We start from the raw sequence: 60948 nt of genomic DNA, 5'->3' as shown, positions 1-60948 counted from the left end.
GATCATAACACCAGAGGCAGCTCCACAAATCATGTTCAACCCAGATTTGGCTCAACTAAGGGAATGAACTCGTTCTCATGCTATTCATCGAAAATGTGGAATGCCCTACCAAAAGGAGTAAAGGAGTGTAAAACCCTACTCACTTTCAAAACTGCCCTAAAGATACACCTTCAGGAGGCTGCAATTCGAAAATGGCCCCTGTCTAAGTCTTAACCTACCCCCCCCCCCTCCTTCATTTTCCTCTTTTGTATATATATATTTTGTTTCTCTCTCTTCATACCAGTAACCTGAAAGCTGATTGTATGACATTCTGTATTGTAGTGTGTATATCTATCTGCCTTATATTTCATCATGATTTGTGTGCATGGGGGTCTCATCTTAAACAAGCTTAGTGCTTAATGAGAGTTCCAGTTTAGTAGACCTTGTATTGTGAATTTGTACTTCCATGTACTGTTATGTACTGTCATGTACTATTTCTCATGTCTTACTAAATAAACTACATCAATCAATCAAAACATGTTATGACGAACCTCCCCGACAGATTCAAACGCAGAGCAGAATCTGTTCTTGAGAGATTACAACCACACACACACACACACACACACACACACACACACACACACACACACACACACACACACACACACACACACACACACACACACACACACACACACACACACACACACACACAAAGGCCCTGACAGGCCAGGCCAAAGGGGCTGTGACACATGTAGCCCACTTTACGTTTAGGCCTGTAAGTCTTGAACCATATACTGTAGGTCGTAAACTCATATTTTCATTTTCACTTTTTCTTCAAGATTGGTATTTCTTAGCCTACATCTCAAATACATTATCACAGGGTCTACCACAGGGGTCTTCAACAGGGGGTCCGGGACCCCTAGGGGGTCCTCAGAGATACTGCAGGGGCCAGGGGGGCCACCAAATCTTTGTGTGATAGGGACTTTATTTTTATCGCAATCCCTATTCTGGGGGAAATGGCAAATCTAAAATAGCAGATCTACAAAATAGCAGATCTACAAGCTCACAAAGCATCTGGGACGCGTTGTGAGCTTCTGCTATATTTTCTGCGAAGAGGTTTGGTGTACAGGGGAAAACAAGCAGACCAAGTACAGAGCCAAAGGTCAAATTTACAAAGTATTGAAGGTTTAAGTGGTTAAATGTCTGAAAACACACATTTAACATGAATCCAATATGTAGTGGGGGTCCCTGCTGCATCTCTCTCTCTCTCTCTCTCTCTCTCTCTCTCTCTCTCTCTCTCTCTCTCTCTCTCTCTCTCTCTCTCTCTCTCTCTCTCTCTCTCTCTCTCTCTCTCTCTCTCTCTCTCTCTCTCTCAGCTAAGGGGTCCTTGGCCTGAAAAAACTTTGAAGACCCCATGTCTAGCATATCCATTCCATATCCAATCATGGCACGAGGGCAGATTGTATATGGTTAGAAAGAAGTCTGTGACAAAAGCACCAAAACTGCTGCCTCCATCAAGGCCTGCTTAGCAGAACACAAATAAGACTAAACCAGATCCTATTATAATAATAATAATAATCGTAATCCAATTTGCAATACTATGGGTTTGACACAAGCTCCTTAATAATTGTTACATTATTACTTACTTATTGCTGTAATATTTCTTCTCAAGTGAGAGTAGCCTTTGAAGGTTGCTGGTCACAGTAGGCTACCATATAGGAACACTGATTGGTGTGGTGTCCTCTACGTCCTATACTACCTTTTTTTCTGATAGCAAATCAAAATGAGTTTAAGATCCTGACTGAATTGGATGATTGGTTGATTTTATTTGGTGACATCACATAAAAAGAGCACAATAGCACTTTCCCGACATACATTACATTACATTACGGTAATTTAGCAGACGCTTTTATCCAAAGCGACTTACAGACTTACAGTCATAGCATCACCGTGGATACAAACACAATAAAGAGTGTGGTCCTCTTCACAAAAAAAAAAAAAACTAAACAACACAACAAACGAAAACACATCAATACATCAGACAGATATACATAAAAACTAGAGTCTAAGAAATGTGCAGTCAATGCATTTAGCCTATTTTTAACCTATAAATGTGCAGTCAATGCATTTAACCCATTTTAAATGAAGTGCTACAGTATGTACCTTTAGTTTCCCATTACATACTGGGCAATTAATCATCTCCTAAATAGATAAATATTGCAGTATGACTCAGATGTTTATGTGGCACTATTAATTTGTCCCATATAGCCTCAGCAGATTAGCTGCTAACTATAGAATGGTGTTGTTACCCATTCAGTGTTAAGCTTTCTAACCCACTATTCACTACTAATTGCTTGTTACACATTAATCATACACAAACATTAGATTTAACACTTTAGATTTAAGGGAGTAACTACTGCAGATAAACTGTTACATCAGAAGGGCTGTAGTTTCCCTATAGAGCTAGGCTGTAGACATTGTATTAGCCGTACTGTGCTGTAATATTACTATACTGCCTCAAAATACATTTAGCTACACAAGTCATATCATTTGTTATTACCTGACTGGAGTTTGGTCTAAAAAATATCTCCTTGGTATGTTCAATCACTACTTATAATTTTGCATATTATGTTAAAAGCAGCTAAATCAAGTGCCACTTTGTTTGTCTCCTCTCACCTTACTGCCTCACTGACAGTCGGAGACCTGTCCTCTTCAGATACCAAGACAAAGAGAAGAATATACACTGTATCGTTGCTGTCGGGCATAAACCTCTTATCTCCATATTTTCATTTTTTGTATTTTTTCGTAAATTGCTGCCCTACTTGATCGTACTACAGAGTCACACAAAAGCATCAAAAGTAGCAGATCTACAAGCTCAAAACGTGGCGTGAAGCGACACGTTTCGAGCTTGTACATCTGCTACTTTTGATGCTTTTGAATTTGAATCCTGAAAAGTAACAGTTCTGGACATATGAGGTTTGCAACCGACAGAGACGATATTATAATATTATGTATACTTGCAGAAATAAAAGATCAGGAAACAATGTGTGTGTCTTTTATTTCCCTGAAATGTTTATCTAACTGTCAAAATGATTGAATGAAAAGGAAAAAAAGGAAAAGGAAAACAATATATTATATATATATGATTTAACATAATATTCACATTTTGTTCCCTTTTCAAGCTTCAGAATGTACTATGAGATAAAGTAGAATAATATGCTGCAGTAGTGGAATAGTAGTGTGGTAGTGTCTACACAGAAAAATGTAAAAAAAAAAAAAGTTAAAGACAATAATGTAAAAATGTTCATTTAACTTGACAGGGTCCATTCAGGTTAATTTTAGGTCCATTTATTTGTTTAAGTTAACAGTGAGGACTTTACTTTGTATGTTCATAATTTCAGAAATCATATCTGTGGTGTAGGCTACTCCAGCTGTAACCAAGGACATTCATATTGCTTCCAACAGTGGGCTGAGACATGGTGAAGTAGCCTACATTTTGTCGAACGATAGAGTTATACAATTATCTATCTTTTTCTTTTCTTAACAGTTAGGCTATAATCAAATAGAGATTAACACATTATGAATAACTTGAGTATAGTGAACCATCTGACATCTATACTGGATTCAACTACTTGAAGGCTAGCATCCCTATTCTTTTTTTGTTTTTTTATAGTTTTTTTTATTCAAAGAGTTGTACAGAGTTATACAAAGTTTTACAAAGTTATACAAAGTTTCTGTCAGTGACACTCTTTGTTTTTGTTTTATTTCCTTTTTTTCTTTTTCTTTTTTCCCACTCTCGATCGAACTTAAATAATTTTGGTTATTTTATTGTATTTTATTTATTTAGGTATGGTACTGTGTTACCTCCCCTATAGGACCCATGGGAGGGTGAGAGGGAGGATGGGAGGTTGGGCTGGGCAATCATCTCAATCAAGCATGCACCATACTGTATGTGAGTTAGTTGAATGATTGAGAAGCAAGGTTTTCTTTTTAATGTACTTGTACATGCGTTTGCATATATATATGCTCATATATAATTTTTAGCTTTCCTTTGTGTGTGTTGTATACCGATGGGCCGACTCTGAGGGTCTGATGGGCACAAATGGCCAAACTGATCACTCTTGGTCACTCTGCCTAGTCAAATGGGAGGAGATGTGTTTGTCCTGTCTTTGCTTGGGATGTGATGAAGAAAAAAAAATCCCTATGGGGGGGGGGGGGGTACATTAGCCAAAAGTAGCAGATCTACAAGCTCACGACACGTCGCAGCGTGATGTGCTGTGAGCTTGAAGATCGGCTGTTTACGGCAAAGACATTTGGTGTTGTGGGGGAAAAACCAAGTACAGCCAGCCCCCTGTCAAATTTACCAATTAATGAGCAGTGGTTCTCAAACTTTTTCATGTCAAGGACCCCCAAATTGATACGTATGTACCCCCCATCTGAAAATGTTTTGTGCCAGGGACCCCCAAAAGAGAAGATTTATGTAAAAAGAAAAATTATTCAAAATGTTCCAAACATTTTTGATATTTTTCAAAAACCAAAATTAAATAGTAGATGTAGTTGTAGATCTGCGATTTTTGAATAACCAACATGGATAAAGTGGTTAAAATGATTGTGACGCTACATTAACTACTTTTGCTGGGGACTCCCTGGAACCAACATATGCTAGGGACCTCCTGGAACCCCTAAGGATCCCTGAAGTCCCGGACCCCACTGAGGGGATTAAGCTGGGGTTAGTGTGAAGCCAGTGAAGGTGTTCACATAATCGTCTTCCTTAATGTCCATGTCCGCTTTGAGGACCACAGTAACTCTGTCACCCGTATCCAGGTCCAGGACCACCGCGTTGCCGGCGCTGTCACCGTAGTCCCCCCCGGCGACCTGCTCCACGCTCTTGACCACCAGTATGTCGTTGAGGTGAAGCGCCAGGCCGCTGAGGGGACCGAACTTCTTGTTCATAGTGTGATAGAAGAACGTGAAGTAGTACGTTCCTGATACAGGCGCTGTGAAGATACCTGTTGAATGATAGAACACATTAGCAAGAACAACGTGTCTTGAAAAGATTTTCATCAATTAAAAACAAATCCAAATTTTTTCCAGAAGTATTTAATAAATAATAAAGAATCTAAGAAATTCCATGAATTAAAAAAGAGAGAGAGAGGAAAAAAAAGGGGGGGGGGGCAGATCCACAAGCTCACAACACTATTACTAGATCTGCTATTTTCACTAGACATCACATTTCTCTTCTGGGTCTTGAGCTAAAAAGTTTGGGAATAGCATATGTCCCATGTCACATGTGGCAGATATGTGACAAAACAAAACATTCAGGGGTGGAGAAAATATGCAGAAAATAACTGAATTTGAAGTTAAATGCAAATGTAAGGGGGCGGGATTTATTTATTCTTCATTTATTCTTTTTTTCTTTTTTTTTTGGGGGGGGGGGGGGGTTATTTGGTGACAGTTGATGGGTGACAAATCTCACTAAAATAATTATATATCAATGTCATTAGAAAGTTGAGAATCTCCCCTCTCTACCAGCTGGTCATATTTTTCATATAAGTGGTCACTGGTCCTATAAGTGTTGGTTATCAATGTCCCACACTTTCCTTGATCTGTCGCACATCATAACATTTCAGTCTGGCTATTTAATTATGGTTAGCAGCAGTAGAGGAGAGTAACTATTATAAGTACTGTATAGTATAGTACAGTACAGTACAGTACAGTACTGTACTGTACTGTACTGTACTGTACTGTACTGTACTGTACTGTACTGTACTGTACTGTACTGTACTGTAGTTAAGTACAATTTTTAAACTGGCCTTTTACATAGTAACAGAGTATTTTTATATTCCGTCATTGCTGCTTTGAGCCATATGGCAGAGGCTGACATTACTTAATATTTGCACAGTGAAATCCTTAGTTATGGGACCATTTGGTTCCATTTGTACACTCTTCTGAGTTAAATTAGGACTGACAATTTTACTTTGATGTGGAGAATTGTTCAGTGGTGGTAAAAGTACTCACATTTCTTACTTAATTAAAAGTATCAATACTGCAATGTAGATCTGTTACAAGTAGAAGTCCCGTGTTCAAAATGTACTTGAGTAAAAGTACACAAGTATCGGCATCAAAATATACTTAAAGTACCAAAAGTGACAGTACTCATTTTGCAGAATGTCTCATTTCACAAGTTCAAAATGTATACAAAATATTTTGAAAATGGCCGATCTACAAGCTCACAATGCGTCGCCATGCGACGCATTGTGAGCTTGTGGATCTGTTATTTTGGCTGAAATATTTATAGGGCTGAAGTAGTTTGTGTGTTTTGTAATAATAATCAAAATCTACAAGTAACTAGTAACTAAAGTTTTCATATAATTGTAGTGGAGTAAAAGTACAATATTTTCCTCTGAGATGTAGTGGGATAGAAGTAAAAGTATTGAAAATTGTAAATACTGAAGAAAGTAAAAAATACCTAAAAATGTTACTTAAGTACTGTACTTGAGTACATGTACTTGGTTACTTTACACCACTGGAAATGTTCCATTATTGTGACATGTTTTTGTCCCAGTGATAACTGTGGGTCACAGTGACTCTTAAGCAAATACCAACATTATTTATTTTTCTTTTCTTTTTTTCAGAGCAAGCGATACTGTAAGCTAGTGGTTCCCAAACTGTATTTCTTTTTATTTGTCTTTTATAATTTCTTTTGGGGGGGGGGGGGGGGTCCCTAGATGATTAGCTTAATGTGCAACATTGTTTTCTCACTCAAAAGTAAACAAACCAACATACAGTCTAAGTGTAGCCTATACAGGGTATCTGCACAATTCAAAAGTTACAATTTAATGACTTTTAAGACCTTTTTAATACCAGATTGGCGAAATTGTCAAATATTACGTAAGAAAGAGGCAAACATTGTGAAAATAGCCGATCTACAAGCTCACAACGCAGTGTGAGGCGTTGAGAGCTTGTAGTTCGGCAGTTCAAATTATTTTGGGGGGCCACGGCCTGAAAGGTTTGGGAAACCTCGCTGTAAGCGAAAGTAATTCAAATAAACTCTTGTCTTTGTTCTGTTCTGTTCAGTTCTGTTTTGATGGCTGGATAAATATTTCACGATAAAACATAATTGACATATTCATTGGTAATGAAATTAAATGTTAATTAAAGTACAAAACAAAAATAAATAAATACATATATATTACCTGTTTCTGTATTGTAGGCATCGCCAATGTTGGTGAAAAGCTTTTTATAGATGAGCGTGGTGTCAGACGCATGGGGTCCGAGCCCTCCAAGTGAAGTCGTAGGGTTGCCACAACTAAATGCAACTGTTGAGAGAGAAAACATTCACATCACGTTGCTTTGACAAAATAAAAATCTTCATTTGAAATGTTTCATGAAATCATAAACACAATCATGGTAAACCATAGTACATTGAAATAGCTGTGGATTAAATGATCCATTATTTATAACCACTGTAAGCACATATGGATATTTGGTTAATTCATTGTACTTCTTTGCAACCGTTTTCTAATTGCATTTCCACTATTTCGTACCAATTTATACATACTACAGGTATGGTGTACATTCTTTAGTGGCATCCTTGGGTATACTTATATTCTGGCTTTCTCCTTGCTTAGCTTAGCCAAGTTTACAAGACGTCTCTGACGGGTGGAAACCTCATATGTCCAAAACTGTTACTTTTCAGAATTCAAATAAACAAATAGCAAAAGTAGCAGATCGACAAGCTCCAAATGAGTCGCTTCGCGCTGCGTTCCGAGCTTGCGGATCTGATCATTCTGATGCTTTTGTGTGACGCTGTAGTACGATCAAGTCATTTACGGAAAAACACAAAAAGTTAGAATTATGGAGATAAGAGGTTTCTGCCCGACAGCAACGAAGAAACATCTAGTTTCAAATTACCTCTTGGCTTCTTCATGTGCTCCACTGCGATTGCCACAGTTTGCCCTCTCTTCATCATTAGGAAAAACTCCGTCAGGATCTCATTAACGGCCAGCCGCCACCCCTCGTTTCTCTCATTTATTTGTCGATCGGTTAACTCTACGATAGGTGAACCTGGTGAACCTGGTGAACCTGGTGCAGGGACTACGGGAACGGGCGGGCCTTCGGATTGTTCCCAAGTTAGTCCACAAGACAGCAACACGATGAGATAAAACAAAGGATTCATCTTACAATTTGGATTGAAGATAATTTGATCAGTTTCTGGGATCCGTACAAGCTCTCTTGCTCTTTTATATCAAGTCGGTTGACATTTAGGCGTCCCTGCAGATTGTTGTTGACTCCCCCTGAATTTGCCTCTGAGGATCAATAGAGGCTTATCTTATCAATGATGTGATGTGCCATTCTGGCACTGATATCTGGACAACTTTTTTTTTTACAGGATTTTTCAGAGAACAGTAGACAGCTCTTTGCAGTCATAGTAGCCAATAAGTATGAAATCTAAATCTGCTAATACTGTCTCATATGCTAGTAAACCTGGCTTACTGGATAACTTGACTACTTTGTGGTTATTGTCTCCGCCAGGCCGAAGGCATGGCGAGAGAGTATGTTTTACCCCCCGTCCGTCCGTCCGTCCGTCCGTGTGTGTGTGTCCGTCCGTCCGTCCGTCCGTCTGTCTGTGAACAGCTAATCTCCGACACCGTTGGCCCGCTCGCTCCGAAACTGTGCACACACACTCCCTGGATGCCAATTCAGAACCTCTGCCCTAAATTTGTCACATAGCCCTGTTATAGCGCCACCAGGAGGCCGATTTGTGCAAAACCCATTTACTCCTACAGATTTTATCCAAAAGTCATGCAAATCGGTACACATTATCTCTATAGTCATGTGATCAACACAGATCTGTCCGATTTTCCATATTCCATCCTCATTGGCTAAGGTTGGCTTCCAAAGTTTGCAGGATTGGTCCGTTTTGAACAAAATGCCTCAAATCATGAACGCAGCTTGCAATTTCCGTGAAATTTCACACGCACATTCCCACTAGGCCAAGGAAGAAATGGCACCCTTTTCACATTGGCCTGTTATAGCGCCACCAGCAGGTCTAATCTTAGCAAAACACATTTTTGGAACAAAAGCCTCAAATCATGAATGCAGTGTCTGATTGCCGTGAAAAGCCTAAGAAGAAATGACAACCCTTTCACATTGGCCTATTATAGCGCCACCAGGAGGCCACAATAACGTACCTGACCTGGCGGAGACCTGTGCTCCGAGGAGCACTTTTTCTAGTTTAAGTAATGTTTTACATTAGATACATGCTTCTAAAACGGTTTACCATTTTTACATTAAATGTGACAGTTAGTGTTCATTTGTTTTTTGTATACGTATGGGACATCATCTTTGGACGGACGCCATCTTGGATTGGTCAATAAATAATTAACTGAATCGATAATTTCACTGATTCAGTCGCATTCTTTGAGCTAATAACCTAGGGTTAGACACCAAAACCACCTTTCTAGGTTAAATAGTAATTGAGATAGAGACATTTTAAGCTCCTGGCAGCCATTATGGACATCATCTTGAAAATGACGCCTTTCCAGGAGTTCAATTTTCCTAGATTTTTAGTATGTTCTCAAGCATGTAGAGGTACCATAATCCATTGAAAAACCTTTTGTATCAATGTTTTGGGAGGTTAAGTGATGTTTTTTCATATAGGCCTATTGACCTGTCTATTTCTCATAAAAAGTGCCACCTCAGAATGAAATAATATAGGTATATTATACATGTCCTGAATCCTTAGGGTCATGTCAGTATTCCAGTTATTGTGGTTTTTGTTTGTGATGTTTCTTGATGCCACAGGACTAAAAGAAAATATATGGTTTAGGCAAAAATGGTGGAAAAATGTGTGCTATTAAAAGTTTGACAGTCATAGTTATAATAAGATGTTATTGTTTTTATGTTTTTATGTTTTGTGTGAGGACTGCGGATGAAAGTAGCATCTTTGCTAAATCCGGTGTATTTACGTTCATGTGACGTTCATTAATATGCTCTGTCCTGTCTAAATAAACAAATAAAATAAATAAATAAAATAAAAATAAAGTGCAAGTTCAATCACATTTCATTGTGATTTAATGTGATTTATGTGACCCTACCTACAGTCAGTGAAGTCCACGGCTGAATGTGACAAATAGAGACCAATAGGCTATGACCTTGTGCAAATATTGGTAATTTGCCAATACATTATTTTGTGAAATAAATGGGATATATTTCACAGATAGTTATACCATTCTTGTACTACTGTATATTAAACTTAAATCATCCTTAACTTTCAAGTTAAATTCATTATTTCCGCGGACTAAAAAATATTTTTTTTAATTTGATGGCCTTCCTGCCCCATTGCATTTGGACTTTGTGCCCTCAAATTCACAACACATTCTCTAATGATTTCTGCTTTTCACAATTACAACTACTTTGCTGCCTACATGTATACAAATACATGATCTATAATAGATTACACTGAAAGGTGATGAGGACAGCTGGGGCCTGATAGTATCTGGGGCTACAGGGGGCTTTCACATTGGAAGGGGCCAAAAGCCTGAAGGACACTTTTTTCTAGTCCTTGGAATCTGTGTTGGAATCAGCTTTCCTGCTCTGGTCCAGCGAATGGCGTCTTCCCAGGAATCCAAACGTACAAAAATACAAGGTGAATTAACCACTATAAGCTCAATATCAAAACGAGCAAAAGTAGCAAATCTACAAGCTCACAATGCTCCGTTTTAACACAGAAAAAATAAATACATTACATTTTAAAAACAGGATATTTTCCTCCCAACCCATACAAATAAGCCCTTATATGTTTGGGAAATAGTGGTCTAGTCTAGTGGATTGATAATTACCCAGCTGCCTGCTGGTGACTTCTGTGTCATGTCAGAATGTACCACTCTTATCTGTCATTGACCACGTGGACCACTTGTTTATGGCAGTAGGACACTTCGGAGGACAAGGATTGATAAAAAAGAATAATACTGATATGCAGTATTATTATTTTTTCCTGTTGCATGTGAAATACCACAATGTGTTTGTGTGATCGTTAAGGATTCTGTATTGATTTTGATTTAACAGCAGTGAATTAATTGCAGTGTACTATATGGAAATGCATGGAAAAGCACTCTGCATGCAAATGTGCATGTGTGTGTGCGTGTGCACGTGTGCACGTGTGTGTGTGTGTGTGTGTGTGTGTGTGTGTGTGTGTGTGTGTGTGTGTGTGTGCGTGTGTGCGTGTGTGTCACTGCAACCACTTGTGTATTGTCACAAATATATTTCAGGACTCATCGTATTTGCTTACATTTCTATACAGTATTATCTTGCACTGTCTTCTATGAGATATTGCACAAAGGAATATGTTAGATTAAAGTCATTGCAGAGTGTTTCCACACTGTAATGCAACATTGACAAACTCTTTCCCCTCCTGTTAAACTGTCAGGGAAAGCTCAAAAGTTCCCGGGTCAAAATGACTGTTGTGTTGAAGGTCAAATCGATCCACTTTAACCATCATGGCCTAATATGGTGTGTTGTATGACAACTAGTAACAGCTGTACAAGCTCACAATGCAGGCATGTCTCTCTCACGCATGCATGCAGACAGACAGACACACACACACTTTTCTAACATGACACATGGAAGGCCCAAAACCCCAACCCCTCTTCTCCTGGCTTTACCTGCCAAGTGCAAATATTATTATGACTTATGACCCAAAAAAATAAGAGAATTGTCATGAGGGAACCAAACACACAATAAGTTCAGAACAATAAACAATGTTTATTTTGCTTTTATTTAAAAAAAATGCAATGCTCTGGGTCATTTTGACACGCATTTGTTTGTTGTCCCTAACAGCTGAACAAAAAAACTAAACAAATACTCAATAGGTTCTGTAGCACCCAAGTCCTATACTTGAGGTACTATTAGTGTCAAAGTCCTATACTTCTGGCACTATACTGGTTGCAGAGGGAGTTCTGACGTGTGCTCCATACAAACTGATGTCCACAAGTGTCCATTGAATTAATAAACAATGATATTTATTCTTAGTAGCTTAGTCGTGCCAATCACTTTAGCATACAATAAATGAATACAATGAATACAACTCAAACGCACACAGAACTCCAGCTCTCATGAGGCAGCCGAAAACTGGTTTGCCTCTGCCACTGGCAACACCTGCGGCTGATTACAGTCCTGTTAAATACCTACGCAACTTGGCCTTGACCAAGCCCTGCGGTGACATCATCAATTAACAAGCAATCATATATATGGCTCAAATGGCACACACACACACACACACACACACACACACACACACACCCACACACACACACACACACACACACACACACACACACACACACACACACACACACAGACACACTTACACAAGAAAATTATATCAAATCAAAATACAGATACTGTACAAACACACATACATGATGTGAGCTTGGAGTGCTCAGTGGTTGTGAATGCTGCATCACTGTAGTCAATCAACAGCATTCTCACTCAGCACCAAATTTATGGTGTAAACAAATTGTGTACATAACCACTTTCAACCTGGTTTCCCTATTTGGGCATGTCTTTATAGGGGGTACTTTTTAAAGAAAAGTAAAAAAATCGTCGACCTACAAGCTCACCAAATGTTGTTAGCTTTCTGCACACAATGTGATCTACTTCCATCTCAACTTCTCATTTCAGTAGATTATGTCCAGTCAGAATGTCTAACCTGACTCAGATGGAGCTTGCATCACATTTGTTTCACAACCTGTGAAGTCAATACCGCCCCCATCTGGCAGAGTCAGGTTACAGAATGTCATCTATTCTACTGGGTCTAGATCTGACTGAATGTGTTTGTCCTGTCTTAGCTTGGGATGTGATGATGTGAAAAAAATCCCTATGGGGGGGGGGGGGGACATTAGCCAAAAGTAGCAGATCTACAAGCTCACGACACGTCGCAGCGTGATGTGCCGTGAGCTTGAAGATCGGCTGTTTACGGCAAAGACATTTGGTGTAGAGGGGGAAAAACCAAGTACAGCCAGCCCCCTGTCAAATTTATCAATTATAGAGCAGTGGTTCTCAAACTTTTTCATGTCAAGGACCCCCAAATTGATACGTATGTACCCCCCATCTGAAAATGTTTTGTGCCAGGGACCCCCAAAAGAGAAGATTTATGTAAAAAGAAAAATTATTCAAAATGTTCCAAACATTTTTGATATTTTTCAAAAACCAAAATTAAATAGTAGATGTAGTTGTAGATCTGCGATTTTTGAATAACCAACATATAAATGGATAAAGTGGTTAAAATGATTGTGACGCTACATTAACTACTTTTGCTGGGGACTCCCTGGAACCAACATATGCTAGGGACCTCCTGGAACCCCTAAGGATCCCTGAAGTCCCGGACCCCACTGAGGGGATTAAGCTGGGGTTAGTGTGAAGCCAGTGAAGGTGTTCACATAATCGTCTTCCTTAATGTCCATGTCCGCTTTGAGGACCACAGTAACTTTGTCACCCGTATCCAGGTCCAGGACCACCGCGTTGCCGGCGCTGTCACCGTAGTCCCCCCCGGCGACCTGCTCCACGCTCTTGACCACCAGTATGTCGTTGAGGTGAAGCGCCAGGCCGCTGAGGGGACCGAACTTCTTGTTCATAGTGTGATAGAAGAACGTGAAGTAGTACGTTCCTGATACAGGCGCTGTGAAGATACCTGTTGAATGATAGAACACATTAGCAAGAACAACGTGTCTTGAAAAGATTTTCATCAATTAAAAACAAATCCAAAAATTTTCCAGAAGTATTTCATAAATAATAAAGAATCTAAGAAATTCCATGAATTAAAAAAGAGAGAGAGAGGAAAAAAGGGGGGGGGGGCAGATCCACAAGCTCACAACACTATTACTAGATCTGCTATTTTCACTAGACATCACATTTTTCTTCTGGGTCTTGAGCTAAAAAGTTTGGGAATAGCATATGTCCCATGTCACATGTGGCAGATATGTGACAAAACAAAAAATTCAGGGGTGGAGAAAATATGCAGAAAATAACTGAATTTGAGGTTAAATACAAATGTAAATGTAAGGGGGCGGGGATTTATTTATTCTTCATTTATTCTTTTTTTCTTTTTTTTTTTGGGGGGGGGGGGGGGGGGGGTTATTTGGTGACAGTTGATGGGTGACAAATCTCACTAAAATAATTATATATCAATGTCATTCGAAAGTTGAGAATCTCCCCTCTCTACCAGCTGGTCATATTTTTCATATAAGTGGTCACTGGTCATATAAGTGTTGGTTATCAATGTCCCACACTTTCCTTGATCTGTCGCACATCATAACATTTCAGTCTGGCTGTTTAATTATGGTTAGCAGCAGTAGAGGAGAGTAACTATTATAAGTACTGTATAGTACAGTACAGTACAGTACTGCACTGTACCATACTGTACTGTACTGTACTGTACTGTACTGTACTGTACTGTACTGTACTGTACTGTACTGTACTGTACTGTACTGTAGTTAAGTACAATTTTTAAACAGGCCTTTTACATAGTAACAGAGTATTTTTATATTCCGTCATTGCTGCTTTGAGCCATATGGCAGAGGCTGACATTACTTAATATTTGCACAGTGAAATCCTTAGTTATGGGACCATTTGGTTCCATTTGTACACTCTTCTGAGTTAAATTAGGACTGACAATTTTACTTTGATGTGGAGAAATGTTCAGTGGTGGTAAAAGTACTCACATTTCTTACTTAAATAAAAGTATCAATACTGCAATGTAGATCTGTTACAAGTAGAAGTCCCGTGTTCAAAATGTACTTGAGTAAAAGTACACCAGTATCGGCATCAAAATATACTTAAAGTACCAAAAGTAACAGTACTCATTTTGCAGAATGTCTCATTTCACAAGTTCAAAATGTATACAAAATATTTTGAAAATGGCCGATCTAAGCTCACAATGCGTCGCCATGCGACACATTGTGAGCGTGTGGATCTGTTATTTTGGCTGAAATATTTATAGGGCTGAAGTAGTTTGTGTGTTTTGTAATAATAATCAAAATCTACAAGTAACTTGTAACTAAAGTTTTCATATAATTGTAGTGGAGTAAAAGTACAATATTTTCCTCTGAGATGTAGTGGGATAGAAGTAAAAGTATTGAAAATTGTAAATACTGAAGAAAGTAAAAAATACCTAAAAATGTTACTTAAGTACTGTACTTGAGTACATGTACTTGGTTACTTTACACCACTGGAAATGTTCCATTATTGTGACATGTTTTTGTCCCAGTGATAACTGTGGGTCACAGTGACTCTTAAGCAAATACCAACATTATTTATTTTTCTTTTCTTTTTTTCAGAGCAAGCGATACTGTAAGCTAGTGGTTCCCAAACTGTATTTCTTTTTATTTGTCTTTTTACAGTTACAATTTAATGACTTTTAAGACCTTTTTAATACCAGATTGGCGAAATTGTCAAATATTACGTAAGAAAGAGGCAAACATTGTGAAAATAGCCGATCTACAAGCTCACAACGCAGTGTGAGGCGTTGAGAGCTTGTAGTTCGGCAGTTCAAATTATTTTGGGGGGTCACGGCCTGAAAGGTTTGGGAAACCTCACTGTAAGCGAAAGTAATTCAAATAAACTCTTGTCTTTGTTCCGTTCTGTTCTGTTCTGTTTTGATGGCTGGATAAATATTTCACGATAAAACATAATTGACATATTCATTGGTAATGAAATGAAATGTTAATTAAGTACAAAACAAAAATAAATAAATACATATATATTACCTGTTTCCGTATTGTAGGCATCGCCAATGTTGGTGAAAAGCTTTTTATAGATGAGCGTGGTGTCAGACGCATGGGGTCCGAGCCCTCCAAGTGAAGTCGTAGGGTTGCCACAACTAAATGCAACTGTTGAGAGAGAAAACATTCACATCACGTTGCTTTGACAAAATAAAAATCTTCATTTTAAATGTTTTTACATTACATTACATTACATTACAGTCATTTAGCAGACGCTTTTATCCAAAGCGACTTACAATAAGTGTATTCAACATAGGTAGGGAACGAAAACTACTAATCACCAGAAGTCTTTAGTGCATTTTCTGCATAAACAAGCAACCAAGAGTATACCTAGCGCTAAGGTAAAAGTGCAATATATCAGCTACCTATTTCCTTAAACAGATGAGACAAAATAGCTAAATCAAATGAGCATGAGCTAAAACAAATAAGTATATCGACTAAACAAGATCCAATAAACAATCCAATAATCCAATAAACAATACAGCAATAGAAAACAAGCGTTCGTAATGTAATGTAATGTAATGTAATGTAATGTAATGTAATGTAATGTAAATGTTTCATGAAATCATAAACACAATCATGGTAAATGTCTTCACCATAGTACATTGAAATAGCTGTGGATTAAATGATCCATTATTTATAACCACTGTAAACACATATGGATATTTGGTTAATTCATTGTACTTCTTTACAACCGTTTTCTAATTGCATTTCCACTATTTCGTACCAATTTATACATACTACAGGTATGGTGTACATTCTTTAGTGGCATCCTTGGGTATACTTATATTCTGGCTTTCTCCTTGCTTAGCTTAGCCAAGTTTACAAGACGTCTCTGACGGGTGGAAACCTCATATGTCCAAAACTGTTACTTTTCAGAATTCAAATAAACAAATAGCAAAAGTAGCAGATCGACAAGCTCCAAATGAGTCGCTTCGCGCTGCGTTCCGAGCTTGCGGATCTGATCATTTTGATGCTTTTGTGTGACGCTGTAGTACGATCAAGTCATTTACGGAAAAACACAAAAAGTTAGAATTATGGAGATAAGAGGTTTCTGCCCGACAGCAACGAAGAAACATCTAGTTTCAAATTACCTCTTGGCTTCTTCATGTGCTCCACTGCGATTGCCACAGTTTGCGTTCTCTTCATCATTAGGAAAAACTCCGTCAGGATCTCATTAACGGCCAGCCGCCACCCCTCGTTTCTCTCATTTATTTGTTGATCGGTTAACTCTACGATAGGTGAAACTGGTGCTGCAGAACCTGGTTTAGGGACTGCGGGAATGGGCGGGCCTTCGGCTCCCTGCTCCCAAGTTAGTCCACAAGACAGCAACACGATGAGATAAAACAAAGGATTCATCTTACAATTTGGATTGAAGATAATTTGATCAGTTTCTGGGATCCGTACAAGCTCTCTTGCTCTTTTATATCAAGTCGGTTGACATTTAGGCGTCCCTGCAGATTGTTGTTGACTCCCCCTGAATTTGCCTCTGAGGATCAATAGAGGCTTATCTTATCAATGATGTGACGTGCCATTCTGGCACTGATATCTGGACAACTTTTTTTTTTTCTTCTTTTTTTTTACAGGAATTTTCAGAGAAGAGACAAGGATAGGATGGTGTGGGTGGACAAAGGTATCAATCAGCTTAATTTAAAAATGAAAAAAAAGACAAATCTTTCATCACAGCTGTTTCCTGAAACGTTCACTGACACTTGGATTGCCCTTGTATACTGTATATAAATGCAGTGGTGGAAAAAGTACTAAATATTTTACTTTAGTAAAAGTACTAATACTGCAATGTAGAAATACTCTGTTACAAGTAAACTTTCGGAATTCAAAATTGACTTGAGTAAAAGTACAAAAGTATTGGTATCAACATGTACTTAAAGTACCAAAAGTAAAAGTACTCATTATGCAGAATGTCCCATTTCAAATTTTCAAATGTATAAAAATCGTTTGAAAATAGTCGATCTACAAGATCACAATGCGCATTGTGAGCTTGTAGATCGGCTATTTTCAAATGGCCGAAATGTAAATAGGGCTGAAGTGGTTACTGTATGTTTTGTAATAATAATACAAATCTACAAAGTAACTAGTTACTAACGTTTACAAATAATTGTAGTGGAGTAAAAGTACAATATTTGACTCTGAAATGTAGTGGAGTAGAAGTAAAAGCATTGAAAATTGGAAACTCAAGTAAAGTACAAATACCTCAAAATTGTACTTAAGTACAGTACTTAAGTAAATGTACTTAGTTACTTTCCACCAATGTAGAAGAACATCATTCCATTCCAGATGGGAGTCACTGATGTAAACTGGAGTTATCTTGAAGCCAATCTGGGAACCCATTCTGTAAAAAAAATAGGATTTCTGGTCATGACCAGGGCTTGCTGATGGAGTTGGAGTCTCCATAAAGTGAAATGCAGATTCACAGGGGTAACCAGAATGCTCGCCCCAAAACACTGTCACAGTTTAGGAATAAGTGTAGGTTTACTGAGGTTACGTTTAGGAATAAGGTTAGGTTTAGGCATAGGCATAGTTTTACTGAGGTTACGTTTAGGAATACCTGCCGACCGCTCTGTGGTCGCCGGGGCGAGCCTATCGTTCTTGTATTCGTCACAGGTAGCCAGAATTATCAACATACCCACAGCTTCCCAAAGAGCTGTCCACCATCAAAGCATGACCATGACAAAGCAAACAATGAGCATTCATCCTACTACCACAGCACAATCAGCTGTTTCTGAAACAGAGAGGCAATCTGTCCCGTTTTCCACCCATTGTCAACCAAAATTGCACCACAAATCCAGCCTGAAATAAGTTAGATGCAACAACACCTAAGCCAACAGCCCCAGAAGATGATGCGCAACAAGGAAGCCATTTCATCTCAAGCTCTGGGTGAGAGTGTTCGTGATGTCACTGAAGACCTTGCTGGAGAGTGGTGTGTTGTAACTTGTCACATACGACAATAAGCCATATCCTGGCTGGGATCGTTGAAGATGTGGAAGAACACGATTTATTTACTTCACAAATATTCAGTTACGTGACATGATATTTCTAATACAAACGTTCTATCAGCGGTGGACTGGCCATTTGGCGTACCGGGCAATTTGGCGTACCGGGCAAATGCCCGGTGGGCCGCTGGGCCAGTGGGCCACAAAAATATAATATAATATTTTCGCTCCCGTTTTAGGATTATTACGGTCATTTCCGGGTCGCGTGGCCCAATTATTAGTTACATTAATGTTTGGGCTGGGATGCTTTCCAGCAGGGGCCTCAGTGCGGCTGCAGAGTTCATGTGCAGGACTGGTCGGAAACAGTGAAACTCCCCCCCCCCCCCCCCCGTTGACAAAACGGACTCCCCCCCCGTTGACAAAACGGCCCGGGGGGTGGTGGGCCGGTTCGGACCAAAATGTCAGGGCAGAATTTTGGTCCCAGTCCGGCCCTGCGTTCTATTTATTCCCATTGCCAATGCTCCTGTTGTCTCATATTGCTAACTGTGTGAAAAAGATTGATTCATGATCAAGTGTCTATGAACAGACAGAGCAACTAGTCAACACCTATGCGATACCTTTTCGACTTTTTCATCATTGGCTGTCCTTTAAGCCTTCCTGACTTCCCATACTCTGAACGGTGGTCGTCCTCCCATGCTATGGCATCATAACCCTACTAGACATGCCTGACTGCCCTGGTGACTGCTTGCAAGTTTTTATCACATCAAAAGTGGGCTGGTCAAGGCATTAAATGCCAGGGCCAAACGAATGTTTGATACATGTTTAATAACTCAGTTTTGCTGATTTAATAACACGCAACATTCACAACCAGGGCAGGAATTTCACTTTCACTTCTTTGACCGTGTGCCCCTTGAAAAATTACATGCCCTTGAGCAAGGGGTTTCAACTGATTTTGACCCAGGGACCACCATCCTGACTAAGAGCAACCTGGGGACCACCACTATTGTGTCGGGTGGGTCCATCATAGACCCACCCCACACAATAGTGATGGGGGATCATGCACCATGGGAGCTTTTTGCAAGTTACAGTGTGCAAACTTTTATATTAATCCACTGTTGGTCCTGCACCTGCTGTCCAGTGGATGTGCCAGTCTTATTTTTTCTATAGGGTTCATGCACCATTCCATGGGTTAAGATTCGTTTTTTTTCCTTATTTGTAAAAAAAAAGAAGTATTTTTTTTAATTTTTTTTAAATATATATATATATATATATATATATATATATATATATATATATATATATATATATAGCTGCAAGAAGTGATAAACGGGGTCAAGGAATGAAAGGCAAAAAGCAATATGCAATAGCACAATAAGACGTAGAAACAGAATAGATTGAACTTGAGACAAAGCAGCCCATGCAATTAATTAATGAGCATTCTGAAGAGCTGAGCAGAGTGCTGAGGGATTGTGGATATTGTAATGTATCTCTGTATTGTGTTGCTTATAATGCAGAAAAAATAAGATTATAATAATCATTTACATTTTAATTTAAATTACACATTGATGGAATGTCGTTTTTATCGTGTTTTCCAGACTCTGAACCACAAGGTTATGGGATCGAATCTTGGCAGTAGCAACACAGCATATGAGTAATCTGGCTCGCTGGGTTATAGAGCATTGTAACAGGTAATAGACTCATGTGTTTGTTAATGTTGCTACCCTTTAAACGGCCATGGCCATTAACGTGGCATTGGGCGCTTAAAGTTAAATATTTGAAAAACTACACATTATTTCAAAGACAAAGCATAGGTGTCCACAGTAAGCTGGATGCTTTAAAGTTTGAATGGAGTTTCTAAGTGAAGGTATGTAGGAGGAGTAGGGTGCTAAAGTTTTGAGGAGAATATAGTCTATAAATAGTGAAGATATCTACAGTATAGTGTGCTCACTGCTCCTGCAGCGAGCCCACAATAAAGACCGTAAACTACTTTTCAGCTCAACCAAGATGAGGTCATATATAGCACGCAGCGGAGCAATCGAGGGTTAGGAAACTCACTCATGGACACCTCAACCCATGGCCATAGACAGGAATAGAACCCTCAACCTTGTGACTCAGAGGCTGTCACACTACTGATTAAGCTAAGGCTCCAGGCTGATGGTGTCTGTTGAAGATCATAGACTCTTGCCTTCTATCATGAACCAAGCCCCTGTTTCACTAACACTAAGATCAGTGGTTCACAAACCATTTACCAATAGAGAAATGTGATGTGTCCTTGGTACCAAAATAGTGAAAGTAGCCGATCTACAAGCTCACAAAGCGCTGCTATCCAAAAAGTTGTGAGATTGTAGATCGGCTATTTTTACAATGAAGTATGTCATACATTGAAAATAACTACTCTCAAATAAGCATTTCATGTTATCTTTAAAATTGCACATGCATTGATAGTCATGTTTTGTGCAATGCAATTTAAATGAAGTCTGCATGACGTTTGAGGCTTGAACCGGGGACCTTGTGAGTGAGAGGCAAATATTTTAGCGACTAAGCCATCCGATACACACACCTGAACTGGTGAAAAAGGAGCCCACAGAGATGACAGTTTCACGCAAATTGCAAAACAATCCTGGGTTTAAGTGTTTTTCAAACTGCTCAATATGGTGGAAAAGTTTAAGGGCGGAGCTTACTGGTCAAAGTGATAGATGTGTTCCTCATGAGTCAAGGCACATGTGTAAGCAAGTTTCATGGCTGTCGACCAAACGTGGCATGACTTATGCCTGTTTAAAGTTTACATTTTCAAAAAATTGCTATAGCGCCCTCCTTTGGCCAATTGGAGTAAGATTGGTTTCAGTGATATTTGGAATGACCCTCAACATTACTGCAAAGTTTCAAAAACATGTGAGTCTGCATGTGTTAGGGGCAGACAAATCATTTTCATAAAACTGCAATATTCATTGGCTCATAAAAGCTTATTTTTTCACTTTCGCCACAACAGTTTTGTCGGCATAGGTCCAAAGTACGTGTGTATGTGTAGACATTTTTGTTTACATTGCTCAAAAATCCCAGGAGGAGATTGATTTGAACTGTTTTTAATATAATTCAAAATGGTGGGTGATCTAAAGGTCAAATCGGTCGAAGCGACAAAGTTGTTCGGCATGAGGAGACACATATTTGTATTGAAGTTTCATGGCAATGGCTGAAACAGGGCATGAGTTATACGTGTTCAAAGTTAGCATTTTTCAATTGATTGCGCCACCCTTTGGCCAATAATTGTGAGTTTTGTGTCTTTGCCGTTTTCCATGACCCTCTACCATATTGCAGAGTTTCGTAAAAGGTCACTGCACGGTAGAGATTTATCCATTTATGCGTAAAACAGCGGAAGACGAAAGCCTTGAGATGCAATAAGGGTCCGAATGCCCTACGGCCTCGGCCCCTTAATAAGACTTTACTACATTTCTGAATGCATGGCCAGGGACCACCTGCAATACCTCTGCGGACCAACGGTTGAAAACCCCTGCCCTAGAGAGAGGGGGGAGAGAGAGAGCAGAGAGAGAGCATGAGAGAGAGAGCATGAGAGAGAGAGAGAGAGAGAGAGAGACAGAGAGAGACAGACAGAGAGAGAGAGAGTATTCCGTAAGGACCGATGTGCCCCGATTTTTTAATCATCATTAATTTACCCTACACTTGTGTTTTAGAAGGCTCAAACTACCATTTTACTAGAACTACCCAGTAGAACAAGTGAACTGTATAACAGCTGTCTGTCTCATTAATTGTCAGTGACAGGGCATGTGTGCACATCAAATCACAGTAGGCCCCTAGCCTACAAAACCCAACGTTTGATCAACAGCAAAATATAGATTAATACATTTGACAACATACAGCCAAAATCACGAAATTCCGAGTCTAATTATCCAGCAAGCAATAGAAATGAATAACTGCAAACAAATTCAAAGTTTAGGCTATCATTATCATGCAAAAGTAGAGAGACTCTGTGACCTCACCGCTCTGATGGACAAGAAATAAATAATCCTTTTGCAAACAATATCCATCTTCTGTTCCTTTGTCAACAATGATCCAAATGGGAAGTTTATTTCAGCAGCTAGAATGTGACAGTTTGACATTGTTTGAGCCTGTTTTTGGTGCAGCTCCTCGTTTAAGTTAATTGCATTCACCTGTTGTTCTGCTGTGCGCAACAGGGCAGATCCCCACCAGGGCAGGTTGACCTACCCAGGCCCATGAAATTCATAGGCAGTCATAGTAGCCAATAAGAATGAAATCTACATCTGCTAATACTGTCTCATATGCAGGTAAACCTTGCTTACTGGATAGCTTGACTACTTTGTGGTTATTTAAGTAATGTTTTTTAAGTAATAGATACATGCTTCTAAAACGGTTTACCATTGTTTTTTTGTATACGTATGGGACATCACCTTTGGACGGACGCCATCTTGGATTTGTCAATAAATAATTAACTGAATCGATAATTTCACTGATTCAGTCGCATTCTTTGAGCTAATAACCTAGGGTTAGACACCAAAACCACCTTTCTAGGTTGAATAGTAATTGAGATTTTATTTTAAGCTCCTGGCAGCCATTATGGACATCATCTTGAAAATGACGCCTTTCCAGGAGTTCAATTTTCCTAGATTGTTTGTATGTTCTCAAGCATGTAGAGGTACCAGAATCCATTGAAAAACCTTTTGTATCAATGTTTTGGGAGGTTAAAGGGATATTTCACTTTCAAAAAAACTTTTGGTCATTTTATTGTCTACTCAGGCTTTTGTAAGCCCCCCAGACCGTTTTTAAGTTGCTTCATTCAGTATTTTGATATTTGATATTCATTTTATCAGACACGCCCCCTTCCTATACAAACCCATTATAACTTCAAACTCCATTTTTAACATGTTAGATTTCAATAACTTTTTTCATTTATTTTTAATATTTTTTTGGGAAAATGAAAAAAAAATTTATACTATAAAAAAATGAAATAAAAAAAATGAAAAAAGTAATCGAAAAAACACGGCCCCCTCACGTATTAGGAGGGCAGGGTGAGTCAGCAGAACCAAGGACAGGTGTTTTTGATGAATCTAACAGGTTAAAAATTGAGTTTGAAGTTATAGTGGGTATGTATAGGAAGGGGCGTGTCTGATAAAATGATTATCAAATATCTAAATACTAAATCAAGCAACTTAAAAACGGTCTGGGGGCTCACAAAAGCCTGAGTAGACGATAAAATGACCCAAAGTTTTTTTGAAAGTGAAATATCCCTTTAAGTGATGTTTTTTCATATAGGCCTATTGACCTCTCTATTTCTCATATAAGTGCCACCTCAGAATGAAATAATATAGGTATATAAATTATACATGCCCTGAATCCTTAGGGTCATGTCAATATTCCAATTATTGTGGTTTTTGTCTCTGATGTTTCTTGATGCCACAGGACTAAAAGAAAATATATGGTTTAGGCAAAAATGGTGGAAAAATGTGTGCTATTAAAAGTTTTACAGTTTCGACATCTCGTCTGGCCCATGGACTATATATATTGTCGCTGTCGGTTGGAAAAAATGTTCCTTTTTTAAAATGATTATTAAAAACTATTATTATTATTAACTACTATTATTATTGAAAATAGCCAATCTAGTAGCTATAATTATGAATAGTTAAGAAATACTATATTTTAGCGAAAAATCTACTAAAGTCATAATTAGTGCAAGTTCAATCACATTTCATTTGAATGAAAATAACTTGAGGGGAAAATACATAAAATCTCTAATCTGTGAATCTAATGTGATTTATGTGACCCCTACCTACAGTTTGATTGATTGATTGATGTACTTTATTTAGTAAGACATGAGAACAACAGTACATGGAAGTACAAATTCACAATACAGGGTCTACTAAACTGGAAGACTCATAAAGCACTAAGCTTGTTTAAAATGAGATCCCAATGCACACAAATCATGATGATATATAAGAGACAGACAGATATACACACTACTATACAGAACGTCGTACAATCAGCTTACAGGTTACTGGTATGAAGAGTGAAAACTATGTACAAGTCAGTGAAGTCCACGGCTGAATGTGACAAATATTGAGACCAATAGGCTATGACTTTGTACAAATATTGGTAGTTTTCCAATACATTATTTTGTGAAATAAATGGGTTATATTTCACAGATAGTTATACCATTCTTGTACTATATTAAACTTAAATCATCCTTAACTTTCAAGTTAAATTCATTATTTCCGTGGACTAACTTTTATTTTCTTTTATTTGATGGCCTTCCTGCCCCATTGCATTTGGACTTTGTGCCCTCAAATTCACAACACATTCTCTAATGATTTCTGCTTTTCACAATTACAACTACTTTGCTGCCTACATGTATACACATACATGATCTATAATAGATTACACTGAAAGGTGATGAAGACAGCTGGGCCTGATAGTATCTGGGGCTACAGGGGGCTTTCACAATGGAAGGGGCCAAAAGCCTGAAGGACACTTTTTTCTAGTCCTTGGAATCTGTGTTGGAATCAGCTTTCCTGCTCTGGTCCAGCGAATGGCCTCTTCCCAGGAATCCAAACGTACAAAAATACATACACATCCACTATAAGCTCAATTTCAAAACGAGCAAAAGTAGCAAATCTACAAGCTCACAATGCTCCGTTTTAACACAGAAAAAATAAATACATTACATTTTAAAAACAGGATATTTTCCTCCCAACCCATACAAACAAGCCCTTATATGTTTGGGAAACAGTGGTCTAGTCTAGTGGATTGATAATTACCCAGCTGCCTGCTGGTGACTTCTGTGTCATGTCAGAATGTACCACTCTTATCTGTCATTGACCACGTGGACCACTTGTTTATGGCAGTAGGACACTTCGGAGGACAAGGATTGATAAAAAAAGAATAATACTGATATGCAGTATTATTATTTTTCCTGTTGCATGTGAAATACCACAATGTGTTTGTGTGATCGTTAAGGATTCTGTATTGATTTTGATTTAACAGCGGTGAATTAATTGCAGTGTACTATATGGAAATGCATGGAAAAGCACTCTGCATGCAAATGTGCATGTGTGCGCGTGTGCACGCGCGTGTGTGTGTGTGTGTGTGTGTGTGTGTGTGTGTGTGTGTGTGTGTGTGTGCGCGCGTGCGTGTGTGTCACTGCAACCACTTGTGTATTGTCACAAATTATTATATATTTGTCACAAATATATTTCAGGACTCATCGTATTTGCTTACATTTCTATACAGTATTATCTTGCACTGTCTTCTATGAGATATTGCACAAAGGAATATGTTAGATTAAAGTCATTGCAGAGTGTTTCCACACTGTAATGCAACATTGACAAACTCTTTCCCCTCCTGTTAAACTGTCAGGGAAAGCTCAAAAGTTCCCGGGTCAAAATGACTGTTGTGTTGAAGGTCAAATCGATCCACTTTAACCATCATGGCCTAATATGGTGTGTTGTATGACAACTAGTAACAGCTGTACAAGCTCACAATGCGGGCATGTCTCTCTCACGCATGCATGCAGACAGACAGACACACACACACTTTTCTAACATGACACATGGAAGGCCCAAAACCCCAACCCCTCTTCTCCTGGCTTTACCTGCAAAGTGCAAATATTATTATGACTTATGACCCAAAAAAATAAGAGAATTGTCATGAGGGAACCAAACACACAATAAGTTCAGAACAATAAACAATGTTTATTTTGCTTTTATTTAAAAAAAATGCAATGCTCTGGGTCATTTTGACACGCATTTGTTTGTTGTCCCTAACAGCTGAACAAAAAAACTAAACAAATACTCAATAGGTTCTGTAGCACCCAAGTCCTATACTTGAGGTACTATTAGTGTCAAAGTCCTATACTTCTGGCACTATACTGGTTGCAGAGGGAGTTCTGACGTGTGCTCCATACAAACTGATGTCCACAAGTGTCCATTGAATTCATAAACAATGATATTTATTCTTAGTAGCTTAGTCGTGCCAATCACTTTAGCATACAATAAATGAATACAATGAATACAACTCAAACGCACACAGAACTCCAGCTCTCATGAGGCAGCCGAAAACTGGTTTGCCTCTGCCACTGGCAACACCTGCGGCTGATTACAGTCCTGTTAAATACCTATGCAACTTGGCCTTGACCAAGCCCTGCGGTGACATCATCAATTAACAAGCAATCATATATATGGCTCAAATGGCTCACACACACACACACACACACACACACACACACACACACACACACACACACACACACACACACACACACACACACTTACACAAGAAAATTATATCAAATCAAAATACAGATACTGTACAAACACACATACATGATGTGAGCTTGGAGTGCTCAGTGGTTGTGAATGCTGCATCACTGTAGTCAATCAACAGCATTCTCACTCAGCACCACATTTATGGTGTAAACAAATTGTGTACATAACCACTTTCAACCTGGTTTCCCTATTTGGGCATGTCTTTATAGGGGGTACCTTTTAAAGAAAAGTAAAAAAATTGTCGACCTACAAGCTCACCAAATGTTGTTAGCTTTCTGCACACAATGTGATCTACTTCCATCTCAACTTCTCATTTCAGTAGATTATGTGCAGTCAGAATGTCTAACCTGACTCAGATGGAGCTTGCATCACATTTGTTTCACAACCTGTGAAGTCAATACCGCCCCCATCTGGCAGAGTCAGGTTACAGAATGTCATCTATTCTACTGGGTCAAGATCTGACTGAACATCAAACAGCAGTTTCTGGATCTTCAATGCGCTGATAATCAATTCCAACGCATAGAGTACTATTAATGTATTATATAAGTGGTGTTTTGGCACCTCTTTTAGAAGGTGTATTTATGTTTAACTAGTATTTCATGCCACTCACACCCCCCTGCACATGTGACAAAGCTAAACACCGCTCCCTCATGTCTCAGTATGACAGAGCAGGAGTACAAAGCAAGCTCTCCTTTAGCTTGCATAGCTATAGACCATAGAGTTAAAAAAATAAGCTATAGACACACTCTGGTGAGTATTGAGTGGATATTTAGGACCCATGTGAGTCTTGACAGTGTCAAGAGAATCACCACAGTCGTTGTAAACACAACTTAGTTCACTTAGTATAAAAGTATCAATACTGCAATGTAGAAATACTCTGTTACAAGTAAAAGTCAGGAATTCAAAATGTAGGCCTACTTGTGTAAAAGTACAAAAGTATTGGTATCAAAATGTACTTAAAGTACTCAAAAGTACTCATTGTGCAGAAGGTCCCATTTCAAGTTTTCAACTGTATAAATATTTTGAAAATAGCAGATCTACAAGCTCACAATGCATTGCATAGATCGGCAATTTTTCATGGCCAAAATGTATATACTGTAGGGCTGAAGTGGTTAATGTATGTTTTGTAATAATAATCAAAATCTACAAAGTAACTATTATCTAAAGTTTTCAAATAAATGTAGTGGCGTAAAAGTACATTATTTGTATTATTTATTATTATCCGAGATGTAGTGGTCGTGGAGTAGAAGTAAAAGTATTGGATATTGGAAATACTTAAGTAAAGTACAAATACCTCAAAATTGTACTTAAGTACAGTACTTAAGTAAATGTACTTGGTTACTTTCCACCACTGCTCATCGACAAGGTCAACCACACAAGACTGGTAAGTGTTGTCATGGGTGAAAACACATTTCACTGTGCACAGGTCAGCAATAACCCAGGCCAGAGCCTTCTATTAGAGAGTTGCGCCAATGAGGGGTCAGAAACAGCGTCGGTCACGTGGTTCATGTAACTGGAAATAGTGACAAGGAGCCGTCGACTTCAATGCATTCCGAACTTCCGGTTTAGGGATTTGTCACTATTCGCCAATAGACGGCGTCGGCTATGTAGAAGACCTGGCCCGAAGAAGTGAACGGAGTTGGCGTAACTCTCTAATGGATGGCACTGACCCAGGCCTGGGGAAGAGTCCAGTTCGATGCCTGGACCCTGGCTCCTCCTGGCTTCAAATCAAAGCGTCCTTTAGCAAGGCACTGAACCCTATTGCTCACAGAGCAGTGTGTGTGTGTGTGTGTGTGTGTGTGTGTGTGTGTGTGTGTGTGTGTGTGTGTGTGTGTGTGTGTGTGTGTGTGTGTGTGTGAGAGAGAGTGTGCGTGTGCGTGTGCGTGTGCGTGTGCGTGTGCGTGTGCGTGTGTGTGTGTGTGCGTGCGTGCGTGCGTGCGTGCGTGCGTGTGTGCGTGTGTGTGTGTGTGTGCCATCAAAGTTAACTGTGCATCTGTCCGAAACACACCAACTGCCAATGCCTATTAATTTTACCTTCACCTGCGTTAATGTGTCAATATGGGCGCTGTTAAAAGCAGTGGTGTAAAGTAATAGTAAAGTAAAAGTAGTACATTTACTCAAGTACTGTACTTAAGTACAATTCTGAGGTATTTTTACTTTACTGGAGTATTTCCAATTTTCAGTACTTTTACTCCACTACAATTATTTGAAAACTTTAGTTACTAGTTACTTTGTAGATTTAGATTATTATTACAAAACTACTTCAGCCCTATATACATTTCGGCCATTTGATTTTCAAAAGTGTTTTCATTTTTTATTTTATACATTTGAAAACTTGTGAAATGGGACATTCTGCATAATGAGTACTTATACTTTTGGTACTTTAAGTACATTTTGATGCCAATACTTTTGTACTTTTACTCAAGTAAATTTTGAATTCCGGACTTTTTCTTGTAACAGAGTATTTCTACATTGCAGTATTGATACTTTTATTTAAGAAAGAAATGTGAGTACTTTTTCCACCACTAGTTAAAAGGGTCTATATTGGTAACAGGAACGTTTTAGACTGAGCAGATATGAGCCCCAAGTTGTCGTCTAAAAAACTGACCAGCAGAGGGAGGCATTGCACTGGGAAATGTGTACTGCACTATATTTGTGATGCCCATATCTCCAGAATAAGGCCTTGAATGAACCTATTCTTTAGTCACCTATTATAGTATGAAACTTTTCATGAACCTGAAAAAGGTGAAAGATTTATATTGCCTGTATTATTCTACTGCCTGAATTATGTAATGTCTGTGCCTGACATTCTTTCAAAACACACACACACACACACACACACACACACACACACACACACACACACACACACACACACACACACACACACACACACACACACACACACACACACACACACACACACACACACACACACACACACACACACACACACACACACACACACACACACACACACACTCGATTATAATTAATTAACATCTTCCATCCCTCAAATATGATTTTTCTTTACTTTAAAGGTATCATGACATTCATTTTCACTTTTTTTTATTTTCAATGTTTTATTTGGGGTTTTATGACCTCAATTACACCCAAAAAACCTGAACTTAGAACATTCAGTGGATTTTCTGTGGTCTGGGGTTTTCTGAATAATTAGGCTGAAAAGTAATCTGAGCTTGGCCCTTCGACAGTGAGGTCACAGTCGATTAATCCCGCCCACTCTCCTCCTCGCCCCTCCCCTCCCCTATCCTTTCCTTTGGGGGGGGGGGCGGAGCAGAGGCGATGATTGACAGGCAAAATCCCTCACCAGCGACACCCGCAGGCAAAGATTTCTTTTTTCATTGCAGTTGAAAAGGCTTTAGAAATGTGAGAGAAAAACACCTGCCATTGATCACTGGAATGGAATTTTCACTTAAAACTTTTTGTACACTTTTGAAGGACCAGGACAAAGACTTTGAATGTGGTGTAAAAGTGAATGTCATTAAACCTTTAATATGACTATTTTTAATCTTCTTATTGTATTTGTATTGTTGTCAGACAGTTGTCAAGGCTCTAAACACAGGGATCTCACTGCCTGCAGTGTTGTGACAGCTAGTGGTGGAAAAAGTACCAAAAGTAGAAAGTACTCATTATGCAGAATGTCCCATTTCACAAGTTTTCAAATGTATAAAATGTATGGAAATCTTTTGAATATAACAGATCTACGTGGTTTCTGTCTGGTGCACATATACCCTTTCTTATCTTTCTACCTTTCTGACCTTGTTTGCACATGATAAAAGTTGTAATAATGAAACTGAAAGTTAAGTGTTTGGTCACAGTTCCACACCTAATGCAGGCGTCTTCAACAGGGGGTCCGAAAATAGCTGATCTACAAGCTCAGCTATTTTCGGAGGGTTGGTGTAGAGGAAAAAAGATAAATATAATATATAAAGATAAATATTGAGGGTTTAAAAGGTTGAATGTCTGAAAATGCACATTAACGTGAATCCAACACATTAATAGAAAACATAATGCATGTCAAACAAGTCTATGAAGCTATTTATGAAATGTATGAAAAGGTTTAATCTGCATAAGAAATTTATGCTATATGTAGTGGGGGTCCCTGCGTCATCTCTCTCTCTCAGCAAGGGGGTCCTTGCAAATGTGCAATACAATAATAATAATATTAATAATAATACAAATAAACTATTATTATGAAGCAATTTTCACAATGCACTTAAATGTAATGAATGAATGAAAAACATTGAATACATATACATTAATATGCTCCCTGACCTGTGCTTAAGAAATAATACTAAGGGGTCCAGGATTCTGTCGTACTGTATTAGTGTGATTATGGTGATATAACAGTACACATTTTTTTGAATACAATGTTTATGTTTAGATATATAGTTGATATAGTTTGAGAGAAGCTCAAGGGACTCTTGCACTTGCTGTTCTATGCCATAGCAATTAATACACATTTTACAGCAGTTTTTCAAATATTACTGTAAATAAAAGCATTTACTGCATGTGTATAGTTTAATGTCTGAATGTTGGTTCTACAATGAACTGGTGCTGTACTCACTGCTGCCTCTCATAAAGGGAGGATGTTATTGCTGTTTAGACTGAGCACAGTTCACAAGACTGATTTCTTCGGACGTTCCCTTCATTACATTAGAAGTAAAAGTACTGAAAATTGGAAGTACTCCAGTAAAGTAAAAAATACCTCAAAATCTACTTATACAGTACTTGAGTAAATGTACAGTACTTAGTTACTTTACACCAACTGCTGACAGCTCTATTGCGAGTGACAATAAAAAATCATAAACCTTGCCACATAAACCACATTGACCTTATATGACACCATTGTCCTCATACAACCCTATCATCTGACACGCTGTCAGTTGGAGACCTTGTCTAAGGGACGCACGCAAGGGTTTAAGAACTGAAACACTTTTTTCAGGTTGGAGCAACAGCCCTGTAAAATGTCTGCCACAGTGTCACCACTATTATGAACATAACAATTCTGTACTAACTCTGTTTCGAAATCAGAATCACTTTATTGCCTGATTTGTTGAGGGAGGTGCAGATCTCAAGTTTATGCTTATATGCTTGATTTATACTTCACTAAATGATGGTTTCACATGCTGTGTGTGTGTGTGTGTGTGTGTGTGTGTGTGTGTGTGTGTGTGTGTGTGTGTGTGTGTGTGTGTGTGTGTGTGTGTGTGTGTGTGTGTGTGTGTGTGTGTGTGTGTGTGTGTGTGTGTGTGTGTGTAGCTGATCTACAAGCTCAGCTATTTTCGGAGAGTTGGTACAGAGGGAAAAGATAAATATAATATATAAAGATAAATATTGAGGGTTTAAAAGGTTAAATGTCAGCCAGTGTTGGAAAAAGTACCAAAAGTAGAAAGTACTCATTATGCAGAATGTCCCATTTCACAAGTTTTCAAATGCATAAAATGTATGAAAATCTTTTGAAAATAGCAGATCTACAAGCTCACAATGCGTCGCATCGTGACGCATTGTGAGCTTGTAGATCGGCTATTTTCAAATGGCCGAAATGTATATAGGGCTGAAGTGGTTAATGTATGTTTTGTAATAATAATCAACATCTACAAAGTAACTAGTAATAATTAAAATAATTGTAGTGGAGTGAAAGTACAATATTTTCCTCTGAGATGTAGTGGAGTAGAAGTAAAAGTACTGAAAATTGGAAGTACTCCAGTAAAGTAAAAAATACCTCCAAATTTTACTTAAGTACAGTACTTGAGTAAATGTACTTAGTTACTTTACACCACTGCTGACAGCTCTATTGCGAGTGACAATAAAATTCATAAACCTTGCCACATAAACCACACATTGACATTATATGACACCATTGTTCCCTACAGCTCTGTAATCTGCATGCTCAGTTGGAGACGGATGATAAACATACTTTGAGACAGAAAGATAAGATATGACCCATACAATCACAAAAGAAGGTTGTTTCCCAGAAGCTATTCAATGTTAACTATTCACCTTGTCTAATGGACACACCCAAGGGTTTAACCCATTAAGACCTGAGGCCGATTCTACAAAATGCCTACTAAACCAGTAGTTCTCAAACTTTTTCGTGCCAAGGACCCCAATAATAATGATTATGTACTTGGCTGTGGGAACCTCCATCTGAAAATGTTTTGTGCCAGGGACCCCCAGAAGAGAGGATTTGAATTAACAAATGCAATTATTCGAAAACACTTTGAAGATGTACAAGCTCGCAGCGTGGCACAAAGTGATGCGCTGTGAGCTTGTAGATCTATTTGAGAACCACTGTTCTAAACCAGTGGTTCTCAACCTTTTCAGGCTGCGACCCCCAAAAAGAATCATATTTGAACTGGGGACCCCCCACCAACATAATCATAATTTGAACTGGGGACCTCCACACATAATCATATTTGAACTGGGGACCCCCTAACATAATCATATTTGAACTGGGGACCCCCCACCCAGATAAGCACTTGTAAATGTAGGAGTTGAGACATTACATTTAGTTTGACTCTGTTCCACAGACAAATATTGTGAAAATAGCTGATCTACAAGCTCACAACGCCTCGCAACGTGAGGCGTTATGAGCCGTTATGAGGCGTTATGAACCACTGTTCTAAACCACTGTTCAAAATCCCAAGAGTTTTCTGAAAAACTCATGTTGCTAATAAATCTAAAATGACATAGATGCGTTCCCAGATTGAATGGGTTAAGAGAGCTGAAACACTTTTTTCAGGTTGGAGCAACAGCCCAGCAAAATGTCTGCCACAGTGTGTCAACGCTATTATGAACATAACAATTCTGTACTCTGTTTCAAAATCAGAATCACTTTATTGCCTGATTTGTTGTTGAGGGAGGTGGAGACCTCAAGTTTATGCTTATACGCTTGATTTATACTTCACTAAATGATGGTTTCACACGCCGTGTGTGTGTGTATGTGTGTGTGTGTGTGTGTATGTGTGTGTGTGTGTGTGTGTGTGTGTGTGTGTGTGTGTGTGTGTGTGTGTGTGTGTGTGTGTGTGTGTGTGTGTGTGTGTGTGTGTGTGTGTGTGTGTGTGTGTGTGTGTGTGTGTGTGTGTGTGTGTGCGCGCGCGCGTGTCGTTTCTTTCTGGGTGCACATACCTTACTGTACCCTATCTTATCTTTCTACCTTTCTGACCTTGTTTGCACATGATAAAAGTTGTAATAATGAAACTGAAAGTTAAATGTTTGGTCACAGTTCAACACCTAATGTAGGCGTTTTCAACAGGGGGTCCGGGACCCCTAGGGGGTCCTCAGAGTTACTACAGGGAATCCAACAAATATTTGTGTGATGGGGAACATTAGCCGAAAATAGCTGATCTACAAGCTCAGCTATTTTCGGAGAGTTGGTGTAGAGGAAAAATATATAGCATATAAAGATAAATATTGAGGGTTTAAAAGGTTAAATGTCTGAAAATACACATTAACGTGAATCCAACACATTAATAGAAAATATAATGTATGTCAAACAAGTCTATGAAGCTATTTATGAAATGTATGAAAAGGTTTAATCTGCATAACAAATGTATGCTATATGTAGCCTTCAAGTAATAGAACATGCAATACAATAATAATAATATTAATAATAATACAAATAAACTATTATTATGAAGCAATTTTCACAATGCACTTAAATGTAATGAATGAAAAACATTGAATAAGTTAATTATGCTCCCTGTCCTGTACTAAGAAATAATACTAAGGGGTCCAGGATTCTGTCGTACTGTATTAGTGTGATTATGGTGATATAACAGTACACATTATTTTAAATACAATGTTTATGTTTAAATATATAGTTGATACAGTTTGAGAGAAGCTCAAGGGACTCTTGCACTTGCTGTTCTCTGCCATAGCAATTAACACACATTTTACAGCCTTTCAAATATTACTGTAAATGAAAGCATTTACTGTTGTGTATAGTTTAATGTCTGAATGTAGGTTCTACAATGAACTGGTGCTGTACTGCTGCCTCTCATAAAGGGAGGAGTGGTTTGATGTTATCTTTATTTAGACTGAACACAGTTCACAAGACTGATTTCCTCGGACATTCCCTTCAAACGTCCTTCATTACGGTAGGAGTAACCTTTCTTTTTTTAAACAGTATTTCACTTGATAAAATATTATCAATATAAGTTATTCAATTATACATCGTATATTTATTGTCATGGAGTGCAAATCAAATTGTGAATGTTCTCACCTTGCAGACTTAATTTGTGATTTGTCATTATCCTATTGATTTGGGACATTAAAATAAAGTTTTCTTTGTGCCTGATATGTCATGATTTTATATCCTAATGTTTGTATTTTGCAAGTTTCAGTCACTATAGTGTAGTTTCAATATTTTCTTAATAATACAATTACAAGACTAATTTCCCGCCTAGCATGGTAAAATGGAGTGACATTTAGTCTACTAGTTACTGAATAACTTGTGTGTCCTCAGACAGGTCAGGTGTATGATGGAGACTTTGATACAGAAAATCTCTATGCAACTAGCAGTCATTGCTATCTTTGGTGTCTGCACCAATAATGCAGGTAATTAAAATCCTATTGGACAACATGTTGACTACGGGAAACAGTTAAATATAAACATTGGTAAGGTAACCATTGACAACAACAACAATACAGTCACTTACGTGTATTTTCTGCTTAATTCCTGGCTACTGTACAAGTAGATTGGATCTACATTATGCTGTGCATTATGCTATGGTATCTAACTTGTGAAGTGGTAGCCTACCATTGCCTTGGACATGCTTCCAATTGAACACACTCACACAGCAGCCATTTTGCATCATCATACATGACATGTCACATGAGTGCAAAATGGCCACCCTGTGCAATCATCGTTGAAGTACTTGGGATCAGATGTTTATACCTCCAACTCTCCATTGCTCTCTCCCTCTGTACACCAGACACAAACAACCTTGTTGTGCCATCTGCCCCTGTGATTGGCTCCGTAGGCCATGACATCATCCTACCATGTCACCTCTCTCCTGGAGCCAGTGCTGTTCCCATGGAGATCAGGTGGTTTAGGGAAGAAGATTTCATCAACTACCTGTATCTTTATAAACCTTCCAAGAGCTCTGAGGGCAAAGGTTATGAAGGAAGGGTCAGTCTCTTCACCCAGGAGCTGGAGCAAGGCAATATATCACTGCTCCTGAAGAACCTGACCATGTCTGATCGAGGCCGTTACAAATGCCAAGCCAGTCACCTGGAGTGGGTTCAGGAAGAAGCCATTGAGCTCCACATCACACGTAAGTAGCAGCAGAGAAAATCCCTCACACCACATCTGTACTGTATACACAGTTGCACAACTCATGTTACATTATTTGAGCAGTGTGGAAACTTGCAGTACATGACATTCAGAAGGATTTTGAAAACGGAAAAGATTTTAGATGGACAAGTCCAATGTTTTTATATACACATTCAAATATTGAGTGTTTATTTTATTCTGAGAGTGTAACATTGTTCTCCAGATATATTACTGTGTACCTATCTGTGTTATCTGTATCTGTGTTGAAGCACATTTCTATTTGATTATCTCTGGGATGAAAATGACTTGAGTACAATTGTACCACAGTTGTGAGTCAAGGGAGATAATGACATCAATCTCAAAATGAGATCAATTACATCTGTTAATAGTTTGTATTCAACCTTTTTGAACCAGAGCAGGGAACTGTTCCCAAGATCACCTTGGTAAAGTTCCAGAGAGGATCCCTCAAGTTCAGCTGCAGATCCCATTCCTGGTCCCCGGAGCCTCGACTGGTTTGGATGGATCGTAGCAGGAAGGAGATTGTCTCAGAGAAGACAGAAAAACCTGAAACCATTCAAGATGGCATCTTGTTCTCTGTAACGAGCTACCTGACCCTAGTGAACCATCAGCCAGAAGAAATATTGTGTGTGGCGTTGTCACAGGACAGGACATCCAAGATGGAGTCGGGAATTCAAATGACTGGTGAGCTTATCATTTTAGATCTCAACCTGTGGGTCGGGACCCCAGGGGGGTTCCCACGTGATTTTTGGGGGGTCCTCAGATGACAGTAAAGTGACAATTTAAAACCTTTTTAATACCAAAATAAGGAAAGAAATAAATGAAAAAAGACCATTACTGCATCGAAAGTAATCAACAAACTATACTATAAAGACTGGTCAACATTGGCCAAATTGTCGAATAATATAAGCAAGAGGCAACATTTGTGAAAATAGCTAATCTACAATTTGTGAGGCGTTGTGAGCTTGTAGATCGGCTTTTTTCACAATATTTATCTGTGGAACTGAGTCAAATTAAATGAAATGCCTACAATTCCAAGTGCTTGTCAGTGCAGGGGGTGCCCAGTTCAAATATGATTATTTTGGGCGGTCCCCAGTTCAAATATGATTATTTTGGGGGGTCGCAGCCTGAAAAGGTTGAGAACCACTGTTTTCGATCATCCATATGTCTCAATATATAGCAGTACCTCAATCTATCTAACCTATGAACTAAAGCACTTGTCACATCAGGTCCAAAAATGTATGCAGATACTGTAAATAAGAAAGTTTATCATGAACCACATGCCTGACCCTGGTTGTCTTTCATAACAGAGGAGTTCTACACAGAAAGTGTGTTTGAAAGGACCTATTTGTCTGCCTTTATGATTCCTATATTCTTTGGAATGGTTGCTGTTGCGGCTTCTGTGCTCTACGCCCTGCATGCGAGGAAAAGTGAGTCTCTAAAGGTTTCGGTAATATTTAATTGCATTAATTACATTAATTGAGAAATGTTTTATGAATGTACCATTTTGTCTTTCACACATGCCTTCTCCAGTAAATTAAGTTGTCTTTCCAATGTATTTACATTTTCTTTGTTCACAGTGGTGAAGGAGAAACTGCAGCAAATGAGTAAGATCAAACACAACAAGAGTTTTCATGTTACTCATGACTATCATTTGTTCCTTTTAAGACAGTCCTAACTGTCTTAAAATGTAATTTGCAATAAAAATTGTAAGCACGTTTTTCAATTCTCATTCTTTTTACAGATGAAAAGGAGCTCCAATTACAGGAAGCAAGAAACGGTAGGTCATTTTCCTGAATCATCTGTAGAAAAGCAGACACTTTTTGTTTTACTTATCCAATTCATAATTCTTTCGACACAGGAATCAAGCAGAAAGATCATGAAATTGAGCAGAGAGATCATGTAATTGAGCAGAAAGATCATGAAATTGAGCAGAAAGATCATAAAATTCTTCAAGAAAAAGCTATGATGGGTAAGTACAATATTATTGTACAATATTGCAGCATGTATACTAACTCCCATCCCTTCCATCCCTCTGTTGTCCCCAATTTTATGCACGCAGTATACAGTCATTATAGTATACAGTATCCAAAATGAATTATAAAAAAAAAATTGGGGCTGAAAAATATTTATTATCTAAGAGGGAGAGACAGGGATGGAGTAGGGGAGAGTTACTCTTGTCAATACATTTCCAGATCTCTGCAAACTGGAGTGAATAAAACATTTCTCTGCCCCGGGGAGGATTTTATTTTCTGACCAAAAAGTGGATTTTAAACAAAAGGTGGGGGTCTGAGTCAGTCTTCCCATCGAGGAGAGTAGGCTTGCAACACCTTAAAACCGTCTTTGTTTCAATGAGTAGCAAATGTATATTGTTTATTTTTACTTTAAGTGCAGACACTGTGAACCCGTTCAAATGTGGAGACTACATGTGCAGTCGCATAGCCTTAACGCTGTGGACTAGAGCTAGTAGATAGGTACTGTTAGGTTATGGTAGCTGCCTGTTATTGCTATGTAGGCCTACGTTGGCTGGCTGACAATACGTATCTGTCTGTCTGTCTGTCTGTCTGTCTGTCTGTCTGTCTGTCTGTCTGTCTGTCTGTCCGTGTGTGTGGTTTCCCCCTCCCCTACTATGAACCTATGATGCAATATTGATTGATTGAATGAATGATGTTTGTATTGACAAAAAATCATACTTAACATGACCAAATACATTTTTGAATAATGGGTACCGCTTTGGCTTGCCACGTATACCGTTTCATAACAGAATATTTTGCTAATGCATATAATATTGTAATAACCTTTTGCTGTGTGGTATGACATTTTGGTGGGATAGTTGCCTTGTACCATGGACCACGGTAGGTATAAGTAGGTAGGTAGGTAGATAGGTAGGTAGGTAGGTAGATAGTAGGTAGGTACTGTAGGTAGATAGGTAGGTAGGTAGGTAGGTAGGTAGGTAGGTAGGTAGGTAAGTTGAACATGCATCATTTTTATCGTCTGACACGTGTTGAAGGGTATGAATTAAAACAATTTTTGTCGATGTAATTATTGTGGTCTTATCTGTCTGTAAATAATCTGTTTCCTCTTTCAATGTTCCTCCACAGAAAGTTTTAGGAAAATTCCAAAGTCTGGTACAGTAAAACATGATATTAAAGACATTGTTTAATTGGCATCTTTTAAATTGCCATTGAAAAATGTATACAGTATAATACATTTTTGTAATCAATTTTATTTTAGTGTGGGAACTGATGCACAAACATGCAGGTAAAGTCATCATACTACACTTGATCCACATTAGACACAATACGAATTGCCATTCAAATGGTTACTGTAATGACTGTAATTACTGTCTAATACTTCAGAGGACGTCGTACTTGATCCAGACACGGCTTATCATAAACTTCAAGTGTCTGAAGATGGGAAGTCTGTGGCCCAAGTTGAAAAGAACATGAACAAAAATAAGAAACAGAAGTATTTTGAAGACAAGCTTTGTGTCTTGGGAAAAGCTGGGTATGACACAGGTAGCCATTACTGGGAGATTGACCTGGGGCAGGAAGTCCAGGTGGATGTTGGTGTCGCCCAGTTCCCAGAGAAATGGTATAACTTCCAAACATACCCAGATGTAGGATACTGGTGCATTAGTTTAGAAAATGAAATAATGCAAACATGTGAGCAGAATCCCACTTCACTTCCCATTGAACTGAAACCTGAGAAGCTTGGAGTGTTGCTGGACTGTGAAGGAAAGACAGTAACATTCTTCAATGTAGAAAAAAGATGCCACATCCATTCCCTCCAGTGTGATTTTAAGGGCAAACTCTTTCCTTTCATTCATCTTGGGAAAAGCTACAAGAAGGAAATTAAAATCTTGACAGTTGGGTATGGCTTTGCAATGCCTAGGAGATTTAAAGAGATTGTTTTGAACATATAAATTAGGGTTTTACTCCAATGTTTACAAACTTTCTCCATGTATACAAACCTATAACAGTCTCAAAATACAGCGCACAGTTTAAAATGATACATCTGCTGTCTGTTATTTTAGCAAGAGCTGAGTCAATCAAAACATGTCTCCATTGCATTTTGTTTTACTTTGACACTCCGAGATTGATTGCATTCTCTAATGTGTTTGTCACCTGAAAACCGTAATGTGACGCAAGCATGATGTGTACTCCAGCAAGGGGCAACAGCAGAATTAAACTGTCTTCTTGGATTTGTGTTCTCTTCTGATCTTACATATATAGCAGTGACAAATGTAGCTCTATGTGGGTTTATTACCGCCACCAATGCAAGGCGGAGAGGGCAGAGAACGCTACGGCCATAGCCTGTAAACAAGGACGTATCAACCATCAAACCCAGTATTACAGCAGTTCTGTTTGGAAATATTAAAGAAATCATAAAATTCTACAGTGAAAAAAATATTCTGAAACGGCTATCAGACGCAGAGAAAAAAAACATTAAATACTGTCATTAAATGTCGGGTAGCTAATATGAAAATGAATTGTACATAGAAATACATTGCATCTGTAAATGTTTTTTCCACTATATTCTATTTCCTCTTTACACCAGTTAATTGTTTAACTGGTGTCTTAATTAAATAGTTAATTAATTGTATATCAAATGCATATAATAAACAGGTTATGAAAGAAAACTAAGTTGGCAAATTAGTTTTTGTAATGTGAAATTTGTGTCCTGTCTCTAATGTCACACTCAAACAGTACTTCTTCCTTGTATATTGTAATGTAGTAGCTGAATTCTTAACAAATAATCCAATATAACAAAAAACAAGGACGCTTCCCTGGCGAAGGTTTTGTGCAGCTGTTTGTACAGCATCTGGAGAAAAATATGCTTCATATTTAAAAAATGTAAACGTGTTTATTTGATTGATGAATAGCCCAAAATACACAGTTTACAGAGAGGCAAGGCAAGTCAAGGAAATTTGTATAGCACATTTCAACAACAAGGCAATTTAATGTGCTTTACACAGAACATCAAGCAAAACACAATAATACAATTATAAAATTATGAAATTACATTAGGATGCATAAAACAAAAGAAACAAAAATGTATAGATACAGTTACAGTGCCGAGGAGAAAAGAGAAAAGAAAATTACTCAATTAAAGCCAGCGGTAAACAGAAGGGTCTTTAGTTTTAAAAGAAATAAGCGCTGCAGTTTTCTGGGAGAGAGGACACCCCCTTCCCATCTGACGACCTTGTCAGCAGTCTGATATAATGGTAAAATTATTAAATAATATTGATTATTAGTATGATTAGTATAATAATGTAATTATTAATAACATTATTAGAGATAATCCCAAAAATGAAATTAGCTATATATCTTTAAAACTTAAAACAAATTGAACTTCATTAATACAGGACATGCACAGTACTGGGTAGATCGACAGGCACCCAAGTAGCCAAAATATGGGCCACAAATTGAATATTAATGTAATCTATAAACATTTTGAGAAAACGGAAAGCATGGGTGGTTAAAAGGCAAGACCCATGACCCTGTTTGAAGGCAATTGGACAACTGGTCTGCTGGGAGAAGGAGACTGGACACACACAACATGCACAGATCCCTTTTCGAATTATAATAGTAAGATAAGATTGGTATTATTCATTGTTTTAAAATGCTGCAAATCTTTTTATGGAAATTATGGTTTTGCCGCTGTCCCTCTGTGTGTCTGTCCACAGCTAATCTCGGACACCTCTGGAACGACTGGCATCAAACTTTGCATGCACACTCCCAGTAGACCAAGAAAGACAATCCACCCCAAATACATTTAAATCAACCTCATGGTGGCATATATCAGCCTACATTTATTTTCCCTGGATTCCTTGGATCTTCACACAACTCCATATAGACCACACTCATTTCCGCTTAACTAGATTTTCCACCATTTTGCATTTTCTTTAAAACACACTTTACTACTCCTACAGATCGATCTAGATAAAATAATATCCATATCTAACACCAATCAGTATATGTTATCTCTGGAGTCATGTGTCGAACATGTATAATTCAGATAATTGGCTATAATTCGCCAACAAAACAAAATTTGGATTTCCTTTCGAAAAATAACCTGTACATTTGTTTTATGTTTACAAAGAACAAGGCTATAGTTTCAGTTTTACACGTGCAGACTGAAACTTCTTCAGTTAAATGAAAGTGCAGTGCTTTTGGCTTTCAAATACACATGGGGTTTTCATCATTACTACTTGGAAAAAAAAGGGAAAACAACATCTTCAAATCCAGGTCCATTTTTGAATGTATGAATGTGTGACTTGGTATCAACATTGTAGAAAGACACCTTCTTCTCCTTACAATCTACACAGACACCAACTTTTTTAAGTGGCCCTTTAGCGAAGACCTTTTTCAGTTCCTTTTCTTCATCTTCCATGGCCCGCATCTTATTGCCACTGAACCGTGCGATTACCCAGAATCCTTCAGAAGGACTAAGTTTCAACTGACCCTTTCTCTCAACATTAGAACGTGCAACTCCCACTCGCCAGTTTTCATTGCCTTCCACAGACACCTCCCAGTAGGCCCACCGTGGACGTTCCATGTTAACTTCCACATACCATTCATCATGCAATGAGGAAGGTGCACTCTCATTTGTCAACTGTAGTGTTCCATCATCGGACATCTTCAGGTTTGGATGAGAATGGATTTTACTAAGGGCAACTTGCACTGTGGAGAAGAGAGTAAACGAATACTGAATGTGTGGCTTAGTTCATAGTTTATTGTCTCATCAGCATACCAAACGTGGGCATCGGCTTACAATTCTGTATGATTTCTCTGGGTTCCATGTTAGCAAAAATGTATATGAACTATTTCATATCTGACAAGTTCTGTTTGTGTTGTTATTTTTTTCTTAAATCCCCTTTGAACTCAGTGACTGAAGAAGAGATTGGTTAATGTACCTTCATGTGACCGCGCCTCTTCAAATTCCGTCTTACTCTTGGTGCCTAGAACATTAATGGAGGAAAGTACTTGAGTTCACCATTGAACTGCTCATCACAGTCACAGACTGTTATTACTTGTATAAATGTGCTTACGGTATATCTGTATAGTTTTAAATCTAACAGATCACACCACATTTCATCTCTCATTACTCAACACACTGTAGCCAACACTTACTTACACAATACTTCACTCCAATAATGTATAGCTATAAAACTAATAAATAATACATGTGAAATAAAAATATATTTTGTAAAGGCATACATCAACGATGTGTCATGTGAAATTGGTAGGATATTTCCAAGTGTACAAGCAATCAAAATCCCGCAATTAAAAACAATATTGCATAATTACAATGTTACAAGCAAGATGCTTAATCATTCAGCCATTTAAACAGTGCTTTACTGGCTCTGTGTGAAGACATATGAGCGCATATTTGCGAGAGGATTTTGGGGACAGCTCTGCTGGAATATTTAAGTCTTCAGCGCAAGTGATCTTCATTGTGGAATTTGGCCACGGGAGCACAGTGGGAGATCGGAGGTAACCAGCCCACCATTCATCCATTAATGTTTACGCATTCCTCAATCACTTCATAAACATTCAAATTATGCCAACAGCCCCAGGCTATCTGTCTCTCATAAGCGTGGTGTAACGGCCATGGACTGATGGAACTTTTGGAACTTTATTTGGCTAATATTAGTCCATGAGCCAGAGCCCCAAAATTGAGCAATGATTACCAAAAGAGTGGGCAAAACCATACCTATATTAAATTGTTCATAGGGTCAATATAAGTAAATAAATATATGATAACCTTTCCACAGGAGTAGCTTTTTCATAGTTATCACACATTTTGTTATTTTCCCCATACGTACATGACAGGTGAAAAAAAAATCACAAAATTTGAAAAATAGTTATCATAATGAAACTTCCCCAGTTGATTACTTACATGAAGACAATGATTTATTGCATTATACGTTTTCTGAAATTGTATATTTAAATATGCAAATTAGGCATTATATAGGAAAACATGCCCTAATTTGCATATTTAAATATACAATTTCAGAAAACTTGTAATACGATAAATCATTGTCTTTGATTTGATTTGATTTTATTTGATTTATTTGCACAACATTTTTGTATACATTTACAGAACATGTTAGTTATTTCCGAGGGAAACATTATGTGATAGTTGTTGTGCCGGTGAGGTAAGAAACCCTGGGGGGCTTATGTGAGAACCTCACCGTTTACATTGCATATAATAAGAGTTATTTAATATTAAAAACAAAGACAAACAGAAAAAAACAAAAACAAAGACAAAAAGAAAATATAAAAAGTATATACATATACCTATGATAAAGGGTATAGGACATCTGATAAAAAATAAAAGTACAAGACTGAGCAGAAGAGACAGAACAAAACAAAACAAAAGCAAAAAGTATTGAAACAAAGCAAAACAATTATGCTGTTACATATGTGAACATCAGGATGAAATGATTTGGAAGCTGGTCTAGTTTTCCATTTGGGTATTTAACTTACTTATTAGGCTTCTTTTATAGGTAGGTATACCTACCAGGGCATTCCATAGTGAAACCCCTTTGTACTTGATGGTGAACTGCCCCCTATTGGTGGTATACAGCGGGACGTGCAGTTGGTTTGCTTGCCTAGTGGGATATGGGTGAAAGCTGGAATTTGGCTGGAAATACAATTTGAAATGATCTGGGAGGTGGGTGTATTGGTATTTAGTTTTACGAATAGACATGTTTGGAGTACATTTATATTAAAGATTGTTAGTATATTGAGTGTTGAAAAAAGGGGTGAGGAGGGCTCCCGTGGATTAGAATTTGTGGCTAATCTGACAAACCTTTTTTGTAGTATAAATCATTTATGGAGAAAAGAAGGATAGGTACTAGCCCATACAATATTACAGTAGGTTAGGTAAGGATATATTAGGCTGTAGTAAAGGGTTTTTAGACAGGCTCTGTTTAAGAATGTCTTCATGTAAGTAATCAACTGGGGAAGTTTCATTATGATAACTATTTTTTAAATGTTGTGATTTTTCACCTGTCATGTACGTACAGTATGGGGAAAATAACAAAATGTGTGATAACTATGAAAAAGCTACTCCTGTGGAAAGGTTATCATATATTTATTTACTTATATTGACCCTATGAACAATTTAATATGGTTTTGCCCACTCATTCGGTAATGAAATCTTGTCTGGCTCATGGACTATAAACAGCAGTGTGCGCGTCTCCACTCAGCTGCACGCTGCTTGGGGGTTAAATTAAAACCCAAACGTATTAATCATGACGATGTGATTGGTGTCATTCAACAACATAGGCCTACGGCAAACAGACAGTAGACTATTTATTATTTAATTCATGATTCAGGTTTTCGTTATGGATATCTTTATGGCTAATATAAAATTCAACAAATTAAAGTTCCACTATCATTGGCAAAATATTTCTCATAGACCTTACACAAAACATGCAGCAGAACAGAAGATAATTCTAGTAATTGTTTGGTGTCTGCACTCATGAAAGCCAGGTAGTATGATATATTATATTAGGGCACATAATAACATCTACTAAGGATTTATAGATATTTTAGGAATGTTTTACAAAGCATATGTTAAACATGAACAAACATGGGCTGGATTAGCACTATGTGGTGCCCCAGGGCGACCTCAAGTTGAAGTGCCCCCCCCTGCTCCCTGGGGCGGAGATATGGCTTGAGGCTGGGGGAGGTCGGCCGGGCGCCGAAATCGTGCACTCGCGCGAAAGATTTCGTTTTTTGGTTGGATTTTGTTAGTTTCTTTTCGGTTTTTGGTTACTTTATTTCAGATTTAGGGTTAGGGTTATGTTAGGGTTATGTTATTTCATTATTTTTTCTTTTTTTTTGTGCCCCCATTGGCTGGTGCCCCAGGGCACTCGCCCCCTACGGCCTATGGGTAATCCGGCCCTGGGAGGTATACATTTCCCAAATTATAAGTAAAATTGATCATGTGGAAAGTATGATCTGCAGATAATGTTTAAATGTTTAATTTGTACATTTACAAAATATGTAATAATAGTTTAGAAATGGTTTGTTAATGCCTTGGGCTACAACAAAGATTTAACACATGATTTAAATGACATTATTTAATAATAATGATGAACAAAATCGAGTATAAATAATGTTTTAATGTGTTTTAAATAATGTTTAAATGATTCTTAAATGTTCTACAATGTTATTATACATTATATCATAATCATTAACCAATGTATATAAATAGTTTGTCTATGATTAGTTCTTTATCTACAAATAGCTTATATTATATAACATCAGTTAATATTTAATAATCATTTACAGATGTATATAAATGGCTTATTCATGAATAGTTTACTATTTACTAATACCTTATAAATTATTTTTAAACATAGTTATAAAGGTTTTTAGTAATCATTCACGAATGTCAACAAACAGGTTGTTAATTTGTTAATAGTCTACAAACTGCTTATAAACGTTTATAAATGTAAAGTGCTACCAAAACTTCTAGCCAGCCTGTGGAATGGCACTTTCTAACGCTCTATACAGCTAGTTATTTAAGGTTTTTGTTGTTTTTGTTTGAAAAGAAATCTGTTTTCATTCAAATGAGGAATTACAAAAATATATATATTAATAACAAATACAAAATATTTGAAGTCCAAGCATTGATATTAGCCTGTCAGTATTATTTTCACTACTATTTAATATGTTCTTATCTTGTTGTCTTCCTTCTTTCGAACATGGTAATATGGAAAAGCTGTTAAATTAATTACGGTATCTTTAATTTCTTTAGCTTGAAACTGTTGGAAATGTTATGAGAATAATACTAAAAGTATAGAAGTTTACCTACCACCCATTATCAATACAACAATACCACCAGCACCAACGCCAATCGCAAACGAATTCCAACAATTTTCAAAAATGGTCCTCTGGTCTCTCCTGAAAGTCAGTTGTGCAACCAAAGAAAGACATGTACGGTTGTTAGAGGTGAAATATTAACTAGGATGAATCTAATCTCCAGAGGGCGTATAACTGTAGGTGCATGCGTGTGTGGGTGCATGTGTGTGTGTGTGGTAATGCAGGGGTTCCCAAAGTTGGGGTCGCGACCCCACTTGGGGTCGCGGGAGACTGATGGTGGGGTCACGAGATTATTTTGGGTCATAAAATAAAAATAAAAAAAAATACTTTAAATTCAACAGAATGGATGAAATACAATCTAAAAATGATTACAAATGGAACATTTTACCATTATAATACATTACAAATGCGCACCGAACGTGCAAGTTTATGTGTATAAATGACCTCCAGATTTAGGTGGGGTCGCGAGTCAATTTCCGCATTATTTTGGGGTCGCGGGCTGAAAAGTTTGGGAACCCATGTGTTAATGCATGTGTGCGTGCATGTGTGCATGTGTGCAAGGGGGGGTAGCAAGAACTTCTCAACTACAATTATTAAAATCATTTGAATAAAGATTGATGTTGATTGATAGTAGGTGTGGGTACATTTTCTGGTTGAGGTTTTGTCTTTGGTTTAAAACAACGTAAAGGTGCATTCACAGTCAATGAAAAGATGCAAATTGATGCGACATTGCCTAATAATAACCTGACGCAAATGCATGAATTTTACCTCACTCACTTCGCTCAAGTTGAAATGTCCCAACTTTCAGATGGTTCTTGAGAAGTAAGCAACTCAAAAAGTATGAAACGTCTTCATTGTATCTTTAAGTGCGCAAACATCTCTTAACGTTTTTTCATCAACTCACATGTGGCTTATGGCAGCTGGAATTAATGTTCAACAGTGGACTTTGTTATGGATGTAGGTGCAGAATAACAAGGCAAGTCAGGCTGTGTCTCAATGCCATGTATTAACAGACTGCAGGTATAATCACAAGTCACAACCAAAGATTGTTAATATAGAAAGATACACATTCTCCATTGGAGCCACTAGAGGCGAAGTAGTACACAAATCCTACAAATGGTCTCCTAAGTAGGCGTGGTTGTCTTCTCCCCCGACCATCCCACCACCCTCCCCCTCCCCTCTCCCTGGCTGACAATGTCATGTGGATGTGTATTTGTGTATTTTCTTCATTAAAGAAAATAAATGCTTTACATGTTTGAAAGTGCACTGTTATTGGCAAAGATGATTTTAAAGAAACCCCAAAAAATCCCACCACAAACTCACACGTATTATTCAGTCTTATCTTCTGCTAGATATGCTCCTAATTCTGCTCAACATTGTAACAGGTCCTTTTATTTATAAGGTATATATTTTACCACTATAGACTATAATGTGTTTAGCATGAATGTTTAGCAAAATGTCATGATTCCCAAATCATACCCATCAACCAAGACAGTTAATAATGAAAAATGATATTATTGAGCATTGGAACACACATTTTATTTAATTTTTGAAATGTCAATGACGTCTGAAACCGCCATAGAAGTCCAAGACGGTCAACCTCTTTCTTGGTTTTGAGTAACCTCTTGGACTTGGGTAATGGCGCCCCCAGGCAAGCGCACATGTTTGTTCAGTAACTCGAGGTTACGTATGTAACCCCGGTTTGTTTACTCTCGGAGTGAGACTCTCACTAAGGGAAACAGCGCCCTCAGGCGATGCACAGAGCTACATACAATACACTCCCGGGGCCAATATCATTGGTCGTGAGGGTATGTCACGCGACCGGATGTCCCTTCCAGCCGGAAGGATATAAATACCCTCGCGTGACGTAGTAACTTCCTCTAACTTCTCCTCTCTGCACGCAGTTGCGAACAAAAAGGGGCGTTAGGTGAGTGTCTCACTCCGAGTTTGTTGGCCTCTCTCCATGAGACACTCACTATGGGATCTATAAACCCCCCGGAAGCTATAAAACCACTCAACCCTCTATAGCCTGTACGCCCCTCAGCCCCGCCCCCACGGGCGTGACCTTCGGCCTCACGGGCGCCCGAGCCCTCCGGACTTGGGTGCGGGACACAGAAAGAAAAGGTAGACCCTGACAGACCAAAATGTGCCTCATTCAAATAATGAGCAGACATAGGTCAGCCAGCCCCATAAATCATTATGAAGAAACAGGGCCCCCTTCCCCCCAGACCCAGCCAACCGCCGGTCCCAAGGGAACATTTTGCAGCCGCGCATATCTCCTGAACCGAAACCCCTCTGGAGAGGGCCCAGGATGCCGCCACGCCTCTAGTAGAGTGAGCCCTCAGTCCTGGGGCACCACCACTAGCGTAGGCCAGCTTAATGGCATCCACGATCCAACTAGAAAGCGCCGCCTTAGCAACCGCCTTCCTCTGACCACACGGGCCATAGGAGACAAAAAGTTGCGTCGACGACCGGCCGGCCGCCGTCCTCTGGCAATAGAGCCTCAAGGCAATCACAGGACAGAGACAGTGCAACCGTTCCATCCTCTGCTGAATCGAAAAGAGGTGGATGGAAAGCCACCAGTTCGACTGGGGCATGGGCCACCACTCGGTTCTTGGGTACGAACGCCAGGTTTGGTTTAAGCAGAACCCTCCTGTCGTCGCCAGAGACATTCATTCACTCCGAACTCACAGAGAGCGTGTGCATATGACTGACCCATTTGGCCGTAGACAGGGCCACTAGGAGGACCGTTTTGAGACTGACGACCTTCAGATCCATAGACTCAAGTCCAGTGGTGGGAACGAATAAAGCAGTTCGTTCTACCAACTGTGCGCCAAGGCGTCCACAGCCCGTGAGGGGGGGTCCCCTTCACCGAGAAGAAGCGAGAACACTTCGCGTTCTCCTCGGAGGCAAACAAATTGACCTGCGGTCGGCCAAACCTGGCCCAGATCTGGCTCGCTACCTCCGGGAGGAGAGACCAATCTGCGTACCAAAGCTTGCCCCTGGACAACAGAGTCGCTCCGCTGTTCAGGAGGCCCGGTACATATAAGGCTCTGATTGACGCAAGACGCGCGTCGCACCACAGCGTCAGATCGCCAGCTTGCTTGTCCAACACCGGAGAGGCCAGGCCAGGCCAGAGGCTAGTTGACATAGCACATGGTCGTGGTGTTGTCGGTTCTGATCATGACATGACAACCTCGAAAACGAGCCTCGAAATGTCTGACCGCCAGAAAAAACTGCCATCAGCTCCAGGTTGATGTGGGCCGTCTGTACACTGGGATCCCACACCCCCCTGGCCGAGCGGCCCTCGTGGATGGCACCCCACCCCGTGAGGCTGGCGTCCGTGGTAATGACCTTCCGCGTCTGACCATGGTCTGAGTGTGTCCACGCACCGTGGGGATACCAGGACCTTCAGAGAACCTCGGGTGGGAGGGACTCCGAGAGCCCGCATCCATCCCTCTGGAAAAGGTCTCATGTGGAGCCTGCCCAAACAAAACAGGTGTATGGCCGAAGCCATGAGACCCACCGCCTGCATGCATAGACTGTATGTAACTTGTCGCCCCACGCGAGAAGACCTCACACAGGCTGAGAAGCTGTCTATCCTGTCCCAGGACAGACGCCGTGAGCGTGCACGCGCACGTTTCCATGGGGACCGGTGATGTCGTCACGTGATCCAGCGGGCCTGCACGTGCGGCGCCCGCTAGAGACGGTGAAAGGGTAGCGGTGTTGCTTTAGCGGGGCTGGCTAGGCGCTGCACTAAACAACACTGCTAAGGCCTGTGTTGTTGTTAGTGAGGCTAGCTAGCCGCTAAGTTAAACAACAGTAGCCTGACTGGAGGCTACGCTAACCTAGCAGCTAACGTAGATAGTCAAGGTTAACTCACCATGAGCGAAGTAACGTTGATGTCCGTTTCCATGGGGACGGATGACGTCGTCACATGATCGAGCTGGCCCATATGCGTGGCAGCCGCTAGAGACAGTGAAGGTACCAAAGGTCTGGTCAGGAGAGTGGGAAAAGTCATGTGACTCTACACGAGAGCATTCCGCGACGTCAGCATCCGGTTTACCCTAGGCTGCCGCCATCTTGGCTTGGCCCGTGAGGCTCGAGTTGTTGACAAAGCTCCCCTCCTCGTTGGAGGCGCTCTGCCGCTCTCCAGAGGAGAACGTGGTACAGTAGTCAGACGTCCCAAAAACACGACAGCTCTCCAGCTCCGCCATGTTAGCGCCAGCTGGGGGCTGTCTGTATGTCTCGTGAGGCTCCCGTTCCACGGTGGCGTTCTGTCGCCTGGTGGACGGGAGGAAAGTAAACAGACGTTCGAGATCACGACGAGCCGCCATCTCTGCCATGTTGGCGCCAGATGGGGCCCCTCTGTATATCTCTCGTGAGGCTCCCGTCCCACTGTGACGTTCTGTCGCCCCCTGGTGGACGGGAGGAAGGCAGTCAGACGCTTGAGACCACAACGAGCCACCATCGCCGCCATTTTGGCGCCAGACGGGGCCCGTCTGTCTATCTTGCTGTCTATCTTCCTGTTCCACAGTGGCGTTCTGTTGCCCCCTGGTGGAACGGGAGGAAAAACTGCAGTGACCCGTATACAGTGGCGTTTAGGCGCCCCCTGTGGACGGGGGGAAAATTGGCTTTGGGCCATGCATAGAAAATCATCCCAGCAGTGTCTGCACTTTGGGCTTATAAAGGGGGCTATCGACGCTGGGGGACCCCCCTGGGAAACCCCACGCCTCGATGCCTCTTGACAGGGGTTGAACAGGTAGAGAAAGTATCCCAGCAGTGTCTGCCATGCCGAGAACCGGGCATGAATGGCACTTTGGGCTTATAAAGGGGGCCATCGACGCTGGGGGACCCCACTGGGGACTCCCATGCCTCCTGACAAGGGTTGAACAGGTAGAGAAAGTATCACAGCAGTGTCTGCCATGCTGAGAAACCGGGCATGATAGGCACTTTGGGCTTATAAAGGGGACCATCGATGCTTGGGGACCCCCCTAGGGATCCGCATGCCTCGCGGCCTCCTGACAGGGGCTGGATAATGTGCTTACAGTATGTATTTTGCAACATCTTTAATGGAACAAAAGGAGGCACAGAAACAGTGTGAACATCATGAACAGTTTTTAACACATTCTTGTGAAAATTACTATCATGTGTCTCATGGTGCCCAATTAACCTGTTCGCGGTTGCCCTCCTCATCATGGAGCCTCTCCCTGGATGCTGCCGGGGCTGAGGAGGTGCGGGGGGGTGGCCAGCCCTGGGAGCCTGGAGCTAGGAGGAGGTGTAGTCTTGGCCTACCTGGACTCCGTGGAGTAGCGTAGAAACTCTGCGGTGCCCTGGAAGTGGCCTCGTCCTTCGGGTTGGTAAAACGCCGGCTCAAGTTGCGGCCTTTGGAAGGGCCACCGAACGGGGTCGCTTGCTACACATGGTGAGAGGGCTAACAAGCTGGTGTTGTCCTAGCGAGGCAAGCTAAGCTAGAACAGCACTGCTAAAGAGCCGGTGTTGCCTAGTGAGGCTAGTTAAGCGCTAAGCCAACAAAACACTGCCTGACTGGGTCGACGTTAACCTAGCAGCTAACGTAGCTAGTCAGGGCTAACTCACCCACGAGCAAAGAAAACGTTGGGTTAGCTGGGGCATCAGCGTCTCCATACCCCTGGAGAGCGAGCAGGCCTGATGACCCCAAAAGGAGGGAAGTAGCCAGGCGAGGCCCATCGGGGAGGAGGAGGGAAGAGGGCCGCTACGCTGCTGTTATGGCGAGTCCCGCCAGACACAGCAGCAGTGGGCAATGGTGTGCCGGGAATATAGGACCTAACCTAAACCTAACCCTAACCCTAACCTTAGTGGGGGAACATAGAACCCGGGGCACATAGGGATGACCCCCGAATAGCTAGTCCCACTACTCACAGAAGCGACGGCCAGGTTAGCAACATGGTAGCGCCGCGGATGGCTAGTGCCTCCATCCGTGGACGCCACGGTCACAGGTGGGCCCCTAGGCTCACGCCGCTCGCGGCCGATGAGCCTGTAGAAGTGGGGCAGGGAGGTTGCACGGGGGCATAGCGCGAGCCGCTAGTCCGCTGAGCTCCCAGGGCCCCGTCGTCATGGTGGTGTGGCCCGATCGAGAGGGCCGGTTGGCCGGCGACGGAAGAGGCCTCACTGCTGAGCTGCTCGCCGGTCCATCAGCGAGAGCCCTCGCTGCTGCTAGGCGGGAGCCGAGGTGCTTCTCCGAAACTTGGAGCAAGCGCCGCAGTGGCCTGGTTCCTCAGGGTACGCCAGCCATTGAAGGCATGCGCCACTCCGAGGCAGGCGATGCAGGCGGGGTGAGGGTCGTCACCGGCGACCTCGCAGCTCGGCAGGAAATAGATGTGGGAGCGTGCTCGATGAAAGATTACGAGGAGAAAAACCGATTCTGTTGAATCTCCGCTTTGGGCTAAAGCTGGTTTTCTGAACGATATCAATCTTTATCAAACTGTATGTAATTATAGCTGTGCGCACTGCGTCACAGAGAACTGTACGAGGAAGTTACTACGTCACGCAAGGGTATTTATATCCTTCCGGCTGGAAGGGACTTCCGGTCGCGTGACATACCCTCACGACCAATGATATTGGCCCCAGGAGTGTATGTACTGTAGTAGGGCGCTGTTTCCCATAGTGAGTGTCTCACGGAGAGAGGCCAACAAACAGGTTCCCCCGTCTCTGCAGTTCTTTAGTAAACAGAAAATGCTTTAAAGTCTCAAAGGTTAGGATGTATACCAATTTCATCCAATCACTCAACAAAAACAAAGAAATATATAGCTGCAAGCAGCAATAAGCGGTTTCGAGGGATAAGGCAGAGACAGGAAGAGGCAGGCAGAGAGATAGAGAGAGGGGCAGCGAGAGAGAGAGAGAGAGAGAGAGAGAGAGAGAGAGAGAGAGAGAGAGAGAGAGAGAGAGAGAGAGAGAGAGAGAGGGGCAGCGAGAGGGGCAGCGAGAGGGGCAGCGAGAGAGAGAGAGAGAGAGAGAGAGAGAGAGAGAGAGGGGGGCAGCGAGAGAGAGAGAGAGAGGGGCAGCGAGAGAGAGAGAGAGAGGGGCAGCGAGAGAGAGAGAGAGAGAGAGAGAGAGAGAGAGAGAGAGAGAGAGAGAGAGAGGCGCAGTGAGAGAGAGAGAGAGAGGCAGTGAGAGGCAGTGAGAGAGAGAGAGAGAGGCAGCGAGAGGCAGTGAGAGAGAGAGAGAGAGAGAGAGATAGAGAGAGAGAGAAAGAGAGGCAGTGAGAGAGAGAGTGAGAGAGAGAGAGAGAGAGAGAGAGAGAGAGAGAGAGAAGAAGAAGTGACATGCATTAATTAACAAAGTCATGATTTTGGTTCAGTAAATTATATTTGGACTGGTTAAATTGGGGTTTGAACCAGGGACCTATAGACTTGCGGGTAGACAGTGTAAAGGATAAGGATAATTCCTTTAACAGGTCCGTTCATGAAAGTCCTTGCGGTCTTGTTTCCAATGAGGGCCTGTGAGCAATTAGGGGTTAAGAGTCTTGCTCAGGGACAAATTTCATTTCATCGACACATTTGCTGGCCTGGCCTGGAATCATACCTGGGGCACCCAGGGCCTCTGGCTCCCTAGGAGGGCTCACTAACCACTCAGCTATGGCCGCCCCTAAATAGGGGGAAGGTTGCTGACTAGATGACTCTTTTCTATACCCACCCTCACTAACCTTAACCTCAGTAAAACAACGACCTAACCTCAAGAAACACTATTTGTAAATTGAAGAATTCCAAATGATGATCACTTCAACACATTGTTGGGGACAGGGATCGAACCAGCGACCTATGGATTCACAGGCTGCCTCTCTTCTCTACTGTAGATCACTGGTTCACAAAACATTTACCAATAACGTTTTTTTTTGTCTCCTCGGAATGGAAACTAGTGAAAATAGTCGATCTACAAGCTCACAACACGTTGCTATCTGAAAAGTTGTGAGATTGTAGATCGGCTATTTTCACAAGAAAGTATGTCATACATAAAAAACAACTACTCTCAAAAAAGCATTTCATGTTATTGTTTAAAAATTGCACATGTCTGAATTAACAAGGTCATGTTTTTTACAATGCAATTTAAATGTAAACTGTAATGAGTGGGGTTTGAACCGGGGACTTTCGGCTCATGAGGCTCACACTCTACTGATCAAGCTATACAATCCACAGCCTCAGATAGTGAGAAAGGAGAATCCAACAAAACAAAAGGGCGAATGAAGTACGTCATACATTGAAAATAACTTTCCCGTTATCTTTAACAATGGACCCTTCGCTAAGCCCCACCCACTCCACTCTGTGACTGGTGGTGCGAAGTTAGTCACACCCAGGCCTGGCAGCGCCTGGTAAACTTCTCTTCTCACCCATTGACTTGCATGTTAAATGATGGCTTTTCCCCTTAAAAATAATCGATCATTTCAGGAGCAAGAGCTTCAAAATCTCTTCTAAATCTAGTCAACAAGGCCTGCAGTAGGCTATGCACTGGACAAATGTGCATGACATTATTTCAATAAACTAAAAACATGGGAAATGTTAGAGGGAGTAATAGCCATGGATACACGACGGTCGACTGTCACGACCGTCATGGATGAACTTCAACCTGGTGTTTGCACTTTCTCCATTTATGGCCCGTACATCTACATAAACGTTCATATTTCAAATATAAAGTGCTTATCCCATGGCCACGGATGTTACATTTATGTACGGGCTCTCAGAAGTACCCGTATCATCCGTATTGTTCAATAAAAAGCATTTTAGTCTGATCGGTGGCCATTTTCTCCATGCACTTTCAACTGAGCGACCCTATCGGTTTGTAGGTGTATTGCACTCTGATACATTATGAGAAAATGGCCACTGATCGGATTAAAATGCTTTTTATTGAACAATACAGAATATACGGGTACTTTTGAGAGTCCCGTGCATAATTTTAGCATCCGTGGCCATGGGGTAAGCACTTTATATTTGAAATCTGAACGTTTATATAGATGTACGGACCGTAAATGGAGAAAGTGCAAACACCAGGTTAAAGTTTATCCATGACTGTAACAGGAGTTTTCATGTACCACAGGGTAAGACTGCAGCAGGAGTTAATAAATAGACGAACAAATGAATTAATATACTTTAACGTGCGGAATCCGAAACAGGCAGCGCTGTGATTCTGAATTTTGTTACGATTGCAGTGATTAGTAGCCTATTATTGACAGGGCCGCAGGAAGGGTAGTGCGAACGGTGCGGTCACACAGGGCCCCGCGCTTGGGGGAGCCCCGCAAAAAAAAAAAAAAAAAACCTTTTTTTTTTTTTTTTTTTTTTTAGTGAACAGATTCACGTTTAGTAAGAGTTATACCGAGAAATAACCGCAAATAACCACCAAAAACTCGGAAATATCCGCCCAAAACCGCGCTGCGCGCGCACGCGACTTCGCACAGGGCCCCGCATTTCTCCCAGACGGCTCTGATTATTGACACCACCTGGGCGAGTGAGTCGTGTCGTGTAACTTTCCTGACGTTAAGCTGTGTATGTGTTCAACACACCCGGACCCGGTCTAAGTGCAAATTTCAGCTTGGGAAAAGCAGCCTCTAACAGGTTTGGGTAGGTGGTTCATAGTCACCATTGCGTTATTGTGATATTCCTATTCTTGCTATTATGTTGCAAATGATTGTGTGTGTGCGCCTGTGCGGGCGAAATAACATTGACAGCTATGGCAGGTGACGAAAGCTTGCCAGACCTATGCTAACAACGGTTGCTAAGCTGGCATCAGACAATCGCTTTTGGGGTGGGGTTTAGCGAAGGGTCCATTGCACGTGTATTCATTGATACAGTCATGTTGTGTGCAATGCAATTATAATGAAGTCTACATGAGGTGGAATTCGAACCGGCAACCCCGTGGTTTCAAGGCAGATTATTAAGCCATTGGACCAACAGACCTGAACTGGTGAAAAGGGAGTTCACACAGATGACACACTTTCACGCAAATTGCTCAGAAATCCTGGGTTTAAATGTTTTTCAAACTGCTCAAAATTGCAGACAATCTAAGGGCGGAGCTTACTGGTCAAAGTGATAGATGTGTTCCTAATGAGTCACGGCACATGTGTAAGCAGGTTTAATGGCTGTCGGCCAAACGAGGCATGACTTTTGCCTGTTTAAAGTTTGCATTTTCAAAAAATTGCTATAGCGCCCCCCTTTGACCAATTGGAGTAAGATTGGTTTCAGTGATACTTGGAATGACCCTCTACATTATTGCAAAGTTTCAAACAAATGTGAGTCTGCATGAACGTGTTAGGGGCAGACGAATAATTGTCATAAAACTGCAATATTAATTGGCTCATAAAAGCTTAATGTTTTCACTTATGGAAAATCCGCTTGCTCACGTTTGTCGGCATAGGTCCAAAGTACATGTGTAGCCAGTTTTGTGCAGATTGCTCAAAGATCCCAGAAAGCTATAGATTTTAACTGCTTTTCATATAATTCAAAATGGTGGGAGATCTAAAGGTCAAAGGTCAAAGGTAAAAATGTGAAAGTTGTTAGGCATGAGAAGGCGCATGTGTGTATCGAAGTTTCATGGCTGTAGGTCAAACAGGGCATGAGTTGTACCTGTTCAAAGTTGGCATATTTCAATTGAGTGCTACAGCGCCACCCTTTGGCCAATGGTTGTGAGTTTCGGGTCTTCGCCGTTTGGCATAGCCCTCTACCATATTGCCGAGTTTCGTAAAAAGCGACCACGCGGTTGGGCCAGAACTGAAAAAACGGCGGAAGAAACGGTAGAGTTTCAATAAGGCTTCGAGCCTGATAGGCCTCGAAACCTTAATTACCTTTATATTATGTACATCATAGAGGAATTCCACCAGTGTTTCAGTAGCCCGCTCCCCATCATACTCAATGATGTAATTGTTGGCAAAGATGTAGATGCTGCTCTCCACCTCATCCAGGCCTGATGAGAGAAAAGAACCTTAGTGCATGGGAGTGATCAGTAGGCTGCCCCGAAGAGATGATTTTTGATCAAGGTCAGATTTACATAATCAGTCATATCTCAGGAACAGAGTGACATAAAACAAGATATGTCGGTGCTGGCCAGGTTTGTAACCCAGGCGTGTTTATTTACTTATCTAACAAAGAAGAACCAAAATACACTTCAGACTATTCAGTCATCATCCTGGATGTGTATAAATGTACCAAAATGGTATACAAGACATGTTGAGGGCTGGGAAATAGCACGGTCAAGGCAGATGGCCACCCACCCTAGAACCTGGTTCAGCTCTTGTTTTCTTCTCGTTAAAGGGGAGTTTGTCCTTGCCACTGTCACCTTAAGGGTCATTTCAGACGGCAAGCGGCCGACTCGCCTATGTAATTCATTTTCAATGAGAGGCGAGCGATTATTTGGGACGCGCGGAGAAGTTGAGGGGTGAGGCAGGCGGGCCGTGAAATTCTCGCACGCATGCTCTTTTGTGCACACGCGCACAGGCGGCAAGAGCTGGATTGTGGTGAGCTTTTGTTTTCCCCGCACCGCACAGGTGGAAAAAACAACAATGATCACCACTGATCCGAGCGGTAACGCCCACGTGGACCGCTTGCCGTCTGTTACGACCTTAATGCTTACTCAGGGGGGGAAACGTTGAGTCTCTGCTCTATATGTACAGTAGTGTCTTGATTTTTATCCTTCATCATTTTAGTTCATATACACAGTAAGATCATCAGTGTTAAGTAAACTATGACAGTGTAGGAATCAACCAAATTCAACCATCTTGTTAGTATTGCAGAATACACATTGCAGAATACATGTTGAATACATGTTGAATTGAATTACCTGTGGCGCTGTTGGCTTTACAGGGTAGGAAACCCAACCAGCCACATAGGCGACTTGACACACGTCTTTTGAAAGCAGTATGTGAAATGTCTACGGAACATGAATGTATTGTGAATTGAAGGTGTATTAGTTATACATTCAAGTGTCAAATAAGGTCACATGTGGGCTGTAAATCCTAAAGAAATATATGTGTCAATGGAAAAAAATCTTTAGATTAAATGAGACTAGACATCTATAGATATTCAGTTCATCAAGATCCTTACTGCTCTAAGTAGTTACACTTAAGTGTCCTCATCACAAATGTAATCCATATTTGCTATTCGATACTACCATGCAGCCTACAATGCTTTATGAGTCCAGATGAGATTTATTTCCAAAATTTATACTGTGAATGAACTCCTTGAAGAAGCCCTACAAGGGGGAAACGTTGTTCTAAGTGTTGGTTAAAATAGAAAAAAGACGGGAGAGCAGTATATCGTGTGCGGACAATCAGTATATTGTGTGCGGACAATCCCATTCACTCACGCACGCACGCACGCACGCACGCACGCACGCACGCACGCACGCACGCACGCACGCACGCACGCACGCACGCACGCACGCACACACACACACACACAGGAGGAGTGCACACACACCATGTCAACAGCACTGTTCATAAAAACAGCAACATTTCTAGTGAACACATGAGGTCAGTATTGCATCATTTTGTCTCCTCTTATTACCATAGGCCATTGTACAATATTATTATTATTATTATTATTATTTATTTTTTATCCCACGATTTTGTAACCCTATTTTTTACACCCAGTGCCAATTGTCTATGTATTCCTGGGCACTACCTTCCCTCTGCCAACCTAGGGAGGCCAGGGCCGAGCTCATGCCTCCTTCAATGCATGAGAGCCAACTGACGTTCTTGTCACCTGACAGGGGAGAGTTTCCCTGGTTGGACGTAGCGCGTGGAAGGAACACGTTATTCCAACCAGTTCCCTTCCCCTCCATCAGGCGCCCCGGCTGGCCAGGGGGAGGCAGTATAGTGACCAGGATTACTGCATGTTTTTGTGAGGGTACCTACCCTAGGAGACACGGGGAGAACATGCAAACTCCACACAGAGCAGGCCCTTTCGCCAACCCCACCTAGGGTATGGGCACTGATGACGCGGAGGAGAGAACACGCCCCCAGCGCCCACAGGGGGAACCGAACCCAGGACCTTCTAGCTGTGAGGCGACAGCACTACCGACTGCGCCACCGTGCCCCCCATTGTACAATATTCTATATCTTATTGAATCCCATACAGTTGTGTGCCTCATATGGTTTGTGAGAAACAGCTACTTTATGGACATTTTCAATATTCATAGGAACATTGAATTATTTATTTTTAAGTTTGTTAATATACATGTAGTAGGCCTATACAGTCAAAGGTTATGCTAAAAGGATAACACAAAAAGCCCCAGGGGGTTTGTTTCCATTGAGGTCCATTGTACTCAATTCATCAGTAATACAATACAATATGCAATACAATAGAAAACTCAGTAGCATCATAAGGTATAATCACAGATAAAGGAGGGATGGTGGTGGGGGGCGTTTTCAACTCCTTGAACATGCAGGTGTTCAAGGAGTTGAACTATGTTCAATTGTATTTTAAGGTCAGCCATACGTCTTTACATACAGTACACCTAGATGTTTGTAGTATGCTTGGATATGCTTTACCCCATACCCATTCATTAAGACCCGAGGCCGATTCTACAAATGCCTTCTAAACCATAGTTTCTCAAACGTATTTGTGCCAAGGACCCCCATAATAATGATTATATATTTGGCTGCAGGGAACTCCATCTTAAAATGTTTAGTGCCAGGGACCCCCAGAGGAGATTATTTGTGTTAAAAAATGAAATTATTCTAAAACACTTTCAACATTTTCCCAAAATGTTCAAAAATAGCAGATGTACAAGTTCGCAGCGCGGCACGAAGTGACACGC

At 40.3% G+C, this 60948-nt stretch overlaps 1 protein-coding gene across 1 annotated transcript; it reads left to right on the top strand.

Moving 5' to 3' along the window:
• Positions 1-18586: 18586 nt before the first annotated feature.
• Positions 18587-49301, top strand: LOC308101398 (butyrophilin subfamily 2 member A2-like; the record flags this gene model as incomplete). Its single annotated transcript, XM_080450821.1, has 7 exons — positions 18587-18659; positions 35964-36305; positions 36719-37006; positions 38067-38102; positions 38184-38294; positions 39682-39916; positions 49211-49301. 7 exons carry the CDS (start codon positions 18587-18589, stop codon positions 49299-49301), a joined length of 1176 nt encoding a protein of 391 aa, XP_080306947.1.
• Between the last annotated feature and the right edge of the window lie 11647 nt (positions 49302-60948).

Source organism: Gymnoscopelus braueri, assembly GCF_963280865.1.
Source record: "Gymnoscopelus braueri genome assembly, chromosome: 15".
In the NCBI taxonomy this organism is placed as follows: domain Eukaryota; kingdom Metazoa; phylum Chordata; class Actinopteri; order Myctophiformes; family Myctophidae; genus Gymnoscopelus; species Gymnoscopelus braueri.
The sequence above is the reverse complement of the archived record's forward strand: the minus strand, read 5'-3'. Positions and strand labels throughout refer to the sequence as shown.